The 58,896-nt window shown below is 61.4% G+C and overlaps 1 protein-coding gene across 2 annotated transcripts; it reads right to left on the bottom strand.

The window, feature by feature from the left end:
* Positions 1-9,348: 9,348 nt before the first annotated feature.
* On the bottom strand, positions 9,349-37,209 carry SCARB1 (scavenger receptor class B member 1). 2 transcript variants are annotated; one of them, XM_056131432.1, is made up of 13 exons: positions 36,940-37,209; positions 21,991-22,148; positions 20,379-20,520; positions 19,330-19,533; positions 18,204-18,299; positions 17,277-17,392; positions 16,055-16,221; positions 14,765-14,883; positions 13,819-13,892; positions 12,989-13,040; positions 12,671-12,817; positions 10,954-11,082; positions 9,762-9,872 (listed from the first exon to the last, which is right to left on the bottom strand). In XM_056131432.1, exons 1-12 carry the CDS (start codon positions 37,063-37,065, stop codon positions 10,954-10,956), a joined length of 1,530 nt encoding a protein of 509 aa, XP_055987407.1. In that variant the 5' UTR covers positions 37,066-37,209; the 3' UTR covers positions 9,762-9,872. The 2 variants fall into 2 exon arrangements, with proteins under 2 accessions (XP_055987408.1, XP_055987407.1); XM_056131433.1 differs by lacking the exon at positions 10,954-11,082 and having other exon boundaries at positions 9,349-9,872.
* Positions 37,210-58,896: the final 21,687 nt, after the last annotated feature.

Here is a 58,896-nt window from a genome sequence, read left to right on the forward strand (position 1 = left end):
CGGCAGCCATATGCCTAGCCCCAGGCTCGAAGCTGCCAATCACAGCTCTGCTGCTCCCTCTGCCAGCGAACGGGCCGCCCAGTCGGCCGTAAAAGGGAAGTCAGCCGGGAACTCGGAAAGACTTGACTTCCTGACAGAAGAGAAACAAAGGGACCGTCCTCACTGCCACCGCAGCCGCCGCCACCCCCAGCCCCTTTCCACCCTGCTTGAGACACCCTTGTGTGAAGAAGTGATGCCCGGAGCAGCTGCAGCTATTTTGAGACTATGAGGTGGGGGGGGAACGTTGGGGAGAGAGAGGAGAAATGAGCAATTTGGTCTCGAGGGCATCACTGAGCGACTGGACCAGGCTGGACTCAGGAGCAAAGGGCCTGACAAGAAAACCCCAGGGGGCTTTTCTGCTCGCTGCCGTGGCCCAAGCTGGCCCATGCACGTGATTGTGAGTCAGTTGTTCAAAGTCGGCTCCTGAGCTCGGCTCCAGTGCTCCTTCCCTTCAGAAGCCCCTCCAGACTCACCCCCAGGCCCTCAGCATCAGCCTCAGGCTGAGCCTGGCCGAAAGCTGGCGACTCAGGAGACACCTTCGGAGTCAGAACCTGGGTCCAGAGGAAAGCAGTGGGGACGGCTTGCTGGCCAACCCCAACTCACAGGGTGGTGTCCGGCTCGTCTGAGCCACCCAGGCCAGCCCGGGTGCTTCCTCGCTGAACCTCTCAGGTGGGGGCCACACCTCAAGGGGCCAGGGAAGGGGCACCATGGGGCTGAGAGAGGGCCCCCCAGGGTGCCGGAGCGAGGCTGTCAGGCAACCCCCACCAGGGAGCAATGCGCAGGGTCATCTGATCCAGACTTCCATGGAAAGTTCAGGAGACCTACCTGCCTTCCACGTGACTTTCTGGGGTCAGAGGTCAAAGGCCAAGAGAGTCACACACAGTCCCAGAGTCACGCACGGTTCTGGGACAAGGCACCTGCCAGGGGTCAGCCCGGGACAGGTCGGGGTCGGGCCCAGGGGGTCCAAGGTCCAAGGTCGGCCCAGCCACCGGGGATGGTGCAGTTGGACCGTGGCACCCCAGGGTGACACGGCTCATGGGGAACCAGGCACATCCGAGCCCAGCCCCTGCCCCCACGGTCCCCGCTGACCTCAAGACCCTAACCCCCAGACCTCATCCTGGGCCTCCCACGGGGCACCTGGGGTGAGGCCTGGGCTCCTCTAGCCAATCAGAGCAGGACCCACTGCTGACAGGAAGGGACAGAGAGTATCCAGTGGACACTACCGGGGGCTCCTGCCGAGTCAGCAGCTGAAAGTCTTTTCTCGGCCTTGACCTCGCCCCAAAGGGAGCTGGGCATCCAGGTCAAAGCCGGCCTGCGCCTCGGGCTCAGGAAGGACCTGTTGGCTACACTGACCCCTGGGCTCTGCCGGGGCCCAGGGACTGTCGTGGCCTGCAGCCTCCCTTTCCTGCCTCTTCCTCCATACGACCCTAGAGGTGCTGCCCTGTATAACCCAGGGCCACGTGCCCCCGGGCCTTACCTGCCCTCTCCCGCAGGGACACACGCAGCCTCCAGCATTTGGCCTCCTTCGGAAACAGAAATCGGAAAGCAAAGGAAAACCTAGTGATTCTTTCTTTTTTTTCTTTTTTTTTTTTTGCTTTTTGGGTCACACCCGGCGATGCTCAGGGGTCACTCCTGGCTCATGCACTCAGGAATTTCTCCTGGCGGTGCTCGGGGGACCATATGTGATGCTGGGAATCGAACCTGTGTCGGCCATGTTGGCTGTGTGCAAGGCAAACGCCCTACCCGCTGTGCTATCACTCCAGCCCCCCCCTTTTTTTTTTAATTTCTTGTTCTTAAAAATATTTTATTGAGGGGCTGGAGTGATAGTACAGCAGGTAGGGCGTTTGCCTTACATGCGGCTGACCCGAATTCGATTCCCAGCATCCTATATGATCCCCCAAGAACCACCAGGAGTAAATTTCTGAGTGCATGAGTCAGGAGTAACCCTTGCGCAATGCCAGGTGTGACTCAAAAAGAAAAAAAAATTATTAGAGGGGCTGGAGCAATAGCACAGTGAGTAGGGCGTTTGCCTTGCACACAGTCGACCCGAGTTCGATTCCCAGCATCCCATATGGTCCCCCGAGCACTGCCAGGAGTAATTCCTGAGTGCAGAGCCAGGAGTAACCCCTGTGCATGACCGGGTGGGACCCAAAAAGCCAAAAAAATTTTTTTTTTTATTGAGTCACCATGACATGCAGTTAGAAAGCTGATCATGGTCGGGTTTAGTCATACCCAGCACCCAACACCCGTCCCTCCACCAGGGCACATTCCCCACCACCAACGTCCCAGGTTCCCTCCCGCCACCCCCTCCACCTGCCCCCCAGCCTTTCTCTAGGGCAGAAGCTTTCCTTCTCTCCCGGACTCTCTCTGTCTCTCTCTCCCCTGGTAAATGTTTCGAGCCCCTGGATCAAGCTACACCTGAAGCCACACACTCTGCTCCCAGCTCCCGGATGGCCCTGAAGCTCCCTTTGCTTCCAGGCTGCCTTCAGATGCCCTCGGGCTTCCCCCGAGGGAGAATGAGCCTGGCTGATGTCCCCCAGCTCTGGGAATGTCGTCTGCGTGTCCGTCCCTCCTGGTCCCATCCCTGTGGCTGGAGAGTGAGGACAGGAGCCCCCGCTGTCCCCACACCAGCCTCACCTGCTCGCAACAGCCTGCGGCTGCTCTTCCCCACCGGGGCCACGACTAGAGGCCAGAGGGAGGCTCGGTAGAACACTGCAGGGGTGAAGCACTTCCGCTCTGGGGCTGTTGGCTCCCGCAGGCGGTAGGGGGCCCGCTCAGGGACAGCAGCAGCGTCCCCGTCCTGGCCCACGAGGGCCGAGGAGTCCAGGGCCGTGCAGCTGCGCTCCCCACCCCCCCAGCAACGGGATCTGAGTCATTTTTGTCGTCCAGGAAGTGCCTGCTCCGAGGAGAGTGACAGCCCCTCCCCACACACACACACCTGGGGTCACTCGGCATGGCCCAGCGGGCAGGGGCAGAGGCCTGGGACAGGAAGGGTCACCCCAAAGGCCTCCAGCCTTGGACCCTGGCACTGAGCTGCCACTTCCATTAGTCAGGTCCCCGCAGCCGCCCTGCACACACCTGCTCCTTCGGGGGGCGTCGTCTCCGCCTCTGTCACCACTGGCTGGGCCCAGCCCCTGCCAAGCCAACCCCCCTCCTCCTGCTCCCCCTGCAGCCTGCAGGCAGCGCCAGGACGCACTCTTCCCTCCCGGGATGTGGCTCCCACGTGCCGGCACCCCTGGGCCTCCCCCACTGGCTGGCCCTAGAGGCAGTGATTGTTTCATCAGCCACAATTCAGGGAAATAACCAAGGACGCCGTCGAAGGGCCAACCGCATGCCCAGCATGTGAGACCTGGGTCCACTCCAGCACCATGTGACCAGCACCAGCGGCGACTGTGCGGCCTCAGGCTCTGGGCATCTTCACTGGGGCCACCGAGGAGAAGGTTTGGACATGGGGGCAGGGTCGGGCTATGCCCAGGCTGCTGCCAAAACCCCATACTCCACCGAGTCAGCGGGACCTCCCTGACCTCTCGCTGTGTTCCCCTTGGGGCCTGACCCCATGGCAGGGCCCTCACACCTCTACCCCGGGGACGCTCAGGACACGTGACCGAGTCGTGTGGGGGTCACATTGCCGGGGGAGGGTGTGGTCAGCACCCAAGTAGAGGGAAAGTGACAGTCTGGAAGGAAAGCGACTGTCACCTCGGGGATGCCCAGCCCAGGCCTGAGGGCCAGGAGGGAAAGACATGGTGGGGCACGTGGTGGGCAGTGAGCGGGGACTCAGCCACTCCCCTGAGATGGAATGGTGGGCAGGGCAGGAGCTCCTGGGCCCGACCCTGAGGGTCACAGGGGCAGGGATGGTGCCCGTGACAGCTGGGCTGGCTGTGGGCAGCTGGGCGCTTCCGTGGCTGCCCTGCCAGCTGGCGGAGGTGAAGGGGACACTATCTGTCTTTTGCTTGTCACTGTGGCCAAGACACGTCCCACCAGGCCCGGCTCTGACTAGCAGGCTGGCTGTCCTCGGCTTGGGCCACGTGGGCAGTGTGGGGTCGACTCAGGCCAGACCTGGCCCTGGAGGGGGGTCGGGAAGGCCCCATGGTGGCCGTAGCATCCTCAGCCCCTTGGCCTGGCCCCCGTCTGGAAACTGGAAGCTGGCGGTGCCGGAGACGAGAAGAGCTGGCGCCGGTCACCCCCGCCCCCCGGTACCCCACGGCCCGGCCACAGCACCCGGGGGTTCTGGAGGTGAGCCCCGAGCTGGTTCTGCCTGCACTCGGCCCCTGCAGGGGGCCCCTGGGCGTCCCTGGGCCGGAAGAAGGCAGGGAGGCGAGAGCAGGGGTCCAGCAGTCAGGGCGGGGGGAGGGGGCAAGGGCCCTGCCCCTGGACTGACCCTGAGCTGGCCAGAAGACGGAGGTGGCCCTGGGGACGAGGACGGGAGACAGGCCCTGTGCCCCCATCCTTGGGACCGTCACAGAAAAACCCCAGCCAAGGCCACGGAGCCTTGGGGGTGGCCTCGGGCCACTGACAGGAACCGGGCGAGGCCTCCCAGCATTCACTGGAGGAGCCCCGGAAGCAAGGGTTGGCGACCCCTCGGCACAGCCACCGCCGTCCCAGGCAAGGGACCCCTCTCTGAGCAAGGGTCTCAGAGGCGCTGAGTGACCCTGAGACCAGCGCCCCAACCCCATTTCGCAGAGCTGCACGTGGGGGATGGGATAGCCAGCCCTGCCCCCCCGGGAGAAGAACCAGAACCTCCTCTCACATGCAGTGCCGGGGGCTCGTGACCGATGCGGGGTCTCATCGAAGCTCCACGAGGAGTGGCGAGACAGCACAACCCTGCACACACAAACCCTGGATTGAGCCCCGGCACCCCATAGGGTTCCCCGAGTCCCCCTCCCCCCACCAAGTGATCCCTGAGAACAGAGCCAGGAGTGACCCCTGACTCATCGGATGTGGCCTGAAAAAGCAAAGGTTCTGGAAGGGGATGGAGTCAGCCTATGGGCGCCCAGGCTGCCCTGGCATCTGGCTCTGCCTCGCCTGGTGTGTCGTGGGGGTGGGCAAGCATGAGGCACCCCAGGGGCTGATGGTGGGCCGCACCTAATCAGTTGCGGCCCGGCTGCCAACCCCAACAGGGAGAGAGGCCTTCCTCATGTGGGGCTTCGCCTCTGCTCCCCGGGGCTCAGCCGGGAGTCCTTGGTCACTGGAGACAGACACAGGTCCACGTCCCTACGGCCCTTCCCCAGTGCCCCAATCCTGAGCTCGGCTGCCGGCTGCAGGGGACACAGTGCTCCCTGAGCACAGTGGGGGCCGTGCCCATCTTCCTGGGAGATCAGCACCCCGTCCACCTCCTGGCAGGATCCAGCGGATGCAGCGGTCACGGCCTGCAGTCCCTGAGCAGAGCGGAGAGGGCCACTGCCCCCAGCCAGGGTCCGACCCAGCCTCTCCCAGTCCCACCAGGCTCCTCCCCAGGGACACAGCAGGCGCCCGGCCCTGCACTGTCCCCACCCCTGCCCGTCCCCTGGCCTGTCCCTCTTATGCTGTCCCCAGCAGCTCCTCCTGGAGACCGTCCAGGCCACAGCACTCCCAGGCCGGCCCGGGGACAGCGCGGAGGCCCACCCAGTGAGGCCTGGCCATGCTGGAGATCAGGCCCCCGCAGCGACACTTATTCCTGATGGACGCTGGGCCCGGCCATCCCAGCAGCAGCGGGTGCAACCCATGTCTCCCCGACATTATCTCTTTTTTTTCCCTTTGTGTACACATTTAGTTTTATTGTAACAAAGCAACTTGTATACTTTTTATTATATTTTCTTTGCAACTTGTATAGTTTGAAACTGAGCATCTTTCCTTTCCAAAGAAACAAAAAGAAATTTAAAAATAAAACAGGAACAAAATTACAATAGAGAATGTCAACTCCAAATAAGATCCTACAGGTTCTGCTGACTCTCCCATTGAGTGGCAGGGCTCAAGTCACCATTAGGAGAGAATTTTATTTTAAAAGTATCTCTTAGTTAAGTAGAAATCATCTGCCTCACAGGCATTGGGAGGGGTGGAGGGGGTATATTGGGGTTCTTGGTGGTGAAAAACAAGTAAGGGTGAAGGGAAAGGTGTTTGATCATTGTATGAACGAGACTTAAACCTGAAAGCTTTGTAACTCTTCCCACTGTGATTCAATAAATAAAAAAATAAATAAATAAAAATAGAATAAAAGTATCTCTTAGTTAGAATATGCAGCGTGGGGAAACGGCGCATGCAGGGCTCGCAGGCTGGCGGGACACTGAGCAGCCTCGATCAGGGCTTGAAAAAGAGGGAAACCAATGGTTACGGGCGGGGGTGGCGCCTGGGCATCCTGCCCCCGCCATGGCAAGGCTGGCACAGCTGGGGGTCCAGGTCATCAGCCGGGCGCCCACCGCCGCCCCTCGCCGTAAGCAGCCCCCGCTGCAGCCCTGCGGTGGCGTTGGGGACCTGAGCTCTGCTCAGGGGAGGGGGCAGAGAGGGGCCCCCAGACCGAGCCAGGCCCAGGGAGGGGCTTGGGCTCCTCAGGTGGGCGGCAGGGCAAGGTGAGCTCCTTGAGGCAAAGGAGCTTAGGAAGTCAGGGGCTGCCACTCCAGGCCCCTGAGGTCCCCACTGATGGGGCCCCTGAGTAGTGCGGTGGAGGCAGCCCCCTCTGAAGCCCTCAGGCCCAGACACTCAGGAAGAGTCCAGAGGGCACCCCCCCCACCCCCCCACCCCCCCGCATGTCTAGAAATGTGGTGTTGGGGCTGGGGCTGCCAAGACTCCCCCTGGGGCCAGGAAGCCCACCAGGGGGCCTGCAGGAAAGGCAGGGGGAGATGGTGATGGCGAACACGCACCCTTGGCCCTCCAGAAGCGAAGGAACATGACATTCGTGCTGCAAACAAGCGTCGGGGCGGGAGAGACACAGGAGCGCCCCCCTGAGCCGCCCAGGCCAGGAGTAAGTCCCAAGCAGTGCTGGGGTACCCTCCCCCAAGAAAACTCTAGCAAAAGCAAAGGCCGCAGGGCCCGATCCAAGAAGGGGTTCCTTCGACCTACAGAGTATTTTTTTTTAATGATTTTTATTTTTTATTTATTTTTTGCTTTTTAGGTCACACCCAGTGATGCTCAGGGGTTCCTCCTGGCTCATGCACTCAGGAGTTACTCCTGGCGGTGCTCAGGGGACCATATGGGGTGCTGGGAATTGAACCCGGGTTGGCCGCGTGCAAGGCAAACGCTCTACCCGCTGTGCCATTGCTCCAGCCCCCCACAGAGTATTTTGTTCCATGTGGAGTTTGTTGCCAATAATCTAACCTCAGGGGAGGGGCAGGGCTGGGCTGGGCTTGCCGAGCACTGCCAGGGGAGTCCCCGGCTCCTGCATCTCTGGGAAGAAGCTCCTGCGGCCAGGCCCGGGACAGCCCGGGACAGCCCGGGGCCCTGGGACCATCCAATGGCCACGACATTGGTGGGCGGCCCTCACAGCCACGCCCTGTGCCCCTCCCTCCTTGGGCCCAGGCTGGGGGGCGCCAGTCCCTCATGTCACAGCAGCTGGGGGAGGGGTACCCCCGTGTGTCCCTGGCCGGGAGCGCCTCATGCCTGCTCCGACGCGTTGGTCACTCCAAGGCTGCAGGTCATCCCTCGGATAGCAGCCCCCAGAGGCCAGGCCCAGCTGCAGGAGGGAGGCGGGGAAGGGGTCCCTGTGGGCCCGGGGTGGCCCCTCCCGTCTCGCTGCCCCCATCTGTTGGGGCCCAGCTGCGTCTTCAGACCCGTTTCCTGTGGGAACCCAGAGATCCCCGGGGACTGCAACCTGGTTCACAAGTTGGAGATGCCTCACCGTCAAGGGCTTTGGGGGACGACCGAAGCCCCTTCGAAAATCTGAGGATTAGGGCAGGAAAATGCCCGGATGCCACACAGAACCCCACCTCCTGGGGTAGAGGCTCCGGATGCTGGGCTGTGACCTCAGGTAACCCTGCGAGCCTGCAGGGGGAAGCGCAGCTCCCTGCAACCTGCGTGCGCAGCTCGCCCCCCAGTGGCCAGTTTGGGAACTGCTCAGGCGCCGGGCTGGACCACGCGGCCTGGCCACAGTCCAGAGATTTCCCAAGCCTGGAGCCAAGCGTCCACCAGGAGGGGTGGTGGGTGCGCACGTGAAGCCCCCTCCCCCCATCTCCTCTGCACCCCGGGGCAGGGAGTTAGCCCCTCGGGGAACGGAGGTGCAGAGAGGCCCCTCCTGGCCACGTGTCCACCTAGGAGCTGTGACGGGCCCTGGCCAAAGGGCTACTGCAACTGGAGTTGGGAGTCCACATTCTGAAACATTCTAGAAGGTTCTAGGGTAAGCATAGTCACTCACAGAGACAGGAATCCAGCCTCTACGCTGCAGGCCGCTTTCCTCTGAACAAAGGTTCCAAGTGGTGCCTGGAGGCGGCCGTGCCCAGTTCCGGGGGGGAAGGGCAGCGGCTGTCTCCGATAGCCAGCCTGGAAAGCAGCTTCCAGTCCCCCCGCCAGCCCCTGCAGCCAGCTCCTGCCCCGTGGGGATGCACCCAGTGAGTGGCGTTGAAGATCTGCAGGTTGGACGCCTGGGCTGGAGAGGCTTCACAGGAGTCTCCTGCAAGCACAGCGGGGCCAGTGGACCTATGGACACTGGATGGGGGCGTCCCCACCCCCCACCCGTACCCAGGGGCATGAATCTCGGCCACCCCGAGAGCAGATCGTGGGTAGGCACGGGGGTCGCCCAGGCCTTGGTGCGCGACAGCCCGAGACCCCTCCCCAACTGCTCAGAGCAGACTCACCCTCGGATCATGGGGGCGGCCGGGATCTGGGGGACAACCACGGAGGAAACCCATCACTGTGACCCTACGGCCCCGCCCAAGGCCCGGGCAGCAGCTTCACATCCATGATCGCCACACGGGAGAACACCACCCATGTCCTTCTGCACTGGACAGCGAGAGTGGTTACACTGACAGAACTTTCTGGAAGAGGAGAGCTGCAGATAAGGAGATTGCTCTGGAGCCTGGCCTGCGGCGGGCGGTGCCCACGCACTCTGTGAATCCTGGGCCGACAGTGGTCAGCTCCACCCATCAGACGAACAGCACACACGCACACAAACACACACGCACATATACATGTGCACGCACATGCATGCACACGTGCACACACATATGCACACATGGGGGTCCCCGAGGCCGCACCCAACACACGCATGCACGCACACATGTGCACACACCCACGCGCGTGTGCGCACACACACACACACACACACACACACACACACACACAAACACACACACGGTGGCCAAGCCCAGGTCACTTTTTTAAAAGGTTTATTACTTCAGCTGTGATTCTGAGACTGTAAAATTCACTTCTCTTCCAGTAGAAAAAGACCAGGATGGAGGCTGTGGGGCCCCGGCACCTCTCGGGGGGCTGTCGCGGAGGGGGCGTCCGGAGTCTCTGTCACCCGAGGGGCTCAGTGCTGTCAGTCGGGGCGGGGGAGATGCGTGTGCAGCTCAGAGCCACCGCGTGATACGGCTCTCCCTGTGTGGCCGGCACCCTGTCCGGCCATTGGTTCCTGGCGGTGGTGGAGGGGGCCTGCCCCAGCCCTCAGCCCCTGCAGTGTGCTTGGAGAGATGTGGATGTGGAGAGAAGGTTCCAGAACAGCCTCGAGGCGGGGCCTCTTCCAGAGCCTTCTGTCCCTGAGTGTTCGTGCCTGAGCTCACGCGCGCTGGGCGGGACAGCGTGGCGTGGGATCAGACCGAGGGGCTGATGGACCGCCGGCTGGCCGAGTCCTGGAGGAGCGGCGTGTGGGGGCCGGGGTCCCCGGTGGATGAGGGCGCCAGGCTGGACTGGCTCTCGGCTTCTTCGGGTCCCTGTGGGGAAAGGAAGCTCTGGGTGACCCCGCCACGCCCGGCTGTGTCCCCACACCGCAGCCTCCCCACACAGCCCCTGCAGGCCCCCTCAGCACCTGCGGGTGGAAAAGGCTGGTGCAGCCCTCACAGCCCCCCACCCCAGACAGGGACACAAAGGGCCCAGGACTTGGCCCAGCTGGCGCCCCAGACGCCGTGACCGCCGCCCCAGATGCCCCAGCTCGGCTACTGAAGGGCTGGGATTCGCGGATGGTTCGGGCACGAGTGTCTTGGCGAGATGCGCCGCAACCAGAAGGGCAGGCCGGACACCGAGTGGCTTTAGACGGCCAGAAACATGAGGACAACACGCCACCCACCCCCAACCTCCCAAGCTGGACGTGGGCATCATCGCGGGCAACCGGCGCAACTGTCCCTCCCGGCCCAGACTGAGGGGCTGCGGCACCCGGGGCTGAAGGGTCGGGCGAGAAGGCTGGGGGCAGCAGGCACATGGACAGCGCACCCCTGGAAGGACAGTCTGTCCCCGGCGGATGGTCAGTCGGGGGGTGCCTCCACGGTACCCCAGGCCCGTGTCCGACGTTGAGACGCTGTCCCCACCCGGGGCCTCCCAGTCCTGCCCGAGACGCCCACCCCCCCGCGGGAGCAGGGCTGAGTCTGAGCTCGCGACCCCTTGACTGTTCCAATCTCAGCATCTCAGGAGCAAACCCACAGTTGGGCCACGGGCAGACCCGCTGGGGGACGGTCGGACCCCGCTTGGCGGGTGACCGGTCCATCCGCAGCTTGGATCAAGGACTCGCGGCCACTGGGCCCGACCCACACGGCGCCAGCCCAAAAACCGCGTTCATTTTCGCATGGGCCTGTCCGTAGCCTGCAGCGGCTCCAGACAGATGGCCGGCCCCGAGCCCGCCGAGACCCCCCTTTTCTGGCTGGTCAGCGCTCAAACAGGGACGACGTTTCAGCCAGCCTCCGAACCGTCCACGCGAGCCGGCGCCTCTGCTCCAGGGGGCAGCAAGAGCCAGGCCGGAGGCCGCCGCTGCCCCGTGTCCGGGGTCTGGCCGGGTGGGGTGGGGGGTTACCTGGTACCCACCTACAGCCTGGCCTCCTGCAGCACCGTGCCCTTGGGAGCGGACGTCATCAGGGACTCTGAATAGGCCTGAAGGGCCTCCTTATCCTTTGGGCCCTTTTTACTACTACTCCAAAAGAGATAGCATTTCTCCTAGAAGACAACCGAGCTCATTGACAGTCACATCGTGGCCAGACATGCGAGGCTCGAATGCGGCCCTGGGCTTCCGGAAGCAGAGAAGGCGGACAGGAGAATTGCCCAGAGAGAGGGAGAGACAGGGCCATGCTCGGCCAGAACGGGCCCGTCACCGACAGACAGCCCGAAGGAAGCGCGCTCGCAAGAAGGTGGCACTTCAGATGGACCGGAAACAGATTTTCCCACGAGGACTCTTGACTTTGTTTAAAGGACTGACAAGAAGCGTTTCCCTGAAGAGTGATGGAAGATGTGGGTCCCCAGAATGTGGTTTTTCTTACCCCAGGACGGATGTGTAAGCCGCACCCAGCTCACTGCAACCAGAACGGCTAACGGCCGTTTCTGTGACTCGGCCAAGCAACCCTCAGGACCCGTGTCAACCTCCCGACCCCGTGGAACCCGCAGGGTCACCCCAATTGGTCGGCCCTATGCAGCCGCAGGGAGGGGCCCCATATTCTTCCCAACAGAAATGAAATGAGTCTGCCGGCTTGGGTGGGGGCAGGGACCCTTGCCCCCTGCTGACCCCTTCTGATAGCAAGTTAGTACACAGAAGGGGGATGAGCCCGACCTTGGCCCCATCCCTCCCCCTGGTCCCGGGCCCCCAGGTGGCCCCAAGGGTTCCCTCCGGCCCACCCGCACGTGTTCCTGAGGGGGGGGGGTCCAAATGCACCCTTGCCCTGTGCAGTCCTGGGGAGGGTGACAGGACAGGACAGGTCAAGACAGACAGGGCCCGGGAAGGCGTCACCAGCGCAAGAGGAGAGAAGAGGAGGAAGCAAGACAGAGGCGTCCCGGCCCTGCCACCACGGAGAGGGGCCCCCGGTCCCCGCCAGGCCATCCGGGCCTCCCCCCAGAGGCCAACGGCCCGCCCTGAAAGCCACTGCAGGGAATGGCTCGACTGACCCGCACCATGGGCGGGAGGGAGTGGACGGGTGAGTGGACCCACGGACCAGGGGGCAGGTGGGCGAGGGGGCGGACAGGTGAGTGGGTGGACGGGCGAGGGGGTGGATGAGCCGATGAGTGGATGAGCAGGTGGACGAGCGGGTGGGTGGCCCCCATGGGGACCCCCAAGGACTCTGCCTTCAGAGGAAGGCTACGGGGGACCTGGGCCTCAGATGGAACCCTGGGCACCTCCCTCCTCCCCGCTGGACGCAGCCACGGGCTCCTTTAGGCCTCCGGCCCCTCCCCTGTGCTCTGTACTCCATGCCCTGGGGCCCCCGCAGAGAAGGGCTGAGGCCCAGCATCTGCCTTGTGGGAGGGGGGTCTTCCTCGAAGCCACCCCTGGACAGGTCCCCGGGCGGGACTCCGGCTCATAGCTCAGTGCTCACTCGCACACGGCTGGATCCGGCTCACAGCTCAGTGCTCACTTACACACGGCCGGCATGCTGGAGAACACCGGGCGCCCAGCAGCAGCACAGACCCTCCCCCGACCCCAGATCTTCGGTTGACTCGTCCCCCTGCCGGGCCCGGGGCGCGAGAGAACAGGAGAGGACGAGGGACAGTGAGAGGCCCGGCCCGCAGACAGCAGCAGGGGCTGGGCCGGGGCTCCTACCTGGCTCCGGAGCAGGAAGGCGACGGGCCCGAGCAGCAGGACGCAGCCCAGGCCAAGCAGGACGAACTGGGCGTAGTGCAACACCTTGGGCATCAGCACCAGCTGCCGGTAGAAGGTCCGTAGGGGGGCGCCCTCCATGGCCCCGCTCTGGGGAGGACACAGGACTGGGCAGGCGCTCGCGTCCCCACACCCGCCAGGCCGGGCCAGCCGTGACCTCGGCCACCAGCGGCTTCTCCAGCCGCCCCTCCCGGGACCCCGCTGGCCAGCGCCCCCCTCCGCGGACCCCGCCCCCGCGCGCCCAGGGGGGTCGGGACTCACCTCGCCAAACCACAGCAGCGGCAACACCACGGGCTTGATCTTCCCCGTTTGCCTGGAGCGAGACACGCAGTCGCCACTGAGGGGCGCCAAGGGCCCCCGCCGCCCGGACTGCCGGTCTCCTGAGCACTACCAGGTGTGCCCCTAAACAACGACCCTCTTCTGCCTTGGGACCGAGCTGGGTGGAATCAGATCCCCAGGGCAGCCGGACGGCAAGTGCGGCTGGGCGCTGCACGCTCCCCGTCTCTGCTGTCGAGACGAACAGTGGCTGAGGCGCTATGGGATGAACAGCCGAAGGCTGGTCCCCGAGAAAGGAGCTGGCCGGAAAGGAGAGGCAATGGCCGGAGCCCCAGCAGCCCTCGGGACCAGAAGGGACCCCGAGGCTGGACACTGTGTCAGGGAATGGAACAGGAGGACCGGGGTGTGTCTCCGAGGAACTGCGGCCCAGGGCCTCACACACACGGCCATCCCCGGCCCTTTGACAGGTTCCTTAGAGGTTGGGGCCATGTGGACACTACAGCAAGGAGGGCACTGGCTCTGACACGGCCCACGGGGTTCCGTCTCCAGCACCCCACATGGTCCCTGAGTCCACTAGGAGTGACTCCCGGGTGCAGAGCCAGGGGTGAGCCCTGAGCCCAGTCCGGGTGCAGCCGCCCACCAGGAAGGAGTGTCTGGGTGGGGTCCCTTCAGTTCCCGGGCTGAACGGGAAAGCGTCTGGGTGGAAGGTTCTGGTGAGCTCGGGGGCATACATGAAGACGGGGATCGGGGGCAGAGAGTGGGGGTGTCGGTCGGGGAAACGGGGCCTCCCCGTGCCCGGCCTGGGCCCCACGTACCCGATGCCTTCCACCTTCTTGATGAACAGACTCAGCTGCAGCTTCACCGAGCAGTTCATGGGGATGCCCGTGACCTGCAGACGGGCGGTTGAGCTGGGCGCACGGACACGCCCTGTCCCCCACTGCCCCCCCCCACGTGATGCAGATGCCCTCGGGCCACGTGGGCAGCTCCCCCCACCCTGGGGTGTCAGACACTGTGGGGGTGAGGCAGCGCCTTGGAGTCCAGCAGGGAGCCTCACTGCAGAGCCTTGCACCCACACCAGGCCCACCCTGGACCCATCCTGGGTCCCCAGTGCCGTAGACAGCGCCCGCTGATGCACGGCAGGGCTGTCTCCTTCCACCTGTCCTCAGGTGGGGACAGCACATCCCTCCCCGTAACGGCCCCCCCCTTCTCCCCACTGGTGGCCTCGCTCGGGGTCTCAGGAGCAGGAAGGGACCCCCGAGCATCCCCACGCTATCCACAGCAGAAACTCTTCCTCCCATTGGGGCGGCCGCGGGAAGGGCCAAGCCGTGGGTGCCCCTGGGACTCCGCCGGGAGCGGCAGGAGAGTGGGCAGGGGCGGCGGGAGACCCCTGGTTCAGCTCAGAGACAGGCCGGAGCGTGGGAGCCAGGGGCGAGGCCGCAAGGGGACGGCCACGTGGCAGCCTGGATCCTCCCGTTCCTCCCACTGATCACGTCCCCGGGACAAATTCCCCAGGGCCCGGCCGTGGGTGCTGCTGGTCCTGGGTGTGTCTGAGGGTGTCAGGCATGGCTGGGAGGTGCCTCCGCTAATTTGCAGACTGATAATTCCTAATTAATTTACTGTCTTATGGTTCTTGTGCAGACAATCTCCTCGTAAAGATTGTGAAGCCCTTGACCTATGGAATCAGGGTGCAGAGGGAAGCCGGCGGCGACGGCCTGGAAGCATCCACTGTGTCATGGGGGGCTGGGGGGGCGTCCAACTCACCGGGTGGATGTCCAGGAACAAGGAATGTTCCTTGGCATTCGGGTGCAAGCCCTGCACGGCGTCCACCAGCACGGGGTCCGCGTTGTAGAAATGGGGGTGGGAGAGGAACAAGGGGGCATCTGTAGGCAGAGGCCAGAGGACGTCCAACTCAGCGTGGCCAGCACCCTGGGACCAGTGCAGGGTCAGGGCCAGCAGTACCCAGGAGGGGCCGTGCGGGAGCTCCCAGGCAGAGGCCAGACCAGGAGCGGGCGCCGGTGCCGGGTGAGCGGGAGGGATGTGAGAGCAGAAGGGTAAACTGAGGCAGGTTTGAACTGAGGGGGGGAGACAAGCCCCCTGGACCCTCTCGTGGCCGCCGTGGCCAGGCAAGAACCAGTGGAGCCTCCTGGGCTCGGGGCCGGCTGGGCAAAACCAGGCAGGGGCAGATGGGACAGCAGTGAGGGGACTGGCTACCGCCCGGAGAGATAAGAATGTTCTGGAAGCGGACGGTGGTGACGGCTGTCTGGCGTGGTGACTGAGCTGGATGCCGCTGACTCCTGAGCTCTGACCCGGCTCGCATGGGCTCCGGGGACTTGGCTGCCGGCAGCGGCCAGGTCAGAGAGAAGCACACGGGGAGCATCAGAGGCTGGAACCCGCCCTGCCACCCCTCGGGCCAGGAGACGCGGAAGCAGAACCCCGAGGTCCCCCAGCCTGGCCCGGCCAGGCCCGACACTCGGGCGGCCCCGTGGAACCGGGCAGCTTACACCCGTGTGTTCCCTTTTATTCCTCAGCAGACACACCTGCCGCTGATAAGCACTAATTAATTTATGCCTTTACAGCAGCCAGCGCTGGCATCTGTGAAGGTGCCCAGCGGGCAGGGCACAGGGATCCCCGCGGCCGCCAGGAGGGGAACACCCACCAGGCTCGGCTTATCTCTGGGCGCCTGCCCGGGCAGAGATGGTGCAGACGGCGCAAAGGACTAGGGCAAGCGGCAGAGGCCACTGGCCCTGAGGTGGGGGAGCGGCCGGGGAGGGGGAGGGGCAGGCGGTGTGTGGAGAGGGAGGGAGGGGTGCGTGGGGGGTAGCCGGCCTGACCACCCCACAGCCATGAAGGAGGCACCCGCTGACCAGGGCCCCTTTCTCCGCCCCCACGTCCCTCCAGCCCGCAGTGTGGCCGCAGCAGACAGCCCAGGCCCGAGGGGCAGCTCCGGGTCCTCGAGTGTGCCCTCAGTGGGGGCTCGGCGGGCGGGGAAGAGCGTGCCCTGGACGCATGGCCAGCCCCTCCCGCCCTCCCAGCTCCTGGCCCGGCACTCACTGAACCGGCAGGCGCTCACGTTCTGGATGCCCGACTCCCGGCAGGGGCAGAAGCCCTCATTGGGCGGGTATACCGACCCATTGGCAAACAGGGTCTTGGGGGCCACAAAGCGGTAGGTGGGGATGCCCTCGAACATCCCCGGCTCCTTGAAGATGAGCTTCATGGACCTGTGGGGACACGCACGGGGTGGGCTGGTGGCACACGGGGAGCCCCGCAAAAAACACACAGACACGTGCGCACATGCCTGCACACGCGTGCTCGCACCGGGCCCCTCCTGGGGCTCTCCCCGCTCGGCCTGAAGGGCCCGGTGACCACTGTCCAGTTAATCTGAACCAGGACCTGCATGCCCCAGAGCTACCTCCTCCCTGCACCCAGCTCCTCTGCTCCCTGCCGCTGGGCCTTTGCACCTGCAGAATTCCTGAGTGAATTCCTGAGTCCAGGCACCCCGTCCAGCCCGTCCTCACGCAGCCCCTGCTGCCCCCAGCGCCCCCGTGGTGCCTCTGGGCCTGGACGCGCGCGGCACGGCCCGCTGCCAGCCGGCACACCCAGACTGTGCCCACAGAAGACAAAACGGCTTGTCCTGCCGTGGCCCCTGGGCCGAGACTGGCAGCACCCACAGGCCAGCACTGACGGGAGCAACATGTCCTGGGCTTGGGGGTGGCGTGAGACACGGGCTTCCTGCCAGGGCAGAGACGGGGCGGGGAGGGAGCACCTCACCTCTCGTCTCTACGCTGGAATTTCTAGAGGTGCTTGATGGGTGAGGGCATGTCCGGGGGGCTGACCCTGGGCTGACTTCCGGGGAGCACAGGGTCCCCCGCACCAAGGGGGTGACGCCCAAGAACCGAGCTGGGTCACCCACGCCCCATACACAACCTCCCTCCAGGCATCCCCAGGTGGTGAGGGAGCCCCTCCTGTCCGGGGGTCCCAGCACCTCCCCAATTGGGGGTCCCCAAAGGTCTGGCTCTGTCTGCGAACTCCTAAGTCAAGGCTTTTCCCAAAAGGGCCCCAATGGAGCAGAGGGCAGGGCAGGCCCAGAGAAGGTTCTGGAACCCCCCGGTCTGCACTCGCCCCATCCTCTAGCCCCCCGCGGGCCTCCTCGGCCGCAGCTCTGCAGAGACTACAGGGGCCGCAGGGAGAGCAGTGCCCACACGGGCCCGGGCAGCGAGAGGCCCAGGGACCCTCGTGAGCGTGTTGGGGGGGCAGGGCAGGGAGGGGCAGTTACCGGCAGGCCTCGGGGCTGTAGAACTCCAGCGAGGACTCGGGGGTCATGAAGGGCGCCCACATCTGCCCGGAGGTGCCGTTGATCATGTTGCACTGGTCTGAGTGCCAGTAGTTGACCTGCGGGGGGATGTGGGGCTCAGGCTGGCCACACAGTCTAGGGGACCCTGGGGGCAGCGGCCTCTATCAACGCTGCTCTTGGCACAAGGCCCCAGGAAGCTGCCCCAGGCAGTGGGGAACGAGCAGGCTGTGTAGACTGGACAGTGGTGGGTCAGCAGTGGTATAGACAGGACAGTCGGGAGGGCCTCAAACAAGTACCTTTGCAGGGGACTCAGTTACCCCCCAATTGTTTTTTTTTCTTTTTGGGTCACACCTGGCAATGCACAGGGGTCACTCCTGGCTCAAGCACCCAGGACTCACTCCTGGCGGTGCTCAGGGGGCCATATGGGATGCTGGGAATCGAACCCGGGTCGGCCGCGTACAAGGCAAACGCCCTCCCCGCTGTGCTATCGCTCCAGCCCCTCGCTCCCCCTCCCCCAGTTGGGAGCAAGAGTTAGGACCGGGTGGGATCAGGGACACGGCTGCTGGGCTGGCCTCGGGGAGGGACTAGCCACCCCTCGGAGGTCCCTCACCTCCACGCAGACATTTGCTGACCAAACAGGGCAGAGCCGAGGGGGCAGCCAACAGGCACAAGGCCATGGTGGGCAGCGCGGGCGGCGGGCCCTGGCCAGACCCGGCGGACCTGCACCTGGGAGGTGGAGCAAGGGGCAGAGGGAAGAGGGACGTGCCCAGCCCCGGCCCTGCAGTGCCACAACAGCATCATCCCGGCCACGCCCGCCCCCTCAGCATCCCAGGGCATGAGCAGCAGCTGCATACGGGCGCCTGGGTCACCACAGGAGCCAACGTGGCCCCCAAGCGCGGCCACACGCACCTTGCTGAGCCCATTCCATTTGTCCACCAGGTGGATCCTGCTGAAGTCTCGGACCCCTGTGAACACCGTGAAGAGCCCCGAGTCCGAGTTGTTGAGCTGCAGACAGGAGAGGACCAGCCGTGAGCGCCCGGGCAGGGTCACGCACGCATGCACGCACACGCCGATACATGCACGCAAACACACGTGTGTACATACTGATACACACTGGCACAGCCCCTGCACACACCAATATGCTTACACATGCACTGATACACATACAGGTGTGCACGGCAACACAAACACCTACACGACAACACGTGTGTGCACACACTTGTACATATACACTAGCTTGTACACCTATGTACAGACGCTCGTGCACACACATCTGCGTGAATATAAGACATCCACACACACGTGCACGCTGGAACACGCATGTGCACACTAGCGTGAATGTGTGTGCGCACACTTACACATGCACATCTGCACACTCATACGCTCATGCGTGCACACAGCCAGCACGAGGGGAAGGGTGTCCACGCCTCCCTTGGCCGCGCCCACGGCCACAGCGCGTCCCTGTCCCCGAGCTGCATGCTTGGAGCAAAAATGAAGCTCCGGTGCTGGGTTTGGGCTCTGGCCACAAGCTCAGGGGCTGCTTGTCACCAGGTCGGGGCGTCCCCCAGCCGAGAGCTCAGTGGACGAGGAGGGCAAAGTGTTCCAGAGCGAGCCCAGCCCGGAGCCCGCCCTGAGCCGGGGCTGGTGACCGCGTGCTTCTGAGTGTGCTGAGCCCAGCCCCACCCGACAACAGCAGCTCCCAGGGACATGCAGGCGGGTCACAGCAAGAGCCCCCAATGCCTCCTCATCTGTTCATCCCGGTCACTGTTACCAGCAGGCACCGGTCCCAAAGGTCGCGTGAGTGACAGGCATGCGGTCCACTCACCCCTCCCTCAACGCTCGACCCCAAACCAGAGGGTGGCGAGAGCCGGGAGGCCCTGGAAGGGCTCAGCTCCTTGCCCGACCCTCCACCCCCTCCACTCCTTCCTTCCTGCTCTGCCATCTGGAGCGTGGACGTGGACGTGAGGGTTGGTGCTCCGGCAGCCACCCTGGACCCCGGGGCGACCCTGAAGAAGGAAGCCAGGCCCACACTTACCTCGGCAAACAGCCCGAACTTGCCCTTGAAGGGCAACATGCCCGGGAAGAACTTGTTCATGAGGTTCACCAGCGGGTCCTCGTAGCCCCACATGATGTCCCTGACCGTGCGGTTCATGAAGGCGCGCTCCTGCAGGGTGCTGAAGGCCAGGGTCATCATGAACTTCAGGCCGCCGGGCTTGTCCTCCATCATGGTCGCGGCGCCCTGCGGGGGAGGGGCGGCACTTGCAGCAAGGACCTCGGGCACCCTGCAGGGCCGTGCAGGGCGGGGGTCCCGGTCCCTGGCACCTGCTGGGGAAAATCTCCCCCCCCCTCCCCCCCCCCCCCCGTGGACCAGGCTGCGAGCCCCACCCCCAGGCTGTCCAGGCCAATCAGAAACCCGTCCCTCCAGTCGAGCCAATCAGGAGACCCCTCTCCCCCGACCTAGCCAATCAGAAGCCCTTTCCTTCTATCTGGCCAATCAGTAGTGCCCTCCCTCCCACCTGGCCAATCAGAAATTCCTACCTGGCCAATCAGGAACCCCCCCTCCAAGCTGGCCAATCAGCGGCCAGCTCCCTCTACAACAGTGACTGGCAGGTGGACACTCCCCAGTCCAGCCAACCTGGGGCCTGGAGCCGCACCCCAAGGCCCCCTCCCGGCTCTGCACTTAGAGACCTTGCCCGGCGGGGCTTGGGGCTCAAACCCTGGTTGGGGGGGGTCCCCCACTCTCGAGTGTCCCCGGGAAAACTGCAGGACCCCAGACCCAGGAGGTGACAAGGCTGCTGGGCCTCCCGCTGACTCGCAGCCAGAGCGGGGGCGGGTCCTCCCCACTGACATCTGGGCACGTGGCTGCGACCCTCCACACCCACGTCACGCTGGCTACTGGCAGATGCCCCGGACAGCGCCCATCCCCCCCTTGCCCCTGTCAGCACGTCGGTGACCCCGGGCCACACGACGCTGATGTGGTCTGGGGGAGCCACCCTTGGCCTGAGGGCCGAAGTGGAACATGGCCTGACCAGTGCCCCCCCTACAGGAAACCGTAGGCCGGGAGCCCCTCAGAAGGCGCCTCACCAGCACCAGGATGTTGGGCATGACGATGTAGTCGTCCTCCGAGCCATGGGAGCGTGTGGGCTGGAACTGGAAGCTGCGGTGCTCCACGAAGGACACCGTGTCATTGTCGTGGAAGGTGATGTTGGTCTTGTGCCGGAACTCCCTAGGGGCACCGTCAGGCAATGGCGGGAAGGGGGGGGCAGTTCATGGCCACCAGCCACCCCCACCCACACGGCCCTCTCTCTGCCAACCATCTCCACCCCGCCCTGGGTCTTGGGTGGGAGGGGGGCTGTTGGCTGTGCAGATCCAGGCCCGTTTTCTCCACTGGGGCCAGTTTGGGGTCCCGAGGCGCAGTGGATGCCGGAGGTACCCAGGGGCGGAGCCAGGGAAGGAGGTAAGGGGTGGCAGAGGTGGAGAGGCCCCACACGGAAGCCCGGGCCCCAGCACAGTGGCTGCGTTTCCACCGTGGGGGGACATTCTCGCCTGGGTCCTGTCCCCAGTGCCCCTGAGCACCGTGCCAGTCCGTCTGCTCTGCGCCATTACCTATGGGCGGGAGGGACGGGGCGTGGTGCTACGCAGGACTGTGTGTGCGTGTGCACTGCATGCACGTGTGTGTGCGTGCACGTGTGTGCTGAATGCATGTGTGTGTGTATGTGAGCATCCGTGTTGTGTGTGTGTGAGTGGGCGCCTAGCCCCGCGTGCTGAGTGCATGCTGTGTGTTGCAGGGGCCCCGTGAGGTGGGCTGGAGCCCCACAGCCTGCAGCACCCTTTCCACACCCCACAGTGCCTTGGTGAGAAGCGGTCTCCAGCCCCGCCCACCTCACGTGTGCAGCTTGTCCCCTTCGGCCCTCCCTTTGCCTGAGAGGCCTCTCAGCCACGGTGCTCGCCACCTCCCTGACAGGGCTGCCACACAGCTCCCTACCGCCCCACAGGCCGGACCCTTGCTCAGTCAGCACACGCAAAAGCTGTACACAGATGTGCACATATGTATATGCACATGCACTTGCATGTACACCCATATATACATGCCACAATAGCGAACACGTGTGCTCACACACATACACTCGCACATTTGCTCCCACATGCACATCATGTAGCCCCATACATATGGACATGCATGTGTGCACTCTTGTGAGCCTCATACACACGAAAACATGTGTACACATACTGTGCACATCTCTACATGTACACTTGCATGCATGCACACATGCGTATGCACTGCACACTTGCACACATGTGCCCACGTGCACACATGTGTACACATACATTCATGCACAAAGCGTATATGTATGCTCGTGCATGTAGACACAACATGCACACGTATGCGCATGGTACACATGCATATGTGTGAATGTGTGTGTGCACAACCACAGGCATGCTTGTGCACATATGTGGACACGTGTAGCGCTTCCATCACCCACAAATCTGCTTCCAGGCCCTACTAGTCCTGGCCTCAGGCCTTCAGTGAGCACCTGCCCCCCGGGGCGGGCGAGTGGGCCTCCCTCTGCTCTCCCTGCGGGCCCAGAGCTGCTGTGGGCCAGCTCACAGCAGCTGCCCAGTGAGCGTGGCTGCGTGGATGGACGGAGAGGGCTCAGTACCGCTGTCAGGCCACACGGTCCCTCCGTGTCCTCACCTGTACACGTAGGGGCCCCGCTCCCGCACTGACGGCTTCTGGCCCTCGAGGATCTCCTGGGGGTTGAGGACGTCAAAGAAGTAGACGGAGAGGTAGAAGGGGACAGGGATCTCCTTCCACATGTTGAACGACAGGCTGCTGGGGTCGATGCGCACGTTCTGCAGGGACAGGGCAGTGAGCGGGAGGGTCGCGCGGGAGTGGGGCGGGGGGTGTCTCCCCTGTGCCGGGGCTGGACACAGGTGTTTCATGAGGAGGAATTCATGGCTCCGAGGGTTTCCTGGAGCCCAGCGGGGAAGCCGAGCTCCACTGAGGCTGGAGAAACAAGCAGTGCTCAGGCTCTGCAGGCCTGGGAGGCTACCCGGGGGAGGAGGTCCGTGAGCTGAATCCACACCTGGCTGTGCCCATAGCCCCCAGAGGCCCCCAGCTGCGCACACTTCCCACACACTTCCCCGGGTCCCCGCAGTGGGAAACGGGGAGCCCCACTCTGGACTCGAGAGCTCTCGGTCCCCGTGTGACCCTCCTCGGGATCCTGGGCATGGCCAGACTGTGGGCTCGGCCCTGTCCAGGAACATGTGGTTCCACCAGGGGTCATGCCCGGACGGCAGCTCCACGGGCCCCTCTCACAGATGGGCGTGGGGGCGGGGGGCAGCCGGTGCAGTGGACCCTTTGGTCCCGACAGCCGGCGCCCCGAGCCAGCACACCCGCCAGGAGCTGCTTCCCACTGTAGCCTGCTCTTGCTGATGGGGAAACTGAGGCATGGGGCACAGAGCCAGGCCAGGGCAACACAGGACCCCATGTGCTGGGGCACAAAGTGCCCCTCGGCCCTCAGGGCCCAGCCCCTGCCTCCCCCTCTGCTTTCCGGGATGCCCACCCAACCCTAAGTGGGAGCCCAGCCCCCTTTGGCCGGGGTGGCCTGCCTGGGTCCGATGGGAAACTGAGGCCCGGTGAGCGTGAGGCTCTCCTGGCTGACGGCAGCTGAGTGACTGGCTAGTGGAGACCCACTATCCCGCCCCCACTGGCAGGGCTCGGACTTTGGTCTGCAGTGGTCACAACAGACCAGGGCGGCTGATTAGATAAACCCCTGGCCAGACTCCGGCCTTTCACCCAGCCCGGCTCACCCCAGGCCCTCCCCTGCCCCGGGGCTGAAGGTTACCGCCTGGGCAGGCAGGGTGGCAGGGTGAGGGGAGAACCCAGTGACCTGTGTTGGTCGCCACACCCTCGCAGCCACCCCGACATGCTCATCAAGCCCAGGGGGGCTGCCTGGAAGAGGAGGCATGAGCACTGGGCACTGAGCCCGTGAGCTGGGCTTCCCCAGAAGATGCAGGAGTGTCCAGACCGTGGCTTCAGGGTCCTCCCCTGTGGACTCAGCAGGACACTGTGCACACACCGGTATACCCCCACCACCTCAGCACACAGCCACCCAGCAGCACCCCACTCCAGACGCCACCACAGCAAGGGTGGGGGCCAGGGGCGACAGGGACTGCCCCAGCAGCGGCAACAGCTGTTTCCTGAACAGCCCGCTGGGCGAAGAGCATGCACCAACGCTGGCCGCCCTGTCAGAGCGCGGCAGGCAGGAAGCGCCGGGCTGAGGGGGATGGGGTCTAGCGAGGCCGGCATGGAGGCACAGACACGTGCCCGTGCGCAGCCTGGGGCCCCTAAACTAGGAGGGGGAGGAGGAGCGTCAGGGAGGGCCCCTGTGGGCAGAGGCGTGAGTCAGGCGGGGAACCGCAGACCTGCACGAGAGGGGCCAGAGGGCGGGGCCCAGTGACCGCGGCCACACCCCAGGGTCTCCCCAGATGGCATGGCCAGGCCCCAGCACCGCAGCTCCCCACACCAAGGGGCCAGATCAGGGCAGCGAGGGTGGGCGCAGGCCCAGGACGGGGCGCAGGCTGTGGGCATGCAGGGACCCCGACGGTCAGGATGGCCCTACTGGCCCGGACACCAAACCATCGGGTCCCACTGCTTGAGTGTGTGTGGGATGACCCCCCCCCCCCCGCCCCCAGATAAACAACATAAACCCCAGTGACCAGATAGACAAAACGTGCATTTCTTTATTTGCCAAACAGAATTGTGGCGTAAAAGCCAAGCTCTGCTACAGGCCCCGCCCCTAGCACTGGACACTCAGTCCCTCCAGCCAGTGGCCCCAGGACCTTGGCATGGCCCATGGCCCTTTGCCCCTCCCCTCGCCCCCCCCCCCCGGGAGCGGCCAGCCGCGTCTTCCACCCTACCTGTCCTCACTCAGATGCCCCTTCTCAGGCAGGGCCCCCCCTTCACGAGCCTGTCCTGAAGCTGCCCCCCCACGGGCACCCCATAGGGCCTGCGGACTCTCAGCAAATATTTACTGGGCAAACGTGGGCTTGAAACTAATGAAGTGCAGGCGGTACCAGTGGGGCAGTGGCGCGGCCGCTCTCCGCCGCGCTGTTTCAGGAGCTCTGCCGCAGGCCAGGCATCCCTGTACCCAGGGCAGGGCCCGTCCAGCCAGCTAGTCTGAGTGGAGCAGAGAACTGGGTAGCTGGACCACCCGAATTCAGCTGCTGGCTGCCGAGGGCCCTTCGGGATGGGCACAGAACGGGCTGCGGCTCCCACCCGCGACCTTGGCCAGGGGAGGGGCGCTGGCACAGAGGGTGGCTCTGGGCCCCGGAGGCCTGGGGACTGTCCACAGGGCACAGGAGTGGGCAGAACAGGAGCGAGAGCCGCCAACCCTGGGCCAGCAGGCAAAGGTGGGACCTCAGGCACCCAGGGAGCCCGTGCCCGTCCCGTGGGGACACGGCCGGGAGAGCCTGTGACAGGGCCTTCACCCCAACCCTCAAGCTGGGCCCCAGGGTCCCATCATGAGCCAAGCTGGCCGCCCACGCACCCCAATGCACTGTGACCACAGGTCGTGCGGGAACGGCCAGGACCCGCCCATCCCTCCCTGGACGCTGCGGGTGAGACAGCCCAGGACCCAGGAGGACACCCGCTGCTTGTCTGCGCTCTGCTTTCTCCTGACAGGGGCTGCAATGGTGCCCCCACACCGCCCAGGTGCACACGCCGGCCCCCAATTACCCATTAACTTAACCTGCCCGGAATTGCAAAACCGAATCCCGCCCCCAGCAATGACCGAAAGTGTCCCAGAGGAGGCACCTCTGTCCCCCCCATGCCCAGAGGTCACCCCCACCCCCTTCCCACCACTCCCTGCACACTGCCGGGGCCCCAGGCTCCGAGGAGGGCAGGAGGAACTGCAGGGATGGGTCTGGCCTGCCAAGGTGCCCACTCTGAGTCCAGAAGCATGAGCAATAAAACCAACACTCTCAGAGGGTCCCAGACAGGACAGGAGCAAGGCGGGTGAGTGTGAGAGCGTGGGAGACCCGCTTAGACCAAGCTCCTCGTCCTGTTTTTGGTTTTGTTGTTGCTCCTTTGGGGCCTGCATACTGGCGGTGCTCAGGGAGTACTCCTGGCGGGGCTCGGAGACCTCTGGGTGCCCGCCCAGCCCCAGCCCTCAGCAGACCCTGGCACCCCCCTCCTCCCCACCCTGCCCGCCCCAGAAAGGTCCCTGAGAGGCTGGGTCATACCCCGTCTGCTGGAGCCTCCCTCTGGGATTAAGGCCTGAATCCCCCCCCCCCACGCGAGTCCTGCAGTTCCTCACTGCCCCCCACGCGGGGGCCCCTGCCAGGGCTTCCTCACAGGAGCCCAAGCCAGAAGTCACACAACTGTCTACCAACAAGCCCAGGGCATGGACACAATCCGGAGGACACCAGGATGGCAATGCTCCTGTGTGCTGGAGGGTCACGGCAAGTCAGGGCGGGCGGGGACGGATACACGAACATATGTGTGCATGCATGTACACATGGACAAACGTGTCACATGTGCGTCTGCATGTGTACACTTGTGTAGTTCCTTGCATGCACAAACTGAGACATGTGTGCATCACGTGCAAATGCATGACGCACATACAAACAGACTTGTGTGAGGCGTGCAGTACGCCTGTGCGTGTGTGGCGCGTGGCCGCTTGCACCATCCCTGAATGATGCCCAGGACTGTGGCCGTCACTGGGAGACCACGAGAGCAAGGCCAGGAGGCGCAGACGCTGACGTAGTGTCCTGACGTTACTGAGCTGCTGGAACGATCTGGAAGCACCTGCCACCTGCGGTTCCCTGAAGTCTGATGCTGAAGGTCACACTTCTAAGAGCCCGTCCAGCAAAGCTCTCACGGAAACCTGACGATTAGTCTGCAGGGCAGGTTCCGTTCATCACGGTTCCATGGATGAGGCAACTGAGGCACAGTGAGCTCAGACCACTTAGAGCCTCCGCTCCAACCACTATACTCTCCTGCCTCTGCAAGTTCTCCCATGGGTGCAAACGCGTCAAGATCCCAGGCAAGGCCTCTGGGAGATCAAGAGAGGGACCGGGCACACTCACCTTCCAGTCCCTCAAGGTGCCATTATGATGGGACCCCAGGCGGTCACCGGCCTGTGATAGGTCCACCAGGCTGCCACCCAGCCCAGGGGGAGGAGAAGGAAGTGCTTCAGCTCACCCCAGGAGGAAAGCTGGTCTCTCTCAAGCCCCCGAGGCCTGAGGCTGCTTCGATTCCCCAGGAGCTAACGCTGGGGTCTGCATCTGTTTGAGGGCACCCCTCAAAACCCGGCCGGCAGGGCTGGATGACGTGGAGTGGGGTGCTCCCAGAGTCGGCACAGACACTCATCCACGAGGGCCCGGTTTCACGTTTTCGGGGCTTTTTCATTTGAGGAGGTGGGTTTGCTGGAGCCCTGCGCTCCGCCCAGTGCTCAGGAGCAGCTGGCGGTGCTGAGGGCCCTGGGGGGGCGGGGGGTTCCCAGGCGGGAAAGCAGGCTCAGCCGCACCAGGCCAGGCCTTACCCAGCCCTGTAAGCACTTTCAAAAAAAAAAAAAATCAAGGGGCTGGAGCTATAGCACAGCGGGGAGAGCATTTGCCTTGCACGCGGCCGACCCGGGTTCGATTCCCAGCATCCCATATGGTCCTCTGAGCACCGCCAGGAGTAATTCCTAAGTGCAGAGCCAGGAGTAACCCCTGTGCATAGCCAGGTGTGCCCCAAAAAGCAAAAAAAAAAAAAAAATCAAGAGGCCAACACACGCACACTCATAAACATAAACACACACTCAAACACACATATACATGCTTACATACACAAACATACTCGCACACACACACTCACACTCACACACATTGACTCAACACACTCATACACTCATACATACACTCGAAATCATACACATATACTCACACACATACATTCACATACACACATATTCGCACTCACACACACATACAATCATACAACCATACACTCACACACATACACACTCACACATGCACTCATACACACACATGCACTCTCACACACTCACACAAAATCATACACACACACACACACACACACCCCAGCCTGGTCTCCTGACTTCCAGCTGCACTGGGCTCGCACAGCTACGGCTCTGCTTATCAGCCAAACGGTCACCGTGCCCCACCCCGATCCCCGGCTCCTTCTGCCCACTGGGAGAGGGCCGATCTCCCCGGCCGGGGCATCTGCTCCCTCTGGGTCACCTGTTCCTCGGCGGCATCTTCCTGTGGGCGCCTAAACCAGCGCCCCACCGCCCGCCCAGGGCCATCAGCCTCTGAGTCACCAACTGCAAACATTCCCGTGTCCAGGCTTAGCCAGCTGTCCCGTGTCCAGGCTTAGCCGGCTGTCCCGTGTCCAGGCTTAGCAAGCTGACCTGTGTCCAGGCTTAGGAGCTGAGACCCGGCCGCTACCTCGAAGAGGTGCCCAGTCCCTCCCTGCTGGGGTCGCCCCCCAGCCCCGAGGATGAGTCTGCTCCTGCTTTCCTGTCTGTCTGGGCGACACCTGGAGATGCCGGGGACTGAGCCAGGTCAGCCATAGGCAAGGCCAGTGCCCAGACTCCTGTCCTATCTCTGGCCGCGTCTACCCTTCTAGTCTCTCCCGTGGCAATCCAGTCCTGCCACGGGCCACGGCGAGTCATGGGCACGGGCCACGCAGACTGCATGCCCACACACCGCAGTCAGGAAACTCAAAGTTCAAGGTCTGAGCGAGTGACTCGGGGGTAGGGGGCAGTCTTAAGGGGGGATGCCGGCAAGTGCCCAGCCCCCTGCCGCGGAGACCCTGGCCCTAGGGGGAGTCTTGGGGCTGTGGAAGGGCGCGGGGCAGGGCGCCCCCGCGGAGCATGGCTGTCTGCGGGAGCTGCCGGGAACCTCTGCAGGCGTCAGCCTTGGCCCGGCTGGCCTGCCGGGGCCAAGAGGTTCTGGCCAAGCCTCTGAGGCCCCAGGCAGAGCCAGGGCAAGGCGGAGGCATGGGCCCGCCCCCTCTGCCCCTCGGGCGCCTCATGCCCACGACAGGCCCCAGCAGGCCAGGACCCCTGCTCCTCCCAGCCACGGGCAGGACAGTCCTGCTGGGCCCAGGCAGGGCCAGGAGCGCCGCGGGATGTAGGGCTGGGGGCACTGAGGGGAGGGGCCGGGGTTGGCAGGGCCATCAGGAGCAGGGGGCCACATCCCGGGCCCCAGCACTGGAGGCGTCCACGCATGGCCCTGCGGGCAGGAAGCCACACTACCAGCCAGGCAGCTGTAGAAACAGCCCCCGGGAAAGGCTCTCCCAGGACCAAGAAACTGCAAAGTATGCAAGGTGGGGCAGGGAGGGGGAGTGGGAGCCCAGGACCCAGGGCCTATAGACATGAAGGGGCCGGAGTGACAGGACAGCGGCCTTGCACGCAGCTGACCCAGGTTCCATTCCTGGCATCCCAAAGGGTCCCCAGCACCGCCAGGAGAGATTCCTGAGTGCAGAGCCAGGAGTCAGCCCTGAGCATCACGGGTGTGGGCACCCCACCCCTGCAAAAAAAAAAATAAATAAATAAAACTGAAAACACAGGAAGAAACTCGGGCGGGCATGCTTGGGACGGGCGGGCACGCTTGGGATGGGCGGGCCGCATGGCTGGGGCATGGCCACACGCCCCACACGCCGTCACTCAAGACGAGGTGGCCACCAGGTCCCAACTTCTCCGCCTTTGGACAGGCTTTTCTTGCATCTTTCTCAGAGGCAGAGCCGAGATACAGAGAGGCCAAGTCACGGCCCGGGGAAGGCGGGTGAGTCCGTGTCCCTCTCAGGGGCCCAAGCCCGGGCCGGCTCCCAGGGCCGCAACTGTTTTCCAGGCAGCTCCCACACACACCTCAGCTGTGTCCTGGGCTGGGACAATGGCCGGCAGGCTGCAGTGTCCTGGGCCGCCCTCAGGTGTGCAGCGTTGCAGAACCCGGCCGTGGGCTACAAACGGTGCGCCTGCGCCCCGTGCCCGCCAGGCCTCCTGCCCACACCAGGAGGCTCCCGTGGGCCAGACGGAGCCTCAACTTTGACACAGCCCGGCCTGACATCTCTCCCAGTTTACAGAACCCTCCTCCCGCGCGCTGCCAGGATGCCACAGGGGTGGAGACGGGACCCCAGGAGCTCTCTGGTCCCTGGAGACCCCCGCCGCCGGCCTGCTTCCCGGCAGCCCTCTCCCCTCCTGTGGGGCACCTTCCCGGCAAGACCCACCCCAGCTCGCGCTGAGGCCTTACAGAGACCTGCTCCCTCTGGGGTTGGGTTTCCCCAAAGAACACATAAAAGATGTTGGGTTGGACCCAAGTTCCGGATCTAACAATCCAAAGGTTTATGAAAGCTTCCCTGAAAAAAAAACAATTAGCTGATGAGCCTGATTCAAAACACAAAAACAAAACAAGAGGTGCTGGAGTCAACGGTTTCCAACAGCGAGAGCCGCGGGCGTGGGAAAATCACTGCATATGCCCCACTCCTGCCCACCAGCCACTGCGGTCAAAGCTCCCCGTGGCGTGGGACCGCGGGTGGGACGTCTGCCTGGTAGGCGGCAGACCAGGCCACAGCTGACACACACGGTCCCCTGCGCCCCACCAAGGGTGATCCCTGAGCACCAAGCATAGGCCCCAAAGCCAAAAACCTATTTCCCCATCCGAGACGCCAGGGCTTAAGAGAAAAACTCCCCCCCCCCCAGCCCCAAAGATGGGAACGGGATAGAAATCTGACCAATCAGAGCAGCCTGATTCTCAAACCCGTGACCCAGGCCCAGCCAATCAAACTGACGAGCACCACGCTCCAATGTTCCCCGGCCAATCAGAACTGACGAGCATCATGCGACGACTTTCCCAGCCAATCAGAATTGACAAGTATCCTGCTACAAGTTTCCTGGCCAATGGGAAAATTTTCTGATAACTTTTTTTGCGGGGCGCTTTCGCAAGCCATTGGGGGGACACACCCTGCCAGTTTGTGCTGGCTGGACCGGCCAGTGATCAGCACAGTCCCATGGTGAGCTCAGGCCACCAGGGCCAGCACCAATTGCTGACCAGTGAGCAGGGCTGGGGCTGGGCTCCACAGGGTGCAGCTACTGCCTTATTTTGGCCCAAAGCGAGGGGAGGGGGACCCCCCCCAGTGATGCTCAGGAGGCCCGGGGGGCACCCCTTGTCAATGCTCAGCCAGTGAAGCAGGTGTGGGGGGGCAGGGAAGGTGTTTTGCGTGAGGCCCAGGACCATGCTGCCCGAGCCCTGGGGTACGAGGACTCCTGGGCCCCCAGCAGGGCCCTGAGGCTCCCACACAGCCGAGGGGCCCTGGGGTCCTAGTTCTCCCTCCCGCAGACCTGCAGACACAGGCTGTGGGCATCGGTCAGTGGTCAGGTCTCACACACGGGCCGGGCTGGGAACACAGCCAACCTGCACTTTTCAAGAACATGCTGGCAGCAGCGGGCAGCCGCGCGAGCCATGTCCGAGACGAGTCTGGAGGTCTCATGGGCCTGCCGCAGGCTCACTCCTCCCCGGGAGCCACGTCCGAGCATCCTCTGAGACACACCAGACGCTGCCACGTGCTCGGCTCCAGACCCAGGGGGGCCCACGCCACATCCCAGGGGCACAGCGGGAACAGCAGCCCCTGGGGAAGGGGCAGGGCAGGGACGGGCCACGGGAGACAGCTGCCGGGGGGAGCCGCCGTGGGGCCCGAGTGAGCAGCGACTCGTTTGGTTTGGCTTGGTTTGGTTTGGGGGCCACACCTGCCGGTGTCAGGGGTCACTCCTGGTTCTGTGCTCAGGAATTACTCCTGCCGGTGCTCAGGGGTCACACAGGGTGGTGGGGATCAAGCCTGGGTCGGCCGAGTGCCAGGCAACCGCCCTCAGCGCTGTGCTGTCTACTGCTCCGCCCTCCGCGAGCAGCTGAACGGAACAAAGGCCCAGAGTAGGTGGGTGTGCACCTGGCAGGGCAAGCGCAGCCCCGGGCTCAGGCTCAGGCTGCGGTGAAGCCTCCAGCCTCCGGTGCACTGGGGGCTGCTGGCCAGGTCTCCTGCCCGCCCACCGATGGCTCCCTCCCCTACCCTCACATGCCGCACTGAGCAGACCCGGCCGAGAAAGGTGCGGGCCTTGGCTGTGAAGGGGGTTTGACAGCGTAGCTGCAGGGAGGATGCGCCAGGTGTCCCTGATGACCCCCCAGTTGTGGCAGCGCAGAGGCCGCCCAGAGGGCCAGGGAGCAGGCAGAGTGCAGGCCGGGAGAGGCAGGAAGGAGCTGGGGGCAGCGGGGGACAGCTGTCCAGAGAGGCCCCGGGAGGGCAGCCAGGCCGGGCACGCCTGCGAGAGTCCAGGACGGACACGGGCCATGCCGGGAGGCACGTGCCCACAAAGGATGCTGAGGTCCAAGGGCTGGCAGATAAGGAGCCCAGCCGACGAGACCCTGGCCGGCCAGGGGCAGGGATGGAAACCGAGGGAAGGACCTTCCAAGTGTGCCGAGAACCTTTCAGACGCTTCCAAAGGAGGTGAAAGGAACTTCACCCAAATGCCAGGAAGTGACAAGGGTCAGCCACTCCCGTTCCTTCCCCGTCCCCAGCATGTGTGCCGGGCAAGCAGGAAGAAACACGGGCGAGGGAGGCAGAAGGAAGCGAGGACAGGGGGCAGCAGGCCCTGGGCTGAGATGTTCCAAGCGGACACACCAACACCTGCCCCCCAGGAGAGCTGCTAACGGCCCTGCAGGGAATAAGCCTCTGGGATGCTTTTGTTTCTCTCTGCACTGACCTGCGGCCACTCCCCACTCCGGGGCAAGGGGGGCCAAGGTCACTCTGGAGAGGGGGGAGGCAGCCTCTCCCTTGTGTTGTGTTGTGTTGTTTTGTGTTTGAATTGTCTGCCTTAAGGATGTCTGCATGTGTCTGAGCGCGAGTGAGGGCTCCCGCGAGGCGGAGGCCATTCCTGGAGCTGAGCTCAGCCGGGTTCCAGGTAATGGGGCATGGCACGTCAGTCATTCCAGGGCGGTTCGGGGAATGGCAGGACACAGCACACGTGTTCAGGCACACCACCCCGCAGGGGCGCACGCACAGCAGCAGCGGGACACGTACGTGCACACGCTCAGCACCTGATATGCATGTGCACGAGCCGCAACACACAGCCACGCCCACACAGGTTCACAGGCTCCTGGTCACACATGTTGCTGCACACGCCGGCCCTCACAGGTGTGCACTCACTCCCAGACACACTCGAATACTCACACACTCGCTCACACTCACACACACTTGCACACACACTCACACACTTGCTCACTCTTGCATACACCATGCACTCACTCCCATTCACACACTTGCACACACTCGTACTCACTCATGCACACTTGCACACACGGCACGTTCGCTCACACTCATACACTCATTCAGTCACCTGCACACACTATGCACACTTGCTTCCTCCCGCACACACACACTTGCTCACACACACACTTGCACACACCATGAAAACGCTCATATCCACACACTTGCACACCCTCGCACACTCACACTTGCTCACACAGCTAGGGAGGAGCAAAGGGATACACAAAAATAAACTAGACTCAGGGAAACTAAAAATAGCGCCGCTGTTGGGCTCCGCTGCTGGGCTGAAGCTGGGCTGAGCAGTGGCCCTGGGCCCAGGAACAGGAAGCTCGCCACAGGGAAGGGGAAGAAGAGCAAAGCCAGGGGCCCCCAAGGCTGAACCCTCGCCAGACGCAGGAGCCTGAGAGTCGGACCCCAAACCCTGCCCGGGCCGCGCTCTCGCGACTCCTGTCTCGGGAGGGAAGCCTGGAGGGGAAGCCTGCAGCCCCCAAAAGATGCAGAGACGCGGCCCCCCAAGGTGCTGGGGCTTAGAGGCACCTGGGCAGCTCGGCTGGGCACTGGCCCTCACCCCAACGAGTCTTCTGCATATTAGGACGGGGAGGGGGCCGCACCCAGGGTACTCAGGGGCTCCCCGCTGGGCTTGGTGCCTGGGGGCCCCCTGGGGGCCGGGCTGGCCTACCAGGACCCTTTTCTTTTGGTGGCTTCGCAGAGGGGCGCCCCCGGGCACGCAGGGGAGGCCCGAGGCAGGAGGAAGGAAGAGCCGGAGCCCAGCTCCAGGTGCCCGCCTGGCACACTGCGACATGTTCTGTCCCGCCACCGCGCCCACGCCTCGCCCGAGGGGAGAACGGGCACCACATCTGCCGCTTCCCACGGGCTCCACTGCCAGGTCCTGCGGGACCATCCCCGACACCCTCTCTGTTCAACAAGCGGGCGCACCCCGGCCAGGACTCTGCACACCCCCTCCTCAGGAGTAACACTGGTGCGATGGGGGCATCCGGCCGGGGCACAGCAGTTCTGGGGCTTCCCCTGGCTCGGGGACTTCCTGCCAGGGCTCAGGAGGTCATAAGGGGTGCGGGGCGCTGGGCTGAGGTGGGTACCCCTCATACTCTCTCTGGGATCCCACTGGTGTGGCTTTTCTGGGGGCTTTCCGCCACAACTTTCCCCATGGGGGACTCGTACTAAAGGACACACTGGAAACGCAGATGGCAGGTCCGTGGGACGGCAGGGCATGTGCCCCACCACACACCAGAGATGGGGCCTGGGGCTTTCTGACATCCAATGGACGGGAAGCCCCTTTTCTAAACTCTCTTCTGGGGGGGGGGGACGAGGTGGGGCTGAGCCACCTGGTGGTCTCAGTGCTACTGGGCACCAACGCAAACATCCCCCCGCCCCCGCCCCACCCCCTATCTCTCCAGCCCCACCAGGGGCCTCTCAAGGGCTAAGCCTAGAAAGAACAAGAAAATAAAAAAGCAAATAGGAAAAAGGAAAAGAGTGACCCCCTGGAGTGCACCCAGAAGGCCCAGCTTCCTTTGCTCACACACACACACACACACACACACACACACACACACACCCCTACAACACCCAAACACACCTACACATGCACCTACACACATGGCAACTACACACACGCACCTACACACGCATGCACCCACACCCCCACACACCTACACACACATGCACACATACACACATATGCACCCATACACACTCACGCACCCACACGCACAGCTGCCTCCGTGTTCTAGCTTGTGGCTGGCAGGTGTGTGGCCCAGAGCCCTCAGGCCACCGGAGGGAACTGTGCTGCCCTGGGGTCAGTGCTCACTGGACAGTCCCCAGCTGCGCTGCAAGCGCTGAGCAACAGGGCCTGGGGCTGAGAGCCATCAGGTGACCCCCACAGGACAACCAGACTGGACACTGCCGGTTGGGGGTGGGGCGAGTCACCCGCATACAAGGGCGCACAGGGGCACTGGCTCCGCATGACCCACCCCGGCTGGATCCCGGCACCGCCACGCCCCTCAGCACCGAGCAGGGGCAGCCCCAGAGCACGGCCGGTGGCCCAACCTCCCCGCCTCAGGGACCTCAGACGACACCCCTACGGGAGACCAGGGGGCGAGGGGGCAGAGCCCACCGTGCCAGGGCGGCTACACATTGGCCAGAAAGCGTCACCCTCCCCTGGTGCAGAGCCACATGGCGGGGCACGGGGGCAAGGGTGCACACACGTGTGAGCACACATACACGGGCACACACCCGCTACACACAGGCCCATAGGCACACACCCACTACATGCACACACACGGGCTCCCACCTGCTACACGCACACACAGAGGCTCACACAGGCACACACCGGCTCCACGCACATACAGACTCACAGCCACTACACGCACACACACAGGCACACACCGCTACACACGCACACACAAAGGCTCACACAGGCACATACATGCTATACTACACGCACAGGTACACACGCACTCACGCAGGCAAACACACACTCTCACAGCTGCTCTCAATACTACACATAGGCACACTCACACACGCTACACACACAACATGCTACTCACACAGACATGAGCAGACACACTACACGCACAGGTACACATGTACTCACACAGGCACATACTCTCAGTTACACGCTACAAAGACACAGAACACGTCTCACACTCACACATACATGCACAGAAGCACTGACTCTCACACACGAGCACTCCATCTTGGGCAAGAAAACAGCTTGAGGGGCTGGAGCGATAGCACAGCGGGTAGGGCGTTTGCCTTGCATGCGGCCGACCCAGGTTCGATTCCCAGCATCCCACATGGTCCCCTGAGCACTGCCACAATTCCCGCCCGGCTCACATAATCAGGAGCACGGCCCCACACGTCGAACAGCACTGGGCCAGTCCGAGCTCATGGGGGTCCCATCCCGGGGTGCTGAAGAGGCACCCACACCTTGGGGGCCGGGGAGAGATGGGTCCTGTGCCCCCACTTCCACGTGGGTTTCCCTTCAAAGGCAAATCACACACATACATACACACAACCAACACATACACCCCAAACATCACCGCCCACATACATACACTCCACACACACAACCTACACATCACACCCCACACACATACACCCCACATATATACACTCCACACATCACACTTCATACACCCCCCTACACACACCACACACCCGACACACATCACAACCCATACACATTACACCCCTTACACCCCACACATACACCCGACACACATCACACTCATGCACCCCACACATATCATACCCCAGACACCTTACACACATACACACACGCCAGACATACATTCTATAACCCTTCACACGCACATCACGCACATACACACCAGATATACAACCACACACCTCATACATAATACACACAGATCACGTACACCACACACTGCATAATGTACATAGCAAACAGACCACACACGTATGTGTACATTCACACAACACACACACACACACACACAGGAACTGGGGCTCAGCTGAGCTCAGACACCTCCTGGCCATCAGATTAGAGAACTTATCAGAACAAGATTTGAAACCCAGAAGTCACGGTGAGGGCAGGCCAGAAAAAGACAAAAAGTGTCTGAGAACCTGAGGGAGAGTACTCACCCGCCCTCCCGCGCAGGGAGGGAAACATGCAACAGTGCCTGAAGACAGCGGGACACCCAAGGCAGGAGCAGAGACTCCGCGCACACGTGCGCACTCACACGCAGCAGGTCTGGGCAGCAGCAGACCCCAGACACACAGGCACACACATGCACACAGCAGGTACCGGTGGGATCAGACCCCCCCCACACACACACACAGCAGGTCTGTGCGGCAGCAGACCCCGGACACACAGGCACACACATATGCACGCAGCGGGTCCCGGCGGGAGCAGACCCCCCAACACACACACACAGGCGCACACACACAGCAGGTGGGAGAGCAGTAAAGACCCCAAACACACAGCAGGTCCGGGCTGCAGTAAAGACCCCCCCACACGCACAGACACAGCAGGTGCGGGCGGCAGCAGAGACCCCCGAGCACCTCCAGGCCCTGGGTCGGCCTCCCGGGCCTGCAACGCGTGGGGTCCGGCCTCCCGGCTGCCGGCCGCCCGGGGGCAGAGCGCCGCGGCCAGCTGACGGGCGGCCCGGAGGGAGGGGCGGGAAGGCGAAGGTCAGCGCGCAGCTGCGGGGACGGCGGCGGCGGCGGAGGGTCCCCGCGCGCGCCCCGGGGCCACCCGGACGGACGCCCGGACACGGCCGTTGGCGGGCGGGGGACGCGCCCGGCCCGGCCCGGCCCGGCCCGGCCCGCACCCACCTTGAGGATCTGCTGCCGGATGAGCGAGGGCACCAGCACGATCATGACGGCGCCCAGCGCGGCCAGCAGCAGCCCGAGGCCGCCCAGCGCCAGCGCCGCCCGGCGCGCTCGGACGCGGCTGCCCATGTCTGCGGCCGGCTCCGCGCGGCGCTCGCGGGCGGCGGGACGCGGCGCGGCCGGCTCGGCGGGGCGCGGAGGAACGGCCCGGCGGGTGGCCAGCGGTTTTATGCGCCATCGCGGGCACCGCCGGACCGCCCCCGCCCGCCCTGGGCACTGGGATTCGGGCCGCGCGGGCGCGGGGGCGGGGCGGCGCGGGGCGTGGTCTCGGCGCCGGAGGGCGGGGCCTGGATGATGGGCGGGGCTTGGAGGGCGGGGCCTCGGCGGGGATTGGGCGGGATGGGGATCGGACGGGCCGGGGCGGGGCCTCGGCCCAGGACACGCCCCCAGCGCCGCCGGCCTTATTCCCGCGGGCAGGCGGGTGCGCACGTGCCGCGTGTCCGTTGGGCCTGGCCCCCCTGGGCTCCCCTCCCCTCCCGTCACTGTTTCGGAGGGTCGCTCTCCCCTGCCTCCTGGTCTCCTCCCTGCTGCTCCGCGCGCGTGCCCGCCTCCCCCTACCCCCCCCCCCCGCCCATCTCCCCTCCCCGCCCCCGCCCCTGTCCCGCTTCCTCCCTGCGACCGTGACATTGTTGTGTTTAGTAGGAATTTCCCAACTCTCCAGGGACACCAGAGCCCCGCCCCATCTCCGCGACCCCTGGACAGACAGACAAACACGCACAGAGGTATATAGACACACGCGTACTCACACCTACGCACCCATACACATGCACACATATACACACATACACGTGTATATACACCCACATAAACACACTCTCTCCTCCCTCCTCTCCCTCCCTCTCCCTCCATTCCTGCCTTTGGGCCTGGCTTTGGAATTCTGTCCCTCCTTGGGCCCTTATCGCAAAGCCCCCACCAACCCCCCACTCCACAGAAGGGAAAATAGCCCCAGCCCTGCCCCTTCATCAGCCCAGGCCCTTATCATGGGCACCACCTGGCAGCCACTCACCATGGCTCCCAGCAGCAGGTCAGTGGCTCTGGCCAGGCCCAGGCCCCGAGCCTTCACCCAGCAGCCTGCGACCGGGTTAGTGAAAGGGGCCCGGAGAGAGCGGAGCCAGTACCCCCCTCAGCCCGAGCACTGGCGCACCGGGCTAGGTTGGACACATATCCCTGGGCCAGAGTCGTCCCTGAGGAGCCCCCTCCCCAGAAAAGCTCCGAGGAAGTAAAGCAGGGCCCCCGCCCCCTCGTGATGCAGCCTCCGCTCTCCGGAGGGGCTGCTACGAGAGCCTGGGCCTCCTGGGACCCCGCGGCCCATGTACAGAGACGGTAAGCCAGGCCGTGCTCCAGGCCACACGTGCTGGGGGAGGCTGCGGCCTTCTCTGGCCAGTGTTTGCTCAGCTCTGATGCTCTCCCTGGGCCGGGCACTCGGCAGACGTCTACCCTTCAGGCTCTTTACCACAGAGTCCTGGGGTCAGTGGCCTGCTGGCCTCTGTGCCTGCCTCTTGCCTCTCCCGTTGGTCCCCCGGCCCAGGGAGATGGCATCGGAGAGTGACAAGTTTAGAGCAGGTGCAGGAGAGGTGAGCCTGGGTCTCCACACCTCACTCCGCTGGCACTCTCTGGCCCAGACGGCTGGCCTGCTTCCAGCTCCTTCGAGTCCCAGCTGTTCCTGCCACAGGGCATTTGCACTTGCCCTCTCCTCAGCCTAGAATGCTCTTCCCCCACATGCCCCCGGGGCAGACTCCTGTGCCTGTAGAGAGGCCAGTCTCTTCAGCTCCAGGAATCACTCCTGGCCCTGAGACCCACTCAATAAAGCCTGAAGAAATGAATTGGCCCATTTGTTTATTCCTCTCTTGTTGATTTATCTGTCAGCTTATTGCATTTGATCTGTTGATCTATTAAGAAGGTTACTGCATTGAACCTAGAGAGATAAGGCCTCCAGCTGCCAAGGCACCGGCTTGTGCCGGCCAAGCGACCTGTCCGGTTCCTGCAGTTATCTGGGGTCTGCCCTGGCCCTGACCCCTGTTCCCTCACTTGCCTTGAGCATCGTCCCATAAACATGCCTCTATCCCCGGCCTCCAAGGTCCCCACATGCGTGATGCTTATCCAAGAGCCCCCAAGGTTGGGCCAGGGGCACACATGAAAGAGGTCTCTGGCCTCGAGGCGGGCAGCCACTTCCGAGGGGGGGTGACCTCAGGAGGGGCTGTGTCATGCGTCATGCGGCAGAGGCCTTGCAGGGGAAGGACGGGCCGAGATGGCCCCCAGTCGGGCCTGGGGCCTGCTCTGGAGAAGCCCCCCCGCCCCCGTGGCAGAGGCGCAGGAGGGCGCCAGTGTGCCCACATCTGTCTCAGAGGCAGGGGTCCCTCTATGGCGAGTCCAGGCCCCAGCCAGAGAGTAGGGCCGGGGGTGCTCTCCCCAGAGTTAGGGGGGCTGCTTTGGGGGGCAGAGCATTCTGCCACGGAGCCCACTCGCTTGTCTGGAGCACCCCACGCTGAGTCACCGTCACGTGCCCTGGCAGCCGGCACATGACGGGGCATCGGTCCCAGCATGGGCATCCTCAGTGCCCCCCACCCCGAACAGGCCCCCAAAAGTGTTGGAGGCCCCAGGACCCATCAAAGAGAAACCCGCCCCCTGAACCCGCTCTCACCACCACCCAAGGTCACCCCACCGGCCTTTGACCTTGAGCACGGCCCCAGGCTGGTCTCCTGCCTCCTGCCCCTGTCCTTGCTCAAATGTCACTGTCAGCAGTGGCTTCCTGGCCGCCCCTCCCTGCGGCCCGCAGCACCCCCATGCTCCCGGGCCCCTCCTGCTGCCCGGGCTGGCACTCCTTGGTACCCAGGACGGAGAGAAGCAGGGCTTGAGGCCAGTATCGAGGCCCCTTGGCAGCACTGCCCACTCCGGTACCACCCTGGGAGCCACCCGGCTCAGTGGCCGGGGACAGTGACTGACCCGCGGCAGGTCCGCGCACTCCGGCGACCCGGGGACTCCTCATGAGACGGAGCCTCACTGCTCGGTGCCCTGCAGGGCTGGCATCTTGCCTGGGCCCATCTTTGCTGGGAAAAGGGGCTCACGGAGGAGAGGAGGAAGGAAGCGGGTGGGAGAGGCAGGAAGTTGTCGGGAGAACCGCGGTCACGCGCGCGGCCACATCTGCCGCCCGTGTGGCCCTGCGAGCCACGCCCACCATGTGCCCTCTGCGCAGTGCTCGGGGTGGGGCGGCTCCGGGCCCACGGCGGAGCCGGGCAGCACCAGAGCCCTGCAGACGGTGCCAGCCTCAGGCGAGAGGGAACCAGGCAGCGCGGGTTTCCAGGACAGGGGTGAGAAAAAATACCAAAGATTCCCACGCTTTTATAGCTGATTTTCACAACGGTGTTGTGTCGGGAGGGCACTAAATGGTGTGTGAAATCAAAGAACACACCTGCCGCTCGATCGGGCTGGAGACTTCGCCCACAGGCTTGACTGTGTGTTTGCCGCAGCTGACCTGCGGCCCAAGGTCAGTGCCCTGCACGGCCCTGCCGGCTCCACCCTGAGCCCTGAGCACGGCCAGGAGCACCGGTGAGCATTGCCAACTTCCTCCCCCAAGTCCCCTTCTAAGACAAGCGGGAGCAAATGCTGGCGTGGATGCGAGGACAGGAGGCCTGTGTGGTGGTCACTGGGGCAAACGGTGAACAATGCGCCTTCCTGAGAACAAACCAAGGCCAAGACATTGCCCCTGGGCCGGGCGAGGCTCTGGCAGGACCTGAGCAACAATAACAGTTTCAACCCCCAGTACCCGCACAAACTTGTTCGTTTGTTTGGGGGCCACAGCCGGATTCTCAGGGCTTCTGGTCTGCACTCAGGGCTCACTCTCCTGAGGGCTCAGGGGCCACAGGGGACGCCGGGGTCGAACCCAGCTTGGCTGCAGAAAGGGCAAATGTCCTACCTGCTGTCCTATTGCTGTGGCCCTACACACACGTATTTGATTTAAATCGGTTTAAGATTAAAATAGTTTCACCAGGGCTGGAGCGATAGCACAGCGGGTAGGGCATCTGCCTTGCATGTGGCTGACCCGGGTTCCATCCCCAGCATCCCATATGGTCCCCTGAGCACCACCAGGAGTGATTCCTGAATGCAGAGCCAGGAGGAACCCCTGTGCATTGCGGGGTGTGACCCAAAAAGCAAAAAAGCAAAGTAAAAGTAAGTAAAGTAAAGGCCCTCCCGTTGATCGTCGATTTGCTCGAGCAGGCCCAGTAACGTCTCCATTGGAGACTTTGTTGTTACTGTGTTTGGCATATCGAATACGTCACGGGGAGCTTGCCAGGCTCTGCGGTGTGGGCACGCAGCCAACAAAAAAGCAAAATAAATAAATAAATAAAATAAAATAGTTTCACCAAGTGAACGTGAGGGTCTCCCGTGGCCTCTCTGCGGAGTCCCGTGTAGGGGTGACGTCACTGGGGCGGGGGGGGGGTGCGGCCCACCTGGAGTGGCTGGGAGGGTTTTCTGAGTGACTCTGGGGTGCAGGCAGGAGCTTTGTGGCACCAGGGACCCCGCAGCGCAGGCATAGCAGGTCCCGCTGCCGGGGCACAGACACAGCCTCTTCCCCAAGGGAGGAGGAAGCGTGTACCGGAACAATGAGCACACAAACAAACAAACAAAGATTTCAGATTGGCCAGACACAGTAAGGAAGACACATGAGGTCAGAGCCCGAGAACTGAGGGGGCGGAGGGCAGGTCAGGGCTGAGACGCGGGGGAGGACACCTCTCACAACCCAGCGACACAGACACCAGGACAGAGAGCCGCAGGCCCCAGCCGCCCTGCCTGGGCCAGGAACAAGACTGCTGGCTTGAAAGGGACAGAGGGGCTGGAGCATGGCCCAGCAAGCAGGAAGGGCGTCTGCCTTGCATGTGGCTGACCCGGGTTCGATCCCCAGCATCCCATATGCTCCCCTGAGCACCACCAGGAGTGATTCCTGAATGCAGAGCCAGGAGGAACCCCTGAGCATCGCCGGGTATGACCTTCCCCCCTAAAAAAAAAAAAAGAAAGGCCAAAGCAGCTGCTGCAGTTGCTGGGGAGGGAGACACGGTAGTGTCCAGCTGGCAGAGAGGGCACCACCCCCAGGAGGGGGAGAAGGGACACAGGTGAGCGGTGACGAAAGAACCCAGGCAGAGACCTGGGCCGATGTGGGCGGGAAGGAGCAACAGGGTTCACGTGCACCGGCCCCGTGTCTGCTTCTCCTACAGACCGTGGTGCTCCCCCACATCCCCGCTGGAGCCCCAACGCCTGCCAGGAGGAGGCTGTGAACAGGAAGTGACCCCTGCTCGGAAGCACCTGGCCCTGGCCCTGCGCCCTGGCCCTGCCCAACCAAGAGAGACACATTTAGAGTTCCCGCGCGTTCTCATTTTCTGAGAGAAGTATGGAGGGATGGGGGATGGGGCCCAGGTCTTTGTTTCATTTATTTTGGCTTTTTGGGTCACACCGACGATGCTCAGGGGTTCCTCCTGGCTCTTTGGTCAGGGATCACTCCTGGTGGCGCCCAGGGGGACCATATGGGATGCCAGGGACCGAACCCTGGTCGGTCACTTGCAAGGCAAACGCCCTCCCCGCTTGACTGTCTCTCTCTTTTGTCCTGGTTTTGGGGCCACACCTGGGAGTTGGCAGGGATCACTCCCGCAGGGCTCCAGGGACTGGCTGAAGTGACAGGGATCAATCCCAGGTTGGTCACGTCCAAGGCAAGAACTCTACCTGCTAGACTCTCACTCTGGCTCATGAGTTATTTAAAATAAGAATACATGATGTTGGGGACTGGAGCGATAGCACAATGAGGAGGGTGTTTGCCTTGCACGCGGCCAACCCAAGTTCAATCCTGGCATCCCATGTGGTCCCCCGAGTACTGCACTGGGCCCCATGGACGGGCTGGGGACCCTGACAGGCCTGAGAGTGTCCTGATGCAGGGCGAGACCCGGGACAAAGGCTGACACCAAAGGACAAGGACCGGATGGTGCCATTGGTCTGAGGGCCCTGAAGGAGGCAAGTTGTAGAAATGGGACTTGGGGAAAGTGCGGGCCAGTGTCCAAGTTAGTGCTGGTGACTTCCTGTCTGCAAGTTCTGCAGGTGGAGAATGAGGGGCTGCCCAACAGAGAGAATGCATTTAATGTCCCTAAACCGGGCCCTGGAAATCGGTTTAAAACTACCCAGGGGCACTGAAAAGAGACCAGCAGGGTGCCTTGAGCACGCTCCTGTGCAGCTTCAGATGTGAGCATGGAGCCGGGAGCAACTCCTGAGCACCCCCAGATGTAGCCCCAAACCCTTCACTGAGGACAAGAATGATAGTACAGCAGGTAAGGCCTTGCACACTGCTCCATCCCCGCCATCCCATAGGGTCCCTCAAGCACCGCTGAGAGTGATTCCTGAGTGCAGAACCAGGAATAAACCCTGAGAAGGCCGGGTGTGACCCAAAAAGCCAAAAAAAAAAAAAAAATAGAACCGTGGGAGCTGACAGCTCAGCCTTGGCTGCCTCCCAAGGGTCACACCCTCACACCTCACCTCTTTCTTTCCTAAGGCAAGGGAGGCATCCACCTCCTCTCTGCCATCCAGGATCAGAGAAAGGGCTCGTGTGTGTGTGTGTGTGTGTGTGTGTGTGTGTGTGTGTCCTTAGGAGCTGTATATTGGGTCCCTGTAGGACACCATCTCCCTCTGGGTGATTGTCCCCGGTGCGCAGGTGACCGATTCCAGCCAGTAAGAAGAGGCCGTGTGGGGCTGGAGTTATAGCACAGTGGGTGGGGCGTTTGCCTTGCACGCAGCTGACCCGGGTTCGATTCCCAGCATCCCATATGGTCGCCTGAGCACAGCCGGGAGTAATTCCTGAGTGCAGAGCAAGGAGTAACCCCTGTCCATTGCCGGGTATGACCCTCCTCCCCCCTCAAAAAAAAGAGACCATAGTGCATGGTGTGTGTGTGTGTGTGTGTGTGTGTGTGTGTGTGTGTGTGTGTGGTGGTGGTGGTGGGGGTGACTCAAGGAAAGCTGCTCAGGGCCAGGGGCCCAGGAAGGAGAGCCTCTCGCCATAGCGGGTCCCCACAGGATGAGGTGCAGGAGGCCAGGAGGAACTGGGTGCTCGGACACGCTCCCCCGCCCACCAGGGCTGCTGCTCAGCTCAGAATTTCCTTCCATGCAGACAACCAAGGTCTTCTTTGTCTAGCAGCTGGGCCACTGCTGGCCAGGACTTTCAGGCAAAGGCGTGTCTGTGAACACAAGTGGCCAGCCGCAGTCCAGGGCTCCCCTGACCGAAGCCTACAGGGGCCTGGTGGAGGGCACTTAGGGTCGGGACCGGGCGGGCGCTGGGACCAGGAAAGAGGGCTCTGGGGACGGCCACGCAGCACAGACAGACTATCAGGCCCTGTCCAGCCCAGAAAGGAAGCCCGCCAACCGCCAGGGACGTGTAGGGTGGGGCCTGCCGGGAAGGTGAGTTTGGAAGCAGAGAAGGAAAGGGACCAGGCAGGGGTGTAGCTTGTTGGGGGAGAGCTTCCGGTGGGGGGGGCATCTTTCTAAGGGGGCAGTTTGCGGGGCGGAGGGCAGCCTTCCAGGGGGGCAGATCGGGGGGGAGGGCTGCCTTCCAGGGAGGACTGGCCTCTGGAGAGGGGCCCACTGAGGGTCTTGGCTGAGCCTTGTGGTTGGGGCGGGGCGGGCATGGCTGTGGATGGTCTACGGTGCCCATCTCTGTCCTGCCTGGCCTGTGCTGCAGTGGATGGGCTGGGTCTCCTCTTGGTCTCCCCTCGGCCAGCAGCAGCCACACCCTTGCTTCATCTCAGCCACTCATGGTCCCCTGCTCTGCCGCAGTCCCTGGGCCTGGGGACATGGCCAAGAGCAGGAGACGGTGGGCACAGTGCCCCCAGGACGGAGAGGAGAGTGCCCATGGACGTGCCCGCTGGCGGGCCTCACTGGACACTCATGTCTCCCTGAGCCCTGGCCTGAGGCAGCCGCCTGCTGGGCCTTACAAAGGGCCTTTCCCAGCACCCGGCCTGGGATACCCCCTCCCCCAACTGCGGCTGCCCTCTGCATCCTGCTCGGCCCTGGACGAAGCTGGACCTGCGGTGGGGGTGGCCATGACTGTGGATGGCCTTGCTTGTGGCTTTATTTATTTACTTTTTGTGCTTTTGGTTTGGGGCCAAAGGTCACTCCTGATGCTGCTTGGAAGCCCTGTGGGATGCTGGGGATGGACCCTGGTTGGTCAGTCGGCCGCGGGCTAGGCTACCCCATGCTGGTGGCTTGGAACCTGGGTCTCCGCAGGCCCCGGTGCCCCCTTTAGGGCCCGTGGTCCCAGCCTTCCCCACGTGCCCCCCTGTGTTCCCACGGCCCTCACTTGGGCTTCATCCATGCTGCCCGGCCGTGGCAGAAAAGCACCAGAAAGACCACAGGGTCTGGGGCAGGCGAGGGGCACAAGCTGCTGGGACAGATGAATGAATGAATGAATGAATGAATGAGTCTGGGCAGGCGAGGGGCACAGGCTGCTGACACAGATGAATGAATGAATGAGTGTTGCGGGGGTTCTGCCCCTGCTGGTCAGAGCAGCGTGACGCAGGCACTGAGTGGACAAACAAGCCACAGGCTGGGGTAGGAGCCCTCGAAGCAGCACCCAGGAGCAGGCTGGGCCTCGTCCTCCTGGGCACTGACCTTAGAGGCAGATGCCCAGGTGCCCATCAGTGTCCGGCCCTGCTGGCCCCATTCGGGACCCCTATGCCCTCAGTCTCATGAATGAATGAATGAATGAATGAATGAATGAGCGAACAAATGAGCAGCCCTGCCCGGGCCCAGAGATTCCAGGCTGGGGGCTGACACGCGCCTGGGACCTGAGGGTGGCCCCAGGTGGGGCCACGGGCAGCTTCTCTGTCCTTCCCCTGACCAAACCTTGAGTGGGTAGGCCAATGGGCGGTGCAGGGGGGCGGGGGGGGGTGAAGCCGGGTGCTGGAGCCTTCTCTGCCCTCCAACCGGCTGGGCAGGACTCTGGGTCATTGTTGGACTTCCTGAAACAGGACCCTCAGGACCTCCCCTGAGGAACAGGACTCTGAGGGAGCTGCCTCTCTGCAGGGGAGGGCCTGCGGTTTCTCTTCCTCCTCCCCTCTGCTTCCTCCTGGGCCCTCTAATTACTAAGCTCAGCTCGCTCTCTGCTAAGATTTCCCTAGACTTGCTCTTGCTTGCTTTGTGGTGCTGGGATGGGGCCCGGGGCCTCTCCCCTGCCAGCCGCCCGCAGCCTGGTTTCTGCACCCTTTGACTTCAGGGTGTGCCTTAGATAGCAGGCCCCAAGGACGGCCCTGATTTGGAGCAAGCCCCCCCCAGACACCACCAGGCTCGGCTGAGGGCTGAGGGCAGGTGCAGAGGAGTCCTGAGCCCCCTGTGACTATGTAAGAGGAAACACAGATGGGGAGGCCCCCCCGAGCCCAGGGGTCCCCACTGCCATGTCAGAGAAGGGTGAGTCAGGGAGAGCGCAGGGGTGAAGGGTGAGAGTGGCTGACCCCAGTGGGAGCCCAGCACTGCCAGGAGTGACCCCCCCCAGCAGCACCCCCAGATGGAGCCGGAATCCCCAACTCCCAGAGCTCCATGGGCTGAAGGTCAGGATGTGCCCAGAAGGTCCGACCTTCCTGCACTTCTCGAAGGTTCCCTGGGCCGGATGGCTGCTGACCCTCTGTCACTACCAGCCACACTCCTCACTGCTTGCTGGTCTCCCTGTGGCCCTGGGTACCAACGCGCCCTCCCACTCCAGGACACACTTTCAGTCACTGACTTGGGGGCCCAGAGTCGACTTGGCAGGAGAGTTGGGGCCTTGCTTGTGGGAGGCCCTGGGTTTAATCCTGACACCGCAAAAATAAAATAAAGAATAGCAGAGCAGAGCCCTAGGGATACTACAGTAGACACAGAAGCCGAAAGACTCCTTAATAAACAAGGGGGGCAGGGGCTGGAGTGATAGCACAGCGGGTAGGGCGTTTGCCTTGCACGCGCCGACCCGGGTTTGATTCGCAGCATCCCATATGGTCCCCTGAGCACCGCCAGGAGTAATTCCTGAGTGCATGAGCCAGGAGTAACCCCTGTGCAAAGCCGGGTGTGACCCAAAAAGCAAAAAAATAAATAAATAAATAGACAAGGGGGCAAGCAGTAGGACTGGGGGGACTGGGACCCTGGGGCCTGGTCCCCAATACCATATGGCTGGGACCAGCCCCCGAGCACTATGGGTGTGACCCAGCTCCCCCAGATGGTTGGGGTGGGGGAGAAGGACAGCTTTAGGGCGGGCACCTGCCCAGGGCCCCGAGTGCCATTCCCACAGAGAGGCACCCCTGGGGTGGCCATAGTGCCCCCGAGCACACCAGACCGAGAGCTGACCTGTCAGGCAGAACCTCCGGGGCCCTGAGCACACTGGGATGGACCCCCCTAAACAAGGTAAGATGACGCCTTTTCTGAACCAAAGTAAAACTAAACAGCCGCCACAACGGTTCGACCGGAGGCTGCCTCACGCCCACCCAGCTCCAGCTCAGTGGCGAGAGGGACAGACATGGGCTCCTCCCGGGCAGGACCTTGAGCTCCGCCTCAGCCTGTGCTCATGCCCAAGGCCCAGGGCTGGCCTCAGCCTGGCGCTGTCCCCTGCGCCAGCTGCCATGCCAGGAGGAGGTCAGACCCAGCAGTGAGCGCAGCCCCAGCCGAGCCTGGTCCCCTCTGGGCCTCCCCAGACCAGACCAGCAGGCCACAGGAGCCGAGACCACGCAGCACTGGACAGGCGGCTGCTGCGGCCACGGTAGTGTGGAACAGTCTAGGCAGCAAGGGAACAACCAAAACATCCGCCGCACCATCCAAACTGTGCAGAACCTGTCATTCTTTTTTTTTTTTGCTTTTTGCGTCACACCGGGCAATGCTCAGGGGTTATTCCTGGCTCTGCACTCAGGAATTACTCCTGGTGGTGCTTGGGGGACCATATGGTATGCCGGGAATCGAACCCGGGTTGGCCGCATGCAAGGCAAACGCCTTACCCACTGTACTATCACTCCAGCCCAGAACCTGTCATTCTTAAAATTCAAAAGTAAATAAATGAATAAATAAAAAGTGTTGAAGGCAAAAGATTTTCCAAAAGGCTTCACTGTCACTGTTCCTTCTGTTGTTCATCGATTTGCTCGAGCGGGCACCAGTAACATCTCCATTGTGAGACTCGTTGTTACTGTTTTTGGCATATCGAATACTCCACAGGGAGCTTGCCAGGCTTTGTCTTGTGGGCGAGATACTCTCAGTAGCTTGCCGGGCTCTCCGAGAGGGGCGGAGGAATTGAACCCAGGTCAGCCACGTGCAAGGCAAACACCCTACCTGCTGTGCTATCGCTCCAGCCCCCTCCCTAAATAAGGTTCAGTAAAAATTATCTTGCTTCAAATAAAAAAAAGAGAAAGAAACGTTGAAAGTAGGCACTTCCTCACGGCCACTAACCCCCAGCGCTTGCATCTCGGTCCACTGAGCACCCTCACCCCAGCCCGGGCAGCGCCCACTAAGGTTCCGTGGCTCTTCGCTGCTCCCCAGATGGTGGCCCGGGACTGGCCTCTGGGTGCCTGACACGTGACATGACTATCTTATGTCTTTCTGCACACTTAGATGAGAACACAAAATCATCTATGAGAGAGGGAGAGAAGAAGAGAGGGAGAGAAGGAGAGAGAGAGAAAGCTCCTGGCATAGAGGCAGGCAGAGGTGGAGTGTGGGGGTGATAAGAGGGCCCCTGGGGCCCCTGGTGCCAGGGGAATGTGCCCTGGTGAAGGGATGGGGGCTGGAGCACTGTGTGACTGAAACCCGACCATGAGCAGCTTTGCAAGGGTCTATCTCACAGCGATTCCATTTTTTTTTTCTTTTTGAGTCACACCTGGCAATGCACAGGGGTTACTCCTGGCTCTGCACTCAGGAGTTACTCCTGGCGGTGCTCAGGGGACCATATGGGATGCTGGGAATCGAACCCAGGTCGGCTGCATGCAAGGCAAACGCCCTACCCGCTGTGCTATCTCTCCAGCCCCTCAATTTTTTTTAAACGTTTTAAATCACCTATTTGAATCTGAAGGATCCTGTGGTGCTTGCTGCACTCGCAGTTGGGCGCGAGCATTTCTCGGAGCAAAGGAAGCGTTCCTTGGGAATCGGAAAACCTCCTGAGTGGGCTGCGCCCCGGCAGGCGAGGACAGACACGCAGTTGCGCAGGAGAGACTTCCTGTCTGCTGCATCCAGGTGCTGAGGCCCCTCACACCCGCCCGCCCAACCGCCCGTTCTTTCTTCAGATCTGGAAAAACACACATGACTGGTTTTTCAACAACTTGTTTGCGCCCCCTCCCTGTGCCGAGGATGTGCAGACTGTTCCCCCTGGCCGCCTCACCTCCGCTCCTGCTCCCCACCCCACAGACGTCACCTCCGCAGCTCTGGACAAGGACAAAAGGCAACACGTGTGACCCAAATACTCCACTGTCCCAAGTAGAACCCTGCTCCTGTCAAGCTATGACCTCGGCCCCGACCTCGGCCGCACGGATCCACTCTGCTCATGGTTTCATCACATGAACACTTCTGTGTAGACAGGGACCAGCGTGGGGAGGGGTATGCCTGGCATGCAGCCCACCGGGGCTTGATCCCTGACATCCCCGAGCACCGCCAGGAGTGATTCCTGGTGCAGAGCCAGGAGTCAGTCCTGAGCATCGCCGGGTGAGACCCAAAAAGCTAAAGCACTTATTCTGCAGAAAGGTGTCCTGTGGGCAGAGGACAGCTGGAAGGGCCGAGCCGCGGCTTTGAATGACCAAGGCCCCGTCCCAGAATCACCAGGAGTGACACACAAGTCACACACCGGGAGCGGCTCTCGGGTTGGTGCCCAAAAAATGAAATAAAGAGGGGCTAGAGCGATAGCACAGCAGGTAGGGTGTTTGCCTTGCATGTGGCCAACCCGGGTTTGATCTCCGGCATCCCATAGGATCCTCCAGTGCCACCAGGAGTAATTCCTGAGTGTAGAGCCAGGAGTAATCCCTGAGCATCGCCGGGTGTGACCCAAAAAGTAAAAAATATGAAAAAAGGAAGAAGCCACATCCAACTTGTTTCATCCGTGAGTGCGTGCTGACCACCTCTCCTGCCCAGCACTGCCCAGCCCACCGGCCAGCAGGGAGTGTCAGCGGCCGGCCCTGCCTTCCAGAACCGCCAACAGTCAGTAAGCCACCGCCAGGAGTAATTCCTGAGTGCAAAGCCAGGAGTAATCCCTGTGCATTGCTGGGTGTGACCCAAAAAAGCGGGGCGAGGGGGGCAGAAAAAAACAGACAAAAAAAACAGTAAGCAAACGCCAGTAAGGAAAAGGGGAGAAACATCAGGAAGAGACACACAGGGCCAGAACAACAGGACAGCGGAGCGGGCACTTGCCCAGCACGTGGCCAATCGGTTTGACCCCATAGGTCCCCTGAGTCGGCCAGGAGTGATCCCTGAGGACTGCTGGCTGTGGTCCAAAACAAACAAACAAAAAAGCACTTTAAGTTGAATGACAGAGTTGGGAGAGGGCACATTCGCGTGGGGAGTCAACAGCGAGACTCAACCCGATAATGGAGTATGTCGTTCACACACAAGGAATAGCATGAAGGTAGAGGGAACAGCATGTGCAAAACTCAGGAACTAGGACTCTTTCCTACACGGGGAACTGTTCTGTGTAGGAGAGAGAGTAACACCCAGCAATGCACAGGGGTTACTCCTGGCTTTGCACTCCCTGTTGGGTGCAGGAAACCGTATGGGCGACCCCAAGGGACTGTGAGACTAAACAGCATAGATGTGAAGAGCTGACCCGGAGTTTGCAGAAAAGCAGACCGCTGCTGAAAGGTAGCTGGGAAGCAGGCCGAGGCACTCCAAGGTCAGGCTGCCCTGGAAACACCCACAGAGTTACCATACATTGCTCTCCCAGCTACCAGAAAGGCACAGTTATACCCCAATTACCAACCAAAGCTAACCGCTTAACATCTGGCCTCTGTACTTAACTGTGCTTGCTTGAGCTTATGAGAAAGTTGACTGATGCAGCCAGGCAGAGTGTGATAAGGAGTGTTTGAAACCTTGCCTGGGCCCAGGTTCCCGGCTGGTCAGTGCAGAGGCCCTCGCTCTGGGCCGGGCAGGCCCTGCGGCTCGCAAAGGCTCTTAATTCAGTGAACAAGCTTTCTAGAGGCTTCTTAGAAAGCTCGGCATCTAGTCTTTTGATTTTTTTTTTTTTTTGCTTTTTGGGTCACACCCAGCGATGCTCAGGGGTTACTCTGGCTCTGCACTCAGGAATTACTCCTCGTGGTGCTCGGGAGACCATAGGGGATGCTGGGAATCGAACCCAGGTCAGCCGTGTGCAAGGCAAACACCCTAACTGCTGTATTATTGCTCCAGCCCCAAGGGTTTTTTTTTTTGGCTTTTGGGTCACACCCAGCGATGCACCGGGGTCACTCCTGGCTCTGCACTCAGGAATTACTCCTGGCGGTCCTCAAGGGACCATGTGGGATGCTGGGAATCGAAGCGGGGTTGGTCGCATGCAAAGCAACCACCCTCCCCGCTGTGCTATCTCTCCAGCTCCCAACAGCCCCAAGTATTTTTAAAATGTTATATTTGTGTTTATATGAGGGCCACACCCGGCAGGGCTCAGGGCTGACTCCTGGCTCTGTCCTCAGGGATCCCTCCTGGCAAGCTCGGTAACCACCTGGCGCTCCAGGAATGGAATCCAGGTCAGCTGCATGCAAGGAAAGTGCCCTTCCCGCCACCACACTATTGCCCCAGGCCCCACACACCTAGAATTTAGGCCGGTGGTCTTCAAGGACCAGTGCTGGTCCATTGCTGTAAAAAGGCTGAAGACCACTGGTCAGTCTCTGTGGTCAGGCCTGCTGGGTCATGGACCTGTGAGAGGTCAGGTGCCCGCCCACGGGGGCCAAAAAGCTGCAGGGCGATGCTCTAGACCACGGTGGGAAATCATCCTGACAGTTGGCTGAGACCAAAGTCGGGTGATGAGGAGACAAATCAGAGTCCACCGAAGGGGGGGGCGGGGCGGGGCGGGGCGGGGCGCAGAACCTGTGGCCGGGAGCCCTGAGTCTCTCTCCAACCCTCTGACACGCAGTGGCTGATGGAGGAAGTCAAGTGGATTTAACCTGTGTGCTAAGGAGGAGGGGAAGCTTCTGTGGGTGCTGGGGAGTAACTCCAGGCCTCACACACACTCCAGCTGGGAGCCATCCCAGCCTCGCTTGCATGCAGGGAGGAGGCGCATTTGGCAGAGCTCGACCGGGCAGTGCCTGGCGGGTGCTTTTGAGACCTCACAGGCCCACACACGAGCCCACAGCATTGAGAGCTGAGGTTTACTGGGCAGAAGCAAGCAGGAAGCAGGACAAGTCAGCCTGGAATTGCCTCAACAAAAAAAAGATTTCCTGGGTTGGGGCCAGAGAGATAGCACAGTGGTTAGGGCACGTGCCTTGTAATTGGCCAACCTCAGTTCAATCTCTCGCACCACAAAGGGTCCTACCAGGCTTGGAGCGGTGCCTGAGCACAGAGCCAGGAGTAAGCCTGAGTATGACCGATAGGGTTTAAAACAAAAACAAACAATAAACACTTCTTGAGACAGGAAGGAGGAAATGGAGGATGGGAGGAGGAAGAGGAGGGCGGTGGCCTTGCTTCGCATCCTGTCTGTCTCATCCTGCCCCCTGGTGGTGAGGAAGTCTGGGGTGACCTTGGGAAGAAGCGGGTGCCCCGCCAGGCCCTGCAGATCACCAGGCCAGGCAAGGCCAGGCTTGCTTGGGGCGTGGTGGGTAGCCTGCCCTGCGGGCACATCCCACCTGTCTTCCACCAGCCCCACCTTCAATCCCCAGAATTAGCTTCTTTTCTTCTGTTTGGGGGCCACACCCAACAGTGCTCAGGGCTGACTACCCCTGGCAGGACTTGGGGAACCACTTGGGGTCAAACCCAGATGGGGAGTGTGCGAGGGAAGCACCTCAGTGCTGTCCTCGCTCCCGGCCAGTCATCAGAGCTTTGTCATCGTCCCACTGGGAAACTGCCCCCTGCAATGCGGCTGATGCTCCCTCCCCCCTCCCCCATTCTTTCTGTGATTTGGCAGTTAGCTTTTTTGGGGGGCCACCCCTGGCAGGTTCAGGGGCCACTCCCACCTCAGTTCTCAGGCTCGGTTCTGGTGGTGCTCGGGGAAGCACGCGGTGCCGGAGACGGACCCAGGCTCCTGCGTAAAGCCCGTTTCCGGCCCTGTAGAGGCCGTTGCCGGTCCTGCGTGATCCTTTAGAGAGTCACAAGGTCCACGGGGTCAGCAGGCCTGTGTCGATGCCAACTACCAGAGCCTGGACCCCAAGAGCCACCGGATGAGCATCCCCGGGTGAGCGAGAGCTGCTGGAGAAGCGTCTGCCTTGAGAAGCAGCAGGCAATGTGGGAAACTCACAGCCGACCCGAAGCTCTGTCCTGGCTGACAGTCCACACCTGCCTCCCCACCCTGCGCCTGCCCCCGGGGCTGGGCCAGTGCCACCCAGCAGCACCAAGGGCAGAGTGACCGTGGGGGAGAAAAACAAACACTGTCCTCCTGTTGTTCATCCATTTGCTCGAGCGGGCCCAGTAACGTCTCCATCATGAGACTTGTTACTGTGTTTGGCATATTGAATACGTCATGGGTAGCTTGCCAGGCTTTGCTGTGCAGGCGAGATACTCTCGGTAGCTTGTCGGGCTCTCCGAGAGGGGAGGAGGGATCGAACCCGGCTCGGCCGGGCTGGCTTCGTGCAAGGAAAATGCCCTACCGCTGTGCTATCCGCTCCAGCCCCCAAAATAGTTTCACTTTGAAAGTGATTTCATCACATGGAACGATCACTATCACTATCACTATCCTCCGTTGTTCGTCGATTTGCTCGAGCGGGCCCAGTAACATTGTGACAATTGTTATTGTGTTTGGCATATCGAATACTTCACAGGTAGCTTGCCAGGCTTTGCCGTGCGGGCGAGATACTCTTGGTAGCTTGTGGGGCTCTCCGAGAGGGGCGGAGGAATCGAACCCGGCTCGGCCGGGCTGGCTGCGCGCAAGGCAAATGCCCTACCGCTGTGCTATTGCTCCAGCCCATAACAATATAACTTGATCACTTGACATCCCATTATTCATCGATTCGCTTGAGCGGGCACCAGTAATGTCTCCATTCATCCCTGTCGAATGCTAATGTAGCCCAATGGCATCTGCTCATTCTAGGAACACGAAGAGTCTCAAATTGATTGTTCAGGGTCTTGACGAAAAAGTCTGACCATCTCATAGCTGGGCAGCCACGTGATCTTTTGACGTCCCGTGGAATCCAGTTGATATTGGGTCTAGTCCAGCGGTCATCTCCAAATCTCATTACGTGTCCACCCCATCTGATTTTCGACGCCTTCGCAAATGAGACAGTGTCCCTGATTCTTGACCATCGACGAAGTTCTGAACTTCGGATTTTTTCTCTCATTTGAGTGAAGCGTGATATTCCAAGCATAGCTCTTTCGATTCCTCTTTGGGAGACCTGAATAGTGTTCTCATCTTGTTTGCGTAGGGCCCAGGTCTCTGAGGCATATGTTAATGCAGGAAGAACAGTGTAATCGAAGAGATGTGCCCGGAGTCGGAGGTTCTTTGTCCTCTTAGCTATTTTTTCGACGTTCTTGAAGGTGTTCCAAGCCACTCTCTTTCTCCTGCGCAACTCAGGTGCCAGGTCATTCGTCATGTTGACTTCTCGACCTAGGTACACATAACTGTTGCATTCGGAGATGTTCGTCCCATTGAGAGTGAATGGAACGTCAGGAACAAGACTATTTCTCATAAACATTGTCTTTGTTAGATTCAGCTGTAGTCCGACCCTTCCACACTCACGGTCGGAGTTGGCTAGCATTTGTGCCGCTTGGCTGATGTTTGGTGTTATAAGAACGAGGTAATCAGTGAAGCAGAGGTGGTATAGTTGCCGACCATCTATCTTCACTCCCATTCCTTCCCATTCCAGTCGTCGCATGATGTTCTTGAGGGTGGCACTGAAGAGTTTCGGTGAAATAGTATCACCATGCCGAACCCCTCTCTTGACATCAATGATCACCTCCCTGTAGAATGGTGAGATCCTGGTAGTGACTCTATAATACAGCTCATGGGGGATCCTGATGTATTGACTTTGAACGCCCTGTTTGGCTAGGGCCTCAATGACCACTTCAGTCTCAACAGAATCAAAGGCCTTCTTTAAATCAATGAACGTTAGACAGAGTGGCATCTTAAACTCCCGAGAAACTTCAATGAGCTTGGTTATCATGTGGATATGGTCGATTGTGCTAAATCCTTTTTGGAAACCGGCTTGCTCGCATGATTGTTCTTCATCTAGTGTTCTACTAATCCTAATCCAGATGACTAGAGTGAACAGCTTATAGATGACAGACAACAGGCAGATCGGGCGATAGTTGCCAATGTCGTGGATGTTTCCCTTCTTGTACAGTAGTACAGTCCTGCTGGTTTTCCACTGGGATGGAACCTTGCATTCAGACAGGTAGCGAGTGAAGAGCCGAGCCAGTGTATTGATGAGTACTGACGGCAGGTTCTTCAGGTGTTCAGGTCTGACCTTGATTGGGCCGGGTGCTGTTTGTTTCTTTACCGACGAAATGGCGTGTCGGATTTCAGAAGGAGAACTTTGGGAATGACATATCCATCCTGCAGAATTTAGTATGTGGGCAGGTGGACATGGCTAACAATATAACAATATAACATATGATAAAAATGTCAGATAATAATAACAATAATAATAATGAACTGTGTCCTTAGCATCCTGGAAGAAACTCAACAGTCTTCTCTTTGGGGGTGACACAGAGAGAGAGAGAGGAGGATAGGTTAGGTACTTGTCTTGCATGTAGCTAACCTGAGTTTGATCCCCGGCACCACACAATGTCCCCTGAGCCCTCCTGGAGTGATTCCCAAACACAGAGTAAACGCTGAACACCGCTGGCTTGGCCCCCAAGCAAGAAAAATTAAAACTCCTAAGATAATGATGCTTCATCGTGGAGGAGCCTTAACTCACGCACTATCTCTTCAACCCCCGCCCGCCCCCAAATCTTTTTTATTCTTTTGCTTTTTGGGTCACACCTGGCGATGCACAGGGGTTACTCCTGGCTCTGCACTCAGGAGTTACTCCTGGCAGTGCTCAGGGGATCATATGGGATGCTGGGAATCGAACCCAGGTCGGCTGTGTGCAAGGCAAATGCCCTATCTGCTGTGCTATCTCTCCAGCCCTCTCCTCGCCCTCAAATTTTTAAACTATTTCTGCTGGAATCTGGAGGCTGCTCAAAGGCCCCCAAAACATGGGCACTCCCCCACCTCAAAAAACAGACAAATGACACCCTGTTGCTCCTGGGCCTCTTTTTTTTCCTCCGGGTTCATAATTTATTGTACAAATTATCACGATGAGTCATTAGCTTCTTCAGGTATCAGAATTGGACAGATGAAGTACAGTTTAAAATCCATTTTACGTTGGCTGGGGTTTTCTTAGGCTTCAACTTGAAGTATGAAACCAACAGAGTGATTCCTCCAGACGTGGCCAGCACACAATTCATTCTGCCTGTCAGAGTGTAAGAGTTGAAATATTTTTTAATACCAGTGAGCTGGAATTAGGCATCAGCTTCTGGACCTGCCATAACTGCAATCTGGGCAGAAGTTCCAGAACCTGCCATGGGCCTCTTTTCTTGAAAAGAAAACTAAGAGCGGGAAAGATGGTACAGTGGGTAGGGCGTTTGCCTTGCCCATGGTCAAGCAGGGTTCGATCCCCAGAATCCTTTATGGTCCCCCAAGCATCACCAGAAGTAATTCCTGAAAGAAAAAAGAAAATTAAATTAAAGGGGCTGGAGAGATAGAGTAGAATTAAAAGCATTTACCTTGCCATTGACCAATGCTGATTTGATCTGCGGCACAAATATGGTCCCCTGAGCACAGAGCCAGGAGTAAGCCCTGAGCACTGCCAGGTCGGGCCCCCAAACCAAAACATACGAACACACAGCTACAGTGTCTTCCACCTTGCACTGCTTGAATAAGTCACCCCCAGGAACCACTCTGGAAGGTCACTCGAGCGCCCTTAATAGTTAGCCTGTAGGTGAGCTCACTGGCCAGCAGACTCTTGCGGCCCCTAGAGACGCCAGAGAAAACTACGACTTTGCCAGAGGCCCTGCAGAACCCCGGGCACAGCCAGGCTCCAGCCCCTGAGAGCAAGACCGTGCCAGGAAGCAGCCACGTGGGTGAGGCTGGTTTCCACTGGCAGTGACACACCAGTGCTGCCCTCAGGGAGGTCTGGCAACTCCCCGCCAGCAGCCTTGCCCAGACAGAGCCCCTACACAGGCCACTTGGGCTCTGGGCCGGAGCCTGGCTGTCCCTCTCAGCCATGGCTCACCCCGTTTCCTTCGCTGGCAAATGCCTCACAAACATTTGCTTGATGTCTGGGAACGTATGAATGATGCTATTTTCGAGGGATCAATATTTTTCTAATTCATCACGTAGGGAAAACAAGTTTTCAGGACATGTTTTGGCCCAAGGGAAAAGACACCCTTGTGTTTTGAAAAAGAAATTTAGCCCCAGGGGAGCTCAGAGGCTATTCCTGGCTTTGCTTGGGAGTGACCTCTGGGGGAACCCTCTGTGGTGGAGGGGGGTCAAACCAGCATCAGCTGCAGAAAAAGCAAGCACCACACACACACACACACACACACACACACACACACACACACACCCCACACTATCTCTTCAGCATGCATTTCACCCCCTGCACTAGCTCTTCAGCCCTGGAAAGAAACGAAGAGAGGGGCTGGAGCAATAGCACCGCGGGTATGGCATTTACCTTGCATGCAGGTTCGATTCCCAGAATCCCGTATGATCCCCAAGCACCGCCAGTAATAATTCCTGAGTGTATGATCCAGGAGTAACCTCTGTGCATCACTGGGTATGACCCAAAAAAAGCAAAAAAAAAAAAAAAAAGAAAGAAAAGAAAAAAGGGGGCAAAAAATGAAGAGAACAAGAAGGCAACATTTCTTTTTTTTTTTTCTTTTCTTTTTGGGTCACGCCTGGCAATGCACAGGGGTTACTCCTGGCTCTGCACTCAGGAGTTACTCCTGGCGGTGCTCGGGGGACCATGTAGGATGCTGGGAATCGAACCCGGGTCGGCTGCATGCAAGGCAAACACCCTACCCGCTGTGCTATCTCTCCAGCCCCAAGAAGGCAACATTTCTATACACACAAGCTGTCCTTGTGGGCAGAGTCACATTTCCGGAGATCCTGATGGTAGTGTGTGAGAGTAAATGGCTTCCTCTCAAACCAGGCCTCAGAGAAGCATTTGATTCTGGGCTTGAGGGACATAGCCAATAGCACTGCACAGGGGCCTTTAGAAAGCACAGCACTTGGACTCTTGCCAAGGGTCACTGGGTACCCTGCGCCTCCCATGCACCCTCAGGTGTGCCCTGGTGGTCCCAACACTCAGAGCCTGGGCAGCAACACCTCCTCCTGGTCTTGCACTAATCACTGACCCGACCAGCCGAGTATCGCCGGAAGTGGCTCCCAGACTTCCTGAATAAAGTGCTCTCCCGGGATCCGAGAAGGATGCTAGGTCAGGGTCGACAAGAACAATGACCTGTCAGAGCCCCCCTCGGGAGGACAAGAGCCCCATCTTGCTGTCCCTGTGACGCAGTGACATCTCCTTCCCATTGCCAATTAGTGTCCTGACACCAGGCTAAAAACAAATTATGTAATTCTCCCCACTGGTCCCGAGCAGAACATTGGCAGCTCAGGAAAGCTCGTTCCGGAAGCCGGGGGCGTGAGGACAGCAGGCGGGGAGGGGGGGTACTGTAACACTAGTGACGCTTCTGAAAGTCACGATCCCTCAGGGAGGAAGAGGAAGTGCGGGTTCCTCTACTGCGCCCACACAGGCCTAGGGACCGCCC

The sequence above is a fragment of the Sorex fumeus genome, unplaced genomic scaffold (genome assembly GCF_029834395.1).
Source record: "Sorex fumeus unplaced genomic scaffold, SorFum_2.1 ptg000087l, whole genome shotgun sequence".
NCBI lineage: Eukaryota > Metazoa > Chordata > Mammalia > Eulipotyphla > Soricidae > Sorex > Sorex fumeus.

Bases quoted from the DNA above. Each gene is read 5' to 3' on its own strand.
- SCARB1 (XM_056131432.1), bottom strand. From the start codon at position 37,065: ATGGGCAGCCGCGTCCGAGCGCGCCGGGCGGCGCTGGCGCTGGGCGGC. The intron at 20,521-21,990 runs GTGAGGACACGG...CGGTGCCCCTAG, and splicing joins CGGGGCCCCTACGTGTACAG to GGAGTTCCGGCACAAGACCA. The intron at 14,884-16,054 runs GTGAGTGCCGGG...CTCTGCCTACAG, and splicing joins CGTGAGCGCCTGCCGGTTCA to ATGCCCCCTTGTTCCTCTCC.